Source organism: Meles meles, chromosome 8 (genome assembly GCF_922984935.1).
Source record: "Meles meles chromosome 8, mMelMel3.1 paternal haplotype, whole genome shotgun sequence".
NCBI lineage: Eukaryota > Metazoa > Chordata > Mammalia > Carnivora > Mustelidae > Meles > Meles meles.
In genome coordinates, this window is record NC_060073.1 from 9,664,065 (window position 1) to 9,732,981 (window position 68,917).

General features: G+C 57.3%; 2 protein-coding genes across 2 annotated transcripts; one reads left to right on the plus strand and one right to left on the minus strand.

The window, feature by feature from the left end:
• Nucleotides 1–3,447: 3,447 nt before the first annotated feature.
• On the plus strand, nt 3,448–17,091 carry FADS3 (fatty acid desaturase 3). The gene is made up of 12 exons (XM_046014173.1): nt 3,448–3,826; nt 11,529–11,639; nt 12,164–12,361; nt 12,711–12,812; nt 12,947–13,069; nt 13,343–13,403; nt 13,901–13,977; nt 14,359–14,456; nt 14,859–14,955; nt 15,064–15,143; nt 15,349–15,474; nt 16,753–17,091. The coding sequence occupies exons 1-12, from the start codon at nt 3,620–3,622 to the stop codon at nt 16,802–16,804; spliced, it is 1,332 nt and encodes a 443-aa protein (XP_045870129.1). The 5' UTR covers nt 3,448–3,619; the 3' UTR covers nt 16,805–17,091.
• Nucleotides 17,092–21,571: 4,480 nt separating this feature from the next.
• Nucleotides 21,572–53,820, minus strand: FADS2 (fatty acid desaturase 2). Its single transcript, XM_046014487.1, has 12 exons — nt 53,435–53,820; nt 45,344–45,454; nt 43,407–43,604; nt 43,192–43,293; nt 38,311–38,436; nt 30,499–30,559; nt 30,021–30,097; nt 24,867–24,964; nt 24,562–24,658; nt 24,216–24,295; nt 23,662–23,787; nt 21,572–23,307 (listed from the first exon to the last, which is right to left on the minus strand). Exons 1-12 carry the CDS (start codon nt 53,639–53,641, stop codon nt 23,256–23,258), a joined length of 1,335 nt encoding a protein of 444 aa, XP_045870443.1. The 5' UTR covers nt 53,642–53,820; the 3' UTR covers nt 21,572–23,255.
• Between the last annotated feature and the right edge of the window lie 15,097 nt (nt 53,821–68,917).

Here is a 68,917-nt window from a genome sequence, read left to right on the forward strand (position 1 = left end):
CTCACCGCCATTCTTCAGGCTTCTGGGGGTAGCGGGTTGGGGGGGGCTCTCTGGAGGGAGGGGCTCAGGGCTTTGGCTGTCGGAGTTGGGAGAGCAGGGTTCACTGACATCAGCTGGACAGGGGTTGGTCCTCTTAAGTGAATTTTCTAGAGGACTACGTGCTGCCAGCATGTGTGGTTAGCTCTTAAAGGCTGGCAACAACCACGGCCACGAGCCCAAGCCCTCGAGGGGGCTTTCCACGGTGCCCTGCCGTGTCATGTTTTCCCATCTGCAAAGTGCGTCCTGAGGGGATGTTGCTGGGACTGGGTACCTGGGCAACAGCTAGGCTCCTGCCGGGGCCTCGGTTTGCCCCTCTGTGAGTTGGGAAGATTAGACCACATGCCCTTTGCTGCCCCTCCCCCACCCCTTTTCCATTTATCTTATTGGGGTAAAAAGCACAATTTAGCATCTGAACTTCCTGCCCTGGTCTGTATGAGCCACGCTTTCTTTACCCACCCATGCCCTGCTGGACACGCACACTGCTCCCACCTGTGGCCTAGCGTGGACGATGCCGCGACGGACACGGGAGTGCGGTGATTTCTTCGAGGCCCTGCTCTCAGTCCCTTCGGATATTCACCGAGAGGTGGGTTTGTCGGGTGACAGGCCACCGTTCTGTCTTCAGTTTTCTGAGGAAAACTCCAGACCGTCTTCCGTGAAGGGGGTGCCATCTTACGGTCCTGCCAGCAGCGAACTCTGGTTCCGGCTTCACCACATCCTCGCCCACACGTGTCACGTGGCTGTTTCTGGATCGCCGCCATCCTAATGGCCATGGGGTGATCGCTCACCGTGGTTTCGAGGTGCCTTTCTGCGATGCCTAATGCCCTAGAGCATCCTTTCATTTGCTGCTTGGCCACTTCCGCGCGGCTGCCTTGTACCAAGGGGCACTTTGGGGAGCCCCACCACGCGCCGCAGTGATGCCTCTGGGGAGGGACTGTCGTGGCTGGTCAGGCCACCGCTCCTCTGTCATTCTGTGGCCCCGGGCCCCCTCACACGGTGAAGAGCTGTGTCCAGGGCCTAATAACCAAGCCCATCGTGTGGTGAGCTTTAACTCAAAGCCAAGTCGTCAAGCTCGCAGAACCCAGGCCTGGGCTTTAGGGCTGCTCTTTCTGGTAGGCCCAGAACTTTCCCCTCAACCTCCCCCAAACTGGGCTATTTCTTGCTGCACCACTGCCTCTTGCCCGAGCCTCGCTGGCCTGCACAAGCATCACTCGGCTCCACGACCTTGGCTACTGGTTCCACGGGGGGGTGGAGACTTGAGCGGGTCCCACGAGAGGCCTGCGTGTCAGCTCACAGTCCCAGGAGAAGCTCTGGGCCAGGGGCCAGATGCAGGTTGGAGGGGCTCAACCCCAAACAGGCACCCTCCCCGCAAATGCTCCAGCTGCCCAGACCACCCTCCCCTACCTTTTGGCTAGCTCTCCCCTCCCCCTGCCTAAGGCTGAAGCCTGGCGGGGACCCAGTGGCAGCTCAGGAATGTCAAGTGGAGCCTCTCCTTTTCCAAGTGGTCCCAGTGCCCTGACATGGAGGGGGCAGGGAGGGGGATAATAGAGTCTCAGTCTCTCTCAGGGCCCCTGATTTTAGGAGAGTTGCAAGGTCCACTGGGTTGAAGCCTGGAGGGGTAAAGCCACCTATGGAAGGCCCCGAGGCCTGCAGAGAAATCGTGTGGGCAGCTGTTGGTTTCACTCCAAGAAAGAGACACACAGTTCAGGCCTTACAGGAACATAACGACAGACGGCAGGAGAATTCAGCCATCGCTCTCTCCTTGCCAGGGTTGAGTGCCTGGAGGCATGGCTCTGTGGCCCCAAGCCCTGGCCTTGCTTTACCTCCTGGGGGACCCTGTGCAAGCCTTCATCAGCTGGGGCAGGTGGAGGTTCCGACCCACTCCACTCCCCCAGCTGCCTTGCACGTGGTTGAGAACCAGGCCGGGGCCCAGGGAAGGTGGCAGGGATGAGCATCTGAACACTGAGGTCTGCTGAAACTGGGGTAGGGGCCACGCCCATTGTGCAGGGGCTGGAGATTGGGGCAGGAGGTTCAGTTCCAGTAAGAGCCTGCCCTCTCTATCTTTGTGCTCACCTGGGGACATGGTGGCAGCTGGGGTAGCTGCAGTCACCGCCCACCTCAGCCGCCAGCCACACACACCTGTACCGGCCCCCCATCATGCTCAGGGAGGGGGTTCAAGGGCACCTCAGTGATCAGGCAGCCCAGGGCCATGGTGACAGCAAGGCCTTACCGGTTGTCCTGGCAACCGAATAGAAGTCTCTTGGTACCAAGGAGAACCCAGAGGCCCCTTCAACCTTTCTTGGCACCCCAGCCCTCCTGCCTCACAAACACTGGCTTTAATGATTTCCTACAAATTGTTAATCCAAGATAAAAGGTTAGCACATCAGAGAAACATACTTAGTGTTCTCCAAGTGCATTCCCAGAGCCAGCCCAGCGGCAATCTCCCCTGCGAACCTGTTCCAAGCACAGTTCTCCGCCCCCAAACCAGCCCAGCTGAATCCCACCCTGGGGGTGAGCCCAGCGCTCCTGCCTTAACAGGCTCCCCGGTGATGCTGCTGGGCTCACCTGCTGCCCCACAGCAGAACCTTGGCCTGACCACACTCCACATCACGTGTGAACGCTTCGCCTCTAGGAACAGGTGTCTTTATCTCAAAAACACACAAAAAGTAGTTTGGGGAGCACCTTACATTCTCAAAAGGACTTGAATTTATTTAGGTAAAAGTGGGGGAGGGTGCTGTACCAGTCAAGCCACCCACGAGGGCAGCCAGAGGACGGCAGCTGCCCGCTATGGATTCCGGTGCCGGTGCCCCGGCTCCCCTTGCACATCGCCACCTTGCAGCCCCAGCCGCGGGAAGACCACGGCCCCCGCAGACGACCCCGCGCCGGGCGGGTTGGCTCCGCCGGTCGCTCAGCCCCGACGGCGGCCTCGCTGCGCAGAGCTGGGGGGGCCCGATCGTTTGAAAGCTGTTTACAGTCACCCCGAGGCGTTGTTCCCACCTCCTAGTGCTCGGGACTGAACGTTCCAGGACGCGTGGCTGGAAGCCCCGTGTGCGCAGACTGTGGTTCCAAGCCCCGCCGGCGCAGACCTGGGCCCCGAGGGCACGGCCGCACCGGTCAAGGGTGTATAAAGTCCCCGTCCCTCCCCGGTGCACCCCGCCCCACCCCCCGGGAGCCGGGAGCCCGCCGCGGACGGCGCCCCCGGGCAGCGCCGGGCGTGGTGGCCACGGTCCCCGCGGCCGGGGTGGGCCCGCCGGGACACCGCCCTCGCCGGCCGGGAGCGCTGCGCAGCCAATGGAAGCCGAGGCGCCGCGCGGGGATTGGAGCGGGCTCGGGGCGGGCCGGCGGGGCCGGGCGAGGGGAGGAGGCGAGGCGGGCGCTGTCAGCGCGGTTATAAGGGAGGGAAAAGTTCCCTGCGCCGGGAGTCGGGCAGGCGCACGCTCGTACGGCGGCCGCAGCGGCAGGGCGGGGCCGCGGAGGAGCCGGTGGCGGCGGAGGACGCCCCCGGGGCCGCGACGAGCTCCCCTCGGGGTCTCTGGCAGACGTCGCCAGGGTACCGGGGGCCCGAGGGCATTCGCACACAGCCATGGGCGGCGTCGGGGAGCCCGGCGAGGGGCCCGCGCCTCCGGGGGCGCCGCTGCCCACCTTCCGCTGGGAGCAGATCCGCCAGCACAACCTGCCGGGCGACAAGTGGCTGGTCATCGAGCGTCGCGTCTACGACATCAGCCGCTGGGCACAGCGGCACCCCGGGGGCAGCCGCCTCATTGGCCACCACGGTGCTGAGGATGCCACGGTAAGGAAGCCCACCGCTAGCCGGGTGGAGCCTGCCGCTCGCTGGGGCCTGGTCGTGGGCACTGGGACCCTCTCCATTTGCAGGGTCTGGCATCCTTTCTGCTCTTCGCCGACCTTTGATCTCCCGTTCTGGGACCCAGAATTGGGATGGACAAGCCAGGGCCGGATGTGGAGTAAGGAGGCCACATCCCCGCATGGAGGACCTGCACACTGGGCCGTGGAGCAGGGCTGGGCTGGGTGGAGCGGGTGTGTGCAGGAGTGAGGGGCTCTCGGAGGTGGGTGTGTCATGGCCAAGGAGCCCTCCCTGGGCCCTGAGCTTCTCCTCTCGGATCTGGGTCCCCCAGGCCAGGTTCCTTTTGCTGAGTGCCAGGGGTAGGGTGTCCTCCCCCCCCCCCCCCACCCCGGGACTGCAAGGATGTGCCATCAGAGGCTGGGGGCTGGGCAGCAAAGCCTGGGCAGGGCCCAGAGGTCTGTGGCTTTCCTGGAGCCGCTGTAAACTGCTCTGAGGGGCAGTGACTCACCTCTCCTGGGCTGGCAGCTGCACGTGGGAGAACTTTGCCAGCCAGTCTGGGTGGGCCTCCTCGGGAAGCACCGTCATCCCAGGAATAGGCTGGTCCCGGGGGACCCTGACTTCCCCTTCCCAGCCCATGTCTAGACATGTCTTGCCAAGGAGGGATGTGGCCCGGTCCACTAGGACTCTCTGGCCAGAGTCCAGTGGTAGAACAGCCTGTTGTGGGGGGCCCCCTTTCTCACCAGCCCCTTCCTGGAGTCCAGCAGGCCCCATCCCGAGACGAGGAGTCGAGGCCACCATGCTCTGCCTTAACCATCTAAAATTCTAGGGTGGCCACTCAGGGTACCAGGAATCTTCCAGATATCAGGAGATGAATCCCTAACTGGCAGAACTCTTAAGCGGCAGAAGAAACTGTGTTCTGTCCCAGGTCAGTGTCCCTGTTTACCAGGGCTGCCGGGTTGGACAATCCCCATGGACTCTGTAAGGGAGAAGGTCTCTCTTCCCTACGTCCAACCCAAGAACCTGAGGGTTTAGAGTCAGAAGCCTCCTAGAAGTTGAGAACCTGACAGAAAGTCTCGTCCGTGGGCCAGGTGGTGGCCATAGCGTTGAAGGTGACTGGGGGCCGACGAGTGTGTGACCGCGCACGGCCTGTATGCGTGTGAGCACTGTACGCATTTGTGTGCGTGGTCGTACGCGTGTGTGTTTCTGCCGGGGGAGGGGGTGGGGATGAAGTGCCAGGGCACTGGCCCCCGCTCAAGGCCACCCCAACCTTGGAGCTGAGGGTCGGGATGGAGGCAGCTGAGAGGAAGGGTGACGCAGAACATTTCTCAATTACTTGTTCCTGCTTGGTGCCCAGGCCGGTGCTGGGGGCCTCCCTCATGGGAACCCCATCAGACGGTTAGCGCTTTACCCCAAGACCTCCATCTGATGGTTTTTGCATTGGTTCAATCGCCAGTTAAGTTCCCTTTCCCATTTCCAAAAAGCGAACTCCCATCGGAGATTCACATTGACCTTGAACCAGGTGTTACTCCTCTGAGCCTCAGTTTCTTCACCTGTAAAGTGGGGAGAGCTGGGCCAGCCAGTGAACTGGCTGCAGGCAGGACTGTGCCTTCTCAACTTTGTGGCCCTGGGGCTGCCACGTAGTCGCTCCTGGTCGGTACGTGTGGCCGGTAAGCGCGAGCGCGCCCTGCAGACCACACAGGGCAGGGGACTAGCCGTGGCATAGCCGCCCCTGGGCCACTCGGCCTTGCCCGGCTCTGTCCATGTCTGCAACAGGAAGGAGTTGCATTGAGGCCATCTTAGCTTTCTCAGGGCTCCAAACACCAGGCCGGAGTTGCCAGAAATAACCTGGGCTGTTCGCGCCAAAGAGGTTCTGAGGTGCCTGGGGGGGAGGGTGGGGGACCCCAACCTCAGTCTCTGCGGGGCCTACAGCACAGATGACAGATGTGAGGAGCGCAGTGCTGTGTGTGGTCAAGTCCAGGCCCTGGGCACCCCATTCCAGGCCCTGGAGCACAGGTAGGGGTGGGATCGCTGTCCTGCTGGGGCTGTGTTCCCCCTGGCCGCCCCATCAGCTGTTCTCATGTCCAGGCAGCAGAAGCCTTCCTGCCAGGAAATTCCCAGAGTTCCTGTGCCATGAAGTCAGCCTGTGGCCATCCTGGGATACAAAGCTGGGTACCCTGGGGAGAGTGATCTGGGCCCCGGGCCAGGTTTGCCTAAGAGTCAGAGGCGGCCTGAGACTCGTGGAGCCGGCCACGGAGGGGCGAGGCCCGGCTGCTGCTGGTCAGAAGTACACCAGGGCTGGGCACCGAGTACCTACTGTGTGCTGGGCTCCAAATTCAGCATTTGCTTTATAGATACTCTGTTATCCCTCAGGATTCCCATGTGAGGCAGGTGCTCTTAGTGATTTTTCCCACTTTACAGATGGGAAAACTGAGGCGCCAAAAAGGAAACTGACGTGACATTCGGTGGCGGGGTCTGAGATGGGAATCCGTAGCCCATCCTCTTAACTATATGCTGCCCTGTGACTTACCCGGTTTTTATCCATTCATTCATTCTTCACTTCCTGACTCATGAAACCCACCCGCAGAATCTCAGTGAGCATATCACAGCCACCAAACTGTGCTCCAACTTCTAAAAATACAGCCACAAACAAAATGTCGCAAGGATGAAGTTCCTTGGCAGAGGGTCAAGCTAGAGCAAAGGCTCAGAGGTGGGCAGGGGCTCAAGGAAATCAGCAAGGAAGTCAGCGGGGCTGGAGTGGGGCAGAGGAGAGAGAGGCAGGCAGTGAGATCCAGAGGTGGTGGGAGCTGGCTCCCACTGGGTTTCTGTGTCCCTGAAAGCAGAACTTTGGTTTTATTCTAAGGGGATCTTGGAGACCAGAGTGGGGAAGCCAGGGCAATCTGAGATACATTTAAAAGGATCCCTAATGGGGAGGGGAAGGCAGAGACCTCCAGGAGAAGGGCAGCAGGCTAAGGGAAGAGAGTGGGAACCTACCTTCTCCCAGGTGAGGTCACTCAGAAGAGGTGGCCAGTCACCTGGGCTCAGAAGGGCAGGCCTGGCCAGGGCAGAAGGCAGGAGATGCTGGGGGCCCAGGGGCACCAGAGTGGGGTGGGTGGGTGATATAGGAGTTAGCTTTGGGGTAGTTGGACAACAACCCATCCAAGGCACGTATGTGTGTTGGCCCATTTCACAGATGAGGAGAGAGGCTGGATGTGGGTGACGTGCAGGGACCTTTTTGCGGCCCTCAAAGGGCAGGGCCTGGGTCCTTGGGCTTGGAGAGTGGAGCTTGTGTCTGGGTTGGAGCTGGGGGGAGGTGGGGCAGAGGGGAGGCTCTGGGGGGTGGGTTCAGAGGGAGCTGGCCAGGAACGCAGAGGACCTGGCTCCAGAGCCCACACGGCTCCCACCCAGAAGGCCGGCCGCCTGCGGGGACTCTGCATGAAAGGTGACCTCCCTGGGCACTCACTGCCTTGGTTTCTGCAGGGTCCCCACCCACTCAGGCTCCTTCCCAGGGTAGTTGCAGTGCCTGGCTCCTGCCCTGGGGGTGTGCTGGGCAGGAACACAGTGCCGATCGACGGAGGGACGCTCGTGGCCCCACCGGCCTGGCGGCCCTCCGCGTTTCTTCCCGAGGGCACCCAAGCATTGTGCTTTCCCATGAAGTGGCTAGGGAGAGCCAGAGCTCCCAGAGTGAGCGGGGGGCGGTGGCTGAGAAAGGACCACGTATCAGAGGGCCTGGCCCCTTTGGGGGGGCACTTGTGAAGCCAAGGATGCTGGGCGGAGCCCTAACGTGGGTGCCGGCCAGTCCCCGGGGGCACCAGCTCTCTGGGAGGGTTGGTCCTTGCGCTGGACTGGCCTGCATGGGTGGGGTTTGCATGGGCCATGTTCAGAGCTGTGTGCCCTTTGGCCTGTGTGTTTTTGTGTCCTTGTCTATAAAACAGGGGGACCCTGGTACTACTTCCCCACTGGCCCCAATGAGGCATGTGGGGGCAGGGGAGCTGGAAAGGAGCACGCAGGCTGGGCATGAGGGCCTCCTTTATCGTTCCACCAGGGAGAGGAGGGATGGAGGGATTCCTGGGGTATCCCTTCAGACTTACCCCCCTACCCGCCATCGTCACAATTCAACAGAGGCTTAAGGACGCTGCATGGACAGACTCAGACCATTTGAGCCCCCAGCAGCCCTGCTCCATTCCCTTCCCGATCTGGAACATTCCCAAACCTTTGGGGAGTGACCAGAAATGCTTTCCTGTCCCCACTATATGTCCATGTTCTCCAGCTTCAGGCTGGCCAGGATTTGAATGTTGGGGTGCACACCACTCCCCTACCTCACTCCCACAGGCCTGCCCTGGGAGGCCACTAAATCCCAGTGGGCTCAGGAGAAGGGCACATCGGGCCAGTGGGGGGCTCGGCCAGAGCTGGAGGCCCTTCTCAGTGCACTTCTACCTGCCCAGATCCGTCCTCCTGGCAGCCCCATGAGATGGGTACTGGTGGTTTCTGCTGTACTGATGGGGAAATACAAAATGGGGGGGGGGGGGGGCGTGCGATCTTGTTTGTGGCTTCACAGCTCAGCTTATGACGGCTGGTCCCCAGCAGCCTGGCACAGAGCCCCCCACTCCTGCCCGTTGGCTGACTGCTACCCGGGGCTCACGAGGAGCTGTGGGGGCAGGGCAGGAGCTGGGAGAGCATGGATATCACAGATCTACTTGGGTTGGAATCCCCACCGGGCCATGATGGACTTTGGCCTGGGCGGGCGTCCCTACCACTCCGAGCCTCTGTTCCAGTAAAATGGTTCTTATCCCTGCCTTGTGGACTCTTGCCCACTTACTCCCACCTGCTCTCCAGCGCCCGCTCTGCCAGTGGGGGAGGATCGTAGGATGTTTCCCCAGGGCACAGGGGTGGAGGAGGGTGGGGTGCCCCACAGTGCCTTGAAACTCAGGCAATACAGCCCAAGAAGCGCCAGGACCCCCCTCCTGTGCCCCACAGTCCAGTCTCCAAGCAGCCAGGTCCTTGGCTCTGTGGGATGGTGGCCAGCTTTGTGGGGAGAGCCACTCTCCACCGCACTGCCCCTCCTAGGAGACCCACTACCTCCCTCCACCCCCACCCAGGAGTGGCCACCCTGGGGCTACTGTTGAGTGGCCCCAAGCACAGTTTTGCATTCTTATCCAATCAGAATCCAGTCTTCATCAGATGGAGCTGTGTGACCTTCGTAAGTGACTTGACCTCTCTGAGTCTTCTGCCCAGCCCCTGCGTCCTTAAGCAGTGGCCCAGAGAGGGTCTGGTCACATGGCCCCTGCATGTGTTCCAGCAAAAGCTATCTGCCGGTGCATCAGGCCCAAGGTCAGCGACCCACCTTGTTGGGACTGAGCACAAGAACAGCTCGGGGCACCTGGGCGGCTCAGTCTGTTGGGTGTCCGACCGACTCTTGGTTTCAGCTCAGGTTGTGATCTTTTATTTGTGGGATCGAGCCCTGCCTTGGGCTCTGCACTGTGTGGAGTCGGCTTCAGATTCTTTCTCCTCACCCCATCTCAAATAAATAAATAAAATCTTTAAAAAAAAAAAAAAAAAAAAAAAAAGAAGGAACGGGCTCAGTGGTGCCCACCTGCTTCCCACGGACCGGCCACCACCCTGCCCATTCTGTCCCCCTTCAGCCGGAGCCTTGTCTGTGAGCTGTGGGATTTTCTCACCAGCCCTTCGGGACCTAACCAGCCCCTGTCATGCCAGGGGATAGACTGGGCTGGAAGTCCCTCTGGTGGCCCTCACCCCCAGTGCATCCCCAAGCCTGGCCTGGGTGAATCGGGACCCAGGGAAAGTCTCAGGAGGGAACTCCTGTGGCTCCTCGGGAGGTCTTGGGGGTCTGGTGGGCACCAGGGTGACCCCAGAACACAGGATGGGGGAGAAGAAGGGGCTGAAAGAGGAGTGAAGAAATCCTGGGGCCGTAGCCAGGGGCAGCCAGGGGAGTTTCAGAGGAAGCAAGAGGGAATCAGAGTCCGTGCTTATCAGCCTTGGGAAGGAAGGAAATTCCACCACCTGCACCAACAGGGACGAAGCTTGAGGACATGATGCTGAGTGACAGGTCAGCCACAAGAGGACAAATAAATGTTTGATCCCTCTTATCAGAGGTCCCTCGAGTAGTCAAATTCATAGACCGCAGAGTGGTGGCTGCCGGGGTCTGCCGGGGGGTGGGGGGGCGGGGGAGGGAGTCCGCGTTTCACGGGGGCGGAGATGAGAAGGTGGTGGAGGTGGACGCTGGCGATGGTGGCCCAGCGGGGTGAGTGTGCCTGACGCCACTGAAATGCACACTTAAAAACGGCTAAAAGAGTAAATTAAGAAAAGAAACAAGTTAATGCTCCGAGTCCAGAGCCTGAAAGGCGCTGGAGTCTTACCCTCTTTTGCCTGGTCCCCACAGGAGGATAGACTTGCTCAAGGTCACAGTGAGTGGGGTCAGCTGAGCCCCAGAGCTGTCTACCCTCCCAGCTCCCCAGGAGGCCCCGGGACCAGGCAGCTTCCTGCAGGGCCAGTCTCCCCTCTGCCTCCTCCCTCCGAAGTCAAGATCATCCCGGAGAGCGGGGAGGTCTGCACTACACAGCTCTCTCCCTGCTTAGGAGCTCAGGGAATAGTCCCCAAGTCACCTTCCTCAGGACCTAGGTTATTCCAGAAGCTGGACCCTCCTGGGCCCCACCCCCACCCCCAGGGGTCTCTAGGTTGCCCCGGGCCAGCCCCTGGGGTGGATCCCGCAGGTGTGGCTTCTAAGAGGGGGGCTGGAGGCGCCTGAAGTGTTTCCTCCCTGCAGGATGGCGCCGGACGTCCAGTGGCAAGTGGAGGGGCCCAGCCTTCCGTTTGAACGTCCCCCAGAAGCTGGAAGGCTTGTTAGCAAGAGAACAATGGGAGGCCCCGTTCTCAGCCTTCTTCAGAGCTCTTTCCTTTGGCAGCCAGCAGGCCCCTGTCCCAGGCCCCGCAGGGGACAGCCCCTCACCCCCGTCCCTGCTTGGTTCCTGCCGGTCAGGGCCACCAGGTGGCGAGGGCTAGTTCCTTCAGAGATAGCCTCTGCAAGTTCAAGGGTGAAAATCCAGTGAAGAGCTGGGAGCAAGGACAAGCCCATTGCACTGGGACTCCATCGGCAAGACCAAGGGAGCCCAGTTGTACAGTCTGGTTTGCTCACGTATCAGAAGCCCTTGGGCCGGCCTCCCCACTGGTCCCAGTCCCTAGCGCTTTGTTGTTCTGGCCTCTCACCCCTGTTGTATTGCGCCCCGCCCCATCCCCAGTGGTTTTAGAGAGCCATGGGAATATGTGATATTTGTTTAATTTGCTTAAAAAAAAATGAAATTTTTTCCTTCTGCTTTTAAAATCAAATGAGCTTAACCGTTTGAGTCTCTTCCTTGCAAACCTAAGAACTCAGTCTGTGTGGCCCTTGCCTGATTTTTGGCGAGCCCCTCCCCACCGCCCCCCCCCCCACCGTGCTGGGGAAAGCAGCTGTGGCCTGGCTTCCAGCAGGACACCCAGGTCCCTGGGAGGACTCGGCCAGGCCAGTGGGCAAGGCCAACCCCTTTGGCCCTATTTATGTGACGGCAGAACCACCAGCTGCCTCTCCATCCGCAGAGCCCTCCTTGCATCCCAGGTCCTCCCGCCCTGTGTCTGCCTGCTGCCTCTGGGCGCTGCTGCAGCGGGCTGGCTGTCCCCCTGACTGTCGGCTCTCCTGCAGGATGCCTTCCGCGCCTTCCACCAGGACCTCAATTTTGTGCGCAAGTTCCTGCAGCCCCTGTTGATTGGAGAGCTGGCCCCAGAGGAGCCCAGCCAGGATGGACCCCAGGACGTGAGCGGGGCCCTGGTGGAGGCCCAGCTGCCAACGGGGGGGCTGGGGAGGTGGGGGCATCGCCAGTAGCAGTTCCATCCACATTCCTCCCAGGGGCCCCCAGGGGCCAGGGCTGGGTCGGCCTCCCCTTCCCGGGCAGGTAGTTGAAGCTGGAGGTGGAGGGCCGCCCGCAGGAGCCCGGGGCTGTGGGGCTGGCCGGGCTGCTGCAGCTGCTGTGATTCCTGCTCTGGGCCCAGTATCCCCATCTACACCGAGGGTTTGGGCGCGCTGGGCTTCAAGGGTCTTCCCCGCTCTGGCTTTCTTTGCTTCTCATGTGCCCCACAGCTTTTGTGGGGCCAGCCTTTGCCACCAGCTGCCTACCCCAGCTCAGACCCCGGGCTGGTGCCCTCTCCCCTCCGTCCCTTCGGCTGCACCCCATGGGCCTGGCCCCGGGACCGGCTGCGGCGTGGGTCGCTGTGGGGGGGGATTCCCGGAGATCACGGGGGCCTCGCTTCTGTAGCCCACCAGCCCTCCCACTGTGGCAGGCCCAGCTGGTGGAGGACTTCCGCGCCCTACGCCAGGCGGCCGAGGACATGGAGCTGTTTGAGGCCAAGCCTGCCTTCTTCGCTCTCCTGCTGGGCCACATCCTGGCCATGGAGGTGCTCGCTTGGCTTCTCGTCTACCTCTTCGGCCCGGGCTGGGTGCCCAGCACCCTTGCCGCCCTTGTCCTGGCCACCTCCCAGGTGACTCCAGCGCTGTCTTGCCGCCGCCCAAGCTATCTAGTAGATCCAGGGTCTGGCACCCGAGGGCACTCTGGATGTATTTGCTGAGTGAATACGTGAATGAATGAGCCGCAGAGTCCCCAAGAGGCGTGGATCTGTAGGTCAAGCTGCGTGTTAAACGGGCTCGGTCAGAGACTTCCCAGTCCGCAGGCCTCCTGACACTCAGCTGTCCTCATCTGTCAAAAAGAGGAAGATGGCCCACAGGGTCTTAACCTGCAGCGATAACTGTGGGGGTGCCCTGGGAGCTGGGAGGGAACCCTGGGGTGTCCGGTCCTGGGTCACCGGCTCCTGACCCCGCCTCGGTCCCCAGGCTCAGTGCTGGTGTCTGCAGCATGACCTGGGCCACACCTCGGTCTTCAGGAAGTCCCAGTGGAACCACGTGGCCCAGCAGTTTGTGATGGGGCAGCTGAAGGTGACGGTGGGGGCAGGCGGTGGGGAGCCAGGGGCAGAGCTGGGGGTGTCTCCCTGGGTCTGCCCGAGCGTGCGGGCCGGGGGTGGTGCGCTCAGCCTCGCGCCGGCCCTGAGCACGCCCCTCATCCCCTACAGGGCTTCTCGGCCCACTGGTGGAACTTCCGCCACTTCCAGCACCACGCCAAGCCCAACATCTTCCACAAAGACCCAGATGTGACCGTGGCGCCCGTCTTCCTCCTGGGGGAGTCATCCGTTGAGGTGCGTGGGGAGAATGCAGACTCACTCCGCTGGCCCTGCGGCTTGGTGGTGGGGGCTGGGGTGGGGGACTATGGCCACTGAGTCCCTCGTTGTGGTCCAGGCCTGGCCCCTGACCAAGCAAGCCCCCCCCACCCCAAATCCAGGCTGAGCTGCTGCTCAAGGGCCCCCCCTTCCCCACTTGCCAGCCCGCCGGGGAGCGGGGGAGGGGCCCAATGGCTGGAACCTAGGGCCGCCTTGGCACCGGCCAGCGCCCAGCCCGTGCTGTCTCCGCAGTACGGCAAGAAGAAGCGCCGGTACCTGCCCTACCACCGCCAGCATCTGTACTTCTTCCTGAGTGAGTGGCCACGCGTCGGCCCTGAGGTGGGGCTCGGCCGGGCCAGGCCTGCCGACCCTCTCGACGGCTTCCGCCGCCTCCCAGGGTGGGGGCCCACCTGTTAAAGCCTCCCTCCCACGGCCCCAGTCCTCCGTCTCCCCTCAACCCCCCCATCCCCTCACCCACCCCCTCCCCACCACCTGCAGCGGGGTTGATTCTCCCCTCGCCGGCAGCAGCCTCGGCCTGGGCATTCAGAGTTCCTCCTGCACTCACAGCACAGGGCTCCGGGGCCCTAGAGCATGGGGCAGTCGGTGGGAGGCCCTCTTGAGGCTGCGAACCTGGCCCCGGCCGACAGAAGGCTCGTGGGCGATGTGGGGTGGGGTACCCAGCCGGAGGGGACTGGCACCCAGTAGCACAGGCCTTCCCGGGATAACAGAGCCTCGATCCCCCACTCCCTCGGCTTCTCCTGCTTGGCAGCCCAGCCTTGTTCCTCCTGACCACCCCGTTTCCCCTTGCAGTCGGCCCACCGCTGCTCACCCTGGTGAACTTCGAGGTGGAAAATCTGGCCTACATGCTGGTGTGCATGCAGTGGACGGTGAGCAGAGACGAGGGAACGGAGGGGGGCTCGGCGCGGGTCTCCCAGGGAAGCCGGCGGTGGTGGCAGGAGGCGGTACGACGTGTGCACGTGCAAACACTTGCATAGAACGTGCTGGGGGTCTGTCCGGGTCAGGGTGTCCGACCTGGAAGCGGGGATCCCCTGGGCCGACTCTGCCAGGTCTGTCTCCCCCAGGGAGGGGTCCCCCCATGACACCTTCCCCTCCAGAGTTAGCCCCACAAGGCTGGCAGGGCCACGAGCCTGGCCCTCTACCTTGCTGGGAAAACCTTGCTGAGGCACAGCCGGCAGGAGGGGTGGGTGACCCCAGCTCCCACTCCCGGCTGCCTCAGGGCCTCTGTGCTCATCTCCCCTCCTCTGCAGGACTTGCTGTGGGCGGCCAGCTTCTACTCCCGCTTCTTCCTGTGCTACGCCCCCTTCTACGGCCTCCCTGGGGCCCTGCTCCTCTTCGTTGCAGTCAGGTACGGCCAGACTCGGAAGGGCCTGGAGTTGGAGAGGCCACACGCAGGCGGCAGGGGACACCAGCCACAGCCCTCCGTGCTCAGAGCCTCCACGTCCCCATCTGCAGTATGGGGACAGCAGGGCTGCCTGCCTGGGGTGGCTGAGGACCATGAGTGGAAGGGTCCCAGGGGCGGCGGGTCTGGGGGCCGTGGCCCGGCGTACAAGCGGCCCCATGGCCGGCCATTCTTGTGAGCTGGGCTGCTCCGGGCTCCACCCAGCCATGGCCCCTGCTTCGCTCAGCTTCTTCAGACACCGGTGGGGAGGGGTTACAGCAGTCCCGGGACACAGATGAGGATGCTGAGTTCCAGGCCTGATCTAAGCGGTGAGCTGGACATGGGCAGTGCCTGAGCCTCCCCTCTCAGGGTCCTGGAGAGCCACTGGTTCGTGTGGATCACGCAGATGAACCACATCCCCAAGGAGATTGGCCACGAGAAGCACCGGGACTGGGCCAGCTCTCAGGTGGGCTGCAGGGGTGTGGCCTGGCCGGGGCCCCGGGAGCCCCTGGTGGGGCTCCCAGGGCAGGGCCCCGTGCCCACCTCTCACCGGTGCCCCACCTGTTCCTGGCAGCTGGCGGCTACCTGCAACGTGGAGCCCTCGCTCTTCATTGACTGGTTCAGCGGCCACCTCAACTTCCAGATCGAGCACCAGTGAGTGGGGCCCTGGAGGCCCCACGGGGGTGGGAGTGAGTCCTGAGCCGGGGGGCTGGCCAGGGGCCCCTTTGTCCAGTCTTTCCCCGGGAAGACCAAGACATAAGCCCTGGACTCCCTGGGGGCCTGGGAGGGGATGGGTGGGGTAGGGGGGCTCCCTATGGCACCCACCACTTCAGGAGCCAACCCACGCTCTCCCCACCAGCCTCTTCCCCACGATGCCGAGGCACAACTACCGCAGGGTGGCCCCGCTGGTCAAGGCACTGTGTGCCAAGCACGGCCTCAACTACGAGGTGAAGCCCTTCCTGACCGCCCTTGTGGACATCATTGGGTAAGGGGCCCCCGTGCACGGCAGCTCCCCTGGGGCGCCTTCCTGGGCACCTGGCTCTCAGAGCCCACACGGGTCCCTCTGCAAGAGCTGGCACTCGAGGCCTTTCCGATCAGCCTCTCTGTCCTCAACCTGCGCCCTCCCTCCCTTCCCGGGGCTCTCTCTCACCGCCGGGTTTAGGGGACACCTGTCGTGGGCTCAGGCCCTGTCCTGCATCCCTGTCTCTGAGCAGAACAGGCCGAGATCGCTGCCTTCCTGGAGCTGATGTCCTAGCAGAGGCCACAGGAAGCAGTTAAAATAAGTAAAGTAGAGAGGATGTGGGAAGAGAAGATACGCTTTGGCAAAAAAAAAAACCCATAAAATCTAAGAATGGGGATGGGTGAGGGGACGGGAGTGCCAGGTAGGACTTGTGGGTTTCTGATAGGGTGACAGGGAGGGTGGTACTGAGAAGCGGCCGCGTGAGCAGGACGGGGAGGAGGGGGGAGGGCTGGCAGTGGGGACAAGTGTGACGGGGGAGACTCTCTGGGGCAAGGGAAGAGCCGTGCCAAGGCCATGAGGCAAGAGTGTGCCGACGTGAGTGGAGGAGGGACACGCGGGACTGGGGTTCTGGAGAGATGCCCTGGCCGGGCGGGGCTCGATTCGAAGCAGAGCAGAGGTTCCTGTAGCTGTTCAGGCGAGGGATGGGGTAGTTGGCCCCGCAGGTCACCTTGGCCGTGGGGAGCAGCGGTCAGATTCCGCAGCCAGAGCTTTGCCACCTCTGTGCTCCACCGCACGCTGTTCCCTGGCCTCTGAGGCCCTTCCATACTGGGGTTGGACCTCCTGCGGCTTCTCCTGCACGACCCTTCCCGGGCCCGGGGCTCTGAGCGCCTGCCCTGGGCACAGAGTTTCCCTGCGAGTTGTTGCTGCTTCTGGCTGCTCTGTCTGCCATCAGGCTCTGGGAAGGGAGGGCGAACGGCAGGCTCCTCACCTTCTAAATGGGTCCCAGCATCGCAGGGCCCAGCAGAAGGTGACAAAAGAGAGAGTGGGGGGAATGAGGGATGGACCCGTGCTGACTGCGGTCTGGACTTGGCCTTGGTGCCCCATCTGCTCCCAGGCAACGTCTAGATTCTACTCCAGTGAATGAGAGTGGAGCTTCCTCTCCCAGTTACCTGGCTGCCCCACCCCCACGCCAGCAGCCTGTCCCAGAGGAATGGGGACAAGTCCATTCACTCAACCTCACTGTCCTGGGGGCTGGGGATAGTATCTTGCAGTCAACAGCACCTCCCCATCTCTGTCTCCTAGGTCCCTGAAGAAGTCTGGCGACGTCTGGCTGGAAGCCTACCTCCACCAGTGAGGGCAGCACCCCGGGCCCCCGCTGCCACCAAGCTGGCCCAGGCAGGCTTGACATGTCCGCCCCCCTCCCCACCTGGCCTAGGGGGCCCTGCCCACCCTTCTGGATCTGCTGTCCTCACCTCAGCCCCCTCACCTGTGTGCTTGGCAGCCCTAAGGCCATGGCTCTTGGCCAAACAGGACCAGGGCTAGGGGGATGGTACATAAAGCCACACAGCATGGCATGTTTTCCTAGAGCAAAAATTTAGGGAAAACTGTTATTTTTATATAAAAACAAACCCAGATACATGATGGAGTATTGACTCTATAAGGCTCCTGGGGCTGGAGTTTGCCCCAGACTTCATAAGAGGCATCGGGCCCTTGGGCCATTGGGGTGCTGGGAGATGGCAGTCTGCGGGTACCAGTGAATGGTGGCTTTCAGAGGTCCTCTCTGCCAGGGGTTGGGGAGCTGGCAGCTGCCCCAGGCTCAGCTCTCTCTGTGGGCCTGGGCCCTCCCTTCCTGTTCTTTGCCCACTCACCAGCAACCTCGGACAGTCACATTGGGTTCCCCTCACCTGACTCCTCTGCACAGTGGGTCTGCACAGTGGGACCGGGGCCTGTCCAGCAGACCAGGGCTCGCTCAGAGCGGAAGGCCATGTCCAAGGCGCCCCCCTGAGCACAGGAAGGGGGAGCCAGCATGGCCCAGACGTGCACTGGCCTCCTCCCGCAGCCTCCTTGTTGAGGGGTCTCCTAGGACCACCCACTGGTCCCGCGCTTGGCATCCGACTGGTCGGGGTGCAGCCTGCCTGCACTCAGTGGCCCCCAAGGGGGAACCCAGGCTTTCTCGCACACCTGCGTGGGACCAGGTGCCTGCACAGCATCAGCAGCTTAAAGAGAATGAAACGTGAAGCTAGGATTTCTCTGAGGGTCTTTCTGGAGGGGGAGCTGGAGCCCCCCCCGCCCCCATCCCCATCCCCATCTGCTGCAGGATCACCCCTCCCTTTGTCAGAGCTGCCGTGGTCCTGGGCTGGGTTCTCTTCAGGAGGTCAAGGGGCACACGTCTTGGAGGTCTTATCCAGTCCTTTCCCAGGGACACCTGCCCCCCACCATGTGACTCCCACCCCCACTTCTCTGGTCAGGAAAACCCTGGTGGTGTGGAAGGATCCTGCTTTTGCCAGGAGTCATGGCTATATGACTTGGCGGGAAGTTACTCAACCTCTCTGAGTGGTAGTATGACCTAGGGTGATGGAAAGTAAAAGGGGATGCTGTGTGAAGGTTCTTTGCATAGGGCTTGGCAACAGGGCTCAGAAATTTTTAAAATGCAGGCGTGCAGTCCAGCACCCTGGGGCCCCACCTGCTCTCACCTGGGACAAGCCGGCGGCTGTCTCTGACCCAGTTTGTTTCTTGAGATGTACTTCCCGCCTTGAGAGCAAACTCTGTATGTCCAGAGCAGACCTCACATTCAGGGTCCCTGCCCGGGCTGTTCCCTCTACTGGGAGACCCCCTTCCTGTGGCCACCTATGGAAACGCTGCTAACTCCGGGTGCCGTGTGAGCCCTGGGTTGGCATTCCTTCTACCTCCTGAGCAGCCAGGGCGGTTCCTGCAATTGCCCTGATTGCTCGTGCACTTAGGGGAAATGTCAACACCCCGTACTTGGGGGACAGCACCTCCCTGCCTTAGGGAATGCTGAGCCTGGGACGCCACCTAGGGGCGTCCGGAGTATCTGCACCGTCGTGGGGCAGGCCCCGCTCCGGGCTGCCCCTGGTGGTGGCCTCGGGGAGCTCGCGCTCCCTCTCCAAATCAGGGGTAGCGTAGTGACTTGCTCAGAGGACCGTTGGGGAAGCCGCCTGACCTCAAGTAGCCACCCGATCTGGATCTCCCCTTCCTGCCTAAAATCCACTGGTGGGACATCTTGGCCCTTGTCCCACTCTGTCCCGCATGCGCACAGGTCATCACCCCTCTCCTGAGCTGAGCTCCCCTTCTCCATCAGGAGTTCTCTTCCAGAGTCCCGAAGCAAAAAAATCTAGGCAGTATGGGCCAGGTTTGTAAAAGGAGGGAAGGAAGGGCCTTGGGGGAGCCTCCAAGAAACCCGGGATCCCTTCCTGATGGTCTACACGCAGTCTTGAGCACAGAGGAAAAGCAGAAAGACTGTGGGGCAGCCGGGACTTGCTGATTTGTTCCTTCCGTCAACCGGCATGGACGGAGTCTCCCGTGGGCATCCCGGGCAGATGGTGGGAAAGCAGATTCACAAGAGCCAGCCCTGCCTGTAATGTTGAGTGGCTGGTCTGGGTTATGAAGGAACTCGTATGTGGTAGGCTAGGTCACAGACCTTTCACGGGGCTTTCACACACATACACACACCTCTGCCCCGGCAGGTCTAGTCTGACCAGAAACATCTGGGAGTGCCTGGCTGCCTCTTCCGCTTGGCCCTTTCCAAGCTCTCAGGACTTGTCCCTAATTCTCCTGAACACTTGCTCTTGAACCGGGTGATTTGGCTTGGGCTAGTCTGACCAGAAACGTCGAATGCGGCCAAGAGAAACCCGGAGTTCCAGACCTGGGCCATGCCTTCCTCTTGGGCCTCAGTTTCTTCCTTAGAGGTTGTAGGCACTCCCTGGGACCCACAGCTTATCGTTACCAGGACAGGCGTCAGACCAGGGTCTCTTCAAGAAGCTGCATCTCATCCAAAGGGGCACATCTCTCCAGGGACGGAGCAGCTGGGACAGCGAAGTAGTGTCCCGATTGGCACAAGGCCCTGTCTCCGGAGCAGTGGTTGGTGACTCCCAAGGGCAGCGGGAGTCCAGGGCTGCCAGCCACCTCCACCCCGCCCCTCATCACCATAGGCCTCCTCGCTCCTCCCAAAGGACCAGGAGGGTTCCTGAGTGTCCCACCGGATGCCTCAGCAACTTGCCAGTTCCCCTGGGGGGCTCCAGGTCCACACACAGCCCAGGCCACTCTGTCAACCCCTCCTCTGGGCCCCAGGGCCCTGCACATGCTCAGGCCACCCACCAAGCTGAGCGGACTCTCAGCTCCCCAAGGCCTCTCTCCACCGTCTCCGCCCCTCTGGCCAGCTGCTGGGCCTCTTGGGAGTGGTCTGACATTTGACATGATGGTGTCAGGGGACATCTTGTTCTGGGAAACAGCCCTTCCCTTGAGGGAGTGAAGGAGATGGGCTGGCGGAGTGTTGGGTGAGGAGCAGGGATCTGGCCGCCACCACCGCATGGCCTCCAGCCACTCCTTTCCCTTCTGGTCCCAGCCTCCCCTGAGAATGGAAGCTTCGGGGCTTGTGATCACTCGGGACCTCACGGGTCAGGGACTCATGACTTTGGGGGAGGTGCGGGGGTGGGGAAACCCATGATTCCGTGTTGGGCAAAACCCTCCACGGAGTATGTGGACAGAAGGGATTCAGCAGAGAGCAGGTACAGGTGTTTCCAGCTGCTTGCCGCCGGCGTAATAATACTCGAGCGCGAAGACGGCGTGGTGGGAAAAAGCCACAGCAAAGATTCCAGTGCCCACGGACCTGAACCCACATTTAGCTGGTGCCTTCAGAGCCACAGTGTCCACCTAGACCATCGGTCCTCCCCGCCACCCTCCCCATCCCTGGGAGCCTATACTGTCCCATCCTGGGGGACAGGGTACCACGCCCAGCCCAGACAGGAGGTGGAACACAGTCACAGATAAGAAGGATGGAAGGTGGGTACCTCATGGTCTCGCAGCCTCAAAGGCCTCTCTACTGGAAGGGCCAGGCGGAGGGCTCACAGGCAGGAAGAGTGACAGCCTCACTGTAGCCCGGTGCCTTTGGTGAATCAATGGCGAGACCCGCCCAGAGAGCCAGGCCAGAGGACTCACCCAAGGCCACTCAGTGGGTCCCTGCCTCCTGGCTCAGGGCTCCTTCTGCAACCCTGGATCCCACTGCCGAGTCCCCGGACCCACTGGGGAATCACCTCCACCCTACCCGGCACAGCTGGCTGTTCCTGCGCATGATACTGGGGACACAGGGAGAACAGGAAGGCCACAAGGGTCTACTCTGGGACCCTCCGCAGCCCTGCTGGGAGGAGACGCAAGGCCGGGTGCTGGCTATGTTGAACCCGTCCCGGACACATCTAGCTTGACCTGGCGGCTGAGCCAACCCGGAGGCAGAGGAGCAGAGCAGCATTTGGGCTGCTGGTACCGCGGAAGGCTCCAGGCACAGCCCTCTGGACGTCCCAGGCTTGATGGTAGGACAGACCAGGACTCTGTCTGCCGCTGCCCCGTGAGCTGGGGGGCTGGGCTGACATGGCATGGGCGTCTCCCCAGGGTGTGGGGACCACAAGATGGAAGCGTAGGTCTCCAGGGCTTTCCAAAGTCCCTTCTGAGATTCTCTTTGCTCCCCAGCGCTCTGTCCACTGGCCAGAAAATGGGGGAACGGGAGTCTGGCAATAGGCCAGTCAGCTGGTGAGGCTGTGAGCAGACAGCTGGTCCCACGAGGAACTGGGGACAGAGTTGTGGAAAGGGGAGGTCAGGAAGGTGGCCCGGGCCAGCTCCTCCTTGCTGCCCTCCAGAGACCTTCCAGGAAGCCTCCTTTGGCTCCAGCGGCCACATCTGGAGTTGGATTTGTGTGTACGCACTTCAGTGGACAGGGAGAGAAGTTCTCTGCTGAGGGGAGGCAGCAGGGGATGGGGGTAGGCCGACCGCAGTTGGCGAAGGGACAGCGAAAAGCCAGTCTCTACCAGCATGAGTCTTCTCCCTGGTCCCCTGGCTACAAAGCCCCTTCCTCCATCCTGACATAGCCCGCCTAGCATTAACGTGCAGGAAGTGAGAATAAAATTACTTTTATTTCCAAAAAATGTAGGGGTGGGGGAGCGACATGGTAAAAATTAACATCAGTTCCCTATGGATCCATTCCGTGTCCTGGGAAGGACAGCTCCTGGGGCCTGTGCTCTCCGCCGGAGGGCCTCCGGCCCATGTCGCCATGGCAACCCGCAGGTCGGTCACACAAGATGCATCTCCCTGGCGGGTGAGCTGGGGGACTACAGCTCTCTCCGGTAGGCGCCCCCCCTCTGAGCTTGTTCTGCTCCCCTCCCCTGAAGCTAAATACTAGTTAGTGGGTTAGATTTCCGAACGCAGCAGCCCTGAGTCCCTCCCTCCCGCTCACTCCCCATCCCCTCGGCTGCCTGGCTTCCGGCCCCAAACTCCTTGTTGCAGTTTCCACCTGACTTCATCAGGTCTCCCTGATGACTCCCAAACCCCCAGATCCTTAGGGTCACGTCCTCTGGGACTGCCTTCCCCCCGGGCCCCTACTGCCTTCTGGACAGCAGCGGCCCCAGCAGCGCCCACCGTTGGGGTCCCTGTTGGCCTCCGTGAGTGAGCTGGGCAGCTGGTAGAAGGTTGTGACAAGGCCCAGCCCCGTTGTCGCAGCTCCCCCCAACCCCGTCAGAATGTCTCTATAACAAAAGGTTAAAAAACCAGAGGACAGGCGAGAGCAGAAGACAGTGTGAGCACGTCCCCACCAGCAGCCCCCGCATGGGGCTGGGCTGTGCGAGGAGCCCTCCGGCAGCTTGAAGGGCTCAAGGCCACTTGGCCAAGCAGCTAGAGACTGGTGGGCACTGCCTGGCAGGTAACAGAGCACCTTGGAGAAAGGTCCGATCGCCCAGCCCGGACAAACAGCTGAAGGGGATGTTAGGGGGCGAGGGGGCAGGGCTGAGCCAACAGGCCGGCCGATCCTCTGACCTGGCCAAGCCCACCTTCGGGATGGCCCCCTTGGCCCCCGGGTCCCAGGCTGTGGAGCTGGGGAGACGTGGCAGGTGGTGGGATGGAACAGCACAAGCCCCGGGTCAGAGGGCTCCTGCGGGACGAGGACAATTGCCTGGGCCCCGAGGTCTGAGCTGGCTGTGCTGTGGGCAAAGGGAGCCGGGATCACGGTCAGGACCCCGGGCGTCTGAAGAGAAGGGGTGGCAGCAGGGAGGCCCGGGTCCCACTGCAGGCCACGAGGGAGCCGGGGGCACCAGGTGCACACACTCCCTAACACCAGTGACGGGGACGCTGACAGTGGGGACAGGCCTACGGGCCAGGGAGCCGTGGTGCCCAACTAAGACCCCCACCCACCACGGACCTCAGAAGTATCTGAGCGAGACAAGGAGGTGTGAGGCCTAGAGGCCAGGCAGCAAGACAGGGGTGTTACAGGCCCTATCTGTGGACCTCTGTCCTGGCAGAAGTTTGGGGACAGAAGTTGGGGGCCGGGACAGAGCATCTCTCTTGGCTCCTGGAGGTGGGAGGGAGCAAGTGAAGGGCCACCTGATGGAGGACAGCCCCATGAGGGAGGCTGTTAGAGACAGAAGCGCAGAGAAAGCGGAGGAAAACAGGAGATAGACCAAAAATGGGATCCCCGAACCAGCATGTACCCCAGCCTTGTGGAACCCCTCAGAACCAAAGCCCCCCTCCCTGTGGCCAGCACTCCCACCTGCTCCCCCTTCCCCGTGGGCAGCCCCAGGGCTGCTGCTTCATTTGTGGAGGTAGGCGTCCAGCCACAGCTCCCCAGACTTCTTCAAGGACCTGGGAAGAAGAGGGGACCGTCAGGGCCCAGGAGGGGGGGACGCTGGGGAGGCCACGCTGGGGGGTGGGCGGTGCTTCTTGGCTCTCAGCGGGACTACAGGGTTGTCTGCTAAGGGCTCCCTGGGGGACAGCCTGAGGGAGGACCAAGGGAGGGTCCCTATCCAGCCCAGAGCTGAAGCTGTGTCCTTCTTAGTAAGGGAGGGGCCCTCGTGGGGACACTTGGGCCCCGGGGGCTCGTGCCCTCTGGTGGCCATCAGTCTCACCGTGGCCAGTTCCAGCTGCGTACCTCTCGGTCTCTTCCCTGAGCCCTAGGGACCTCGAGGGGCTCCAGCAGCCGCTGACACCCCCCCTTACCTGATGATGTCCTGCAGGGCCCTCAGCAGCGGCTTCTCCTGATACTTGATGCCGTGCTTGGTGCACAGAGACTTCACCAGCGGCGCAACCTTGTGCAAGTTGTGCCGGGGCATGGTGGGGAAGAGGCTGGGGACAGCAGGGACAGGGTGAGGGAGACCCCGTCCGCGGCTCTCCTTGTGTGTCTCCCCCCCGCCCCCGCCACTGAGGCTGGCACACAGGGGGTGGGGAAGAGCTGTGCCTCAGTTTCCCTGTCAATGAAGGGATCGGTTCCCCTGCCCTGCTAGGCTCGCAGGATCAAGGGACCAGTAGTGTGAGCTCTCTATGGTTACAAAGCTGGGGCCCACGGGAGGGGTGGCTGTCTCATGGGCCGGTGAGCCCCTCCCCCCGACCTCAGTGGGTGGGCTGCAGAACCAGGCTCCAGGCCTGGCACTCTGGAGGCCTGGCCAGAGTGGGGAGGGAGGTAGCCCCCACGTGCTGCCCATGCCCAGATGGGGCTGGTGACCTCCTCCTTCCTCCCACCCACCTTCCCAGCCTGCCCGCCCGCCCGCGCTCACTGGTGCTCGATCTGGAAGTTGAGGTGCCCGCTGAACCAGTCATTGAAAAAGGACTGCTCCACGTTGCAGGTGGCCGCCAGCTGCGGAGGGGAGGGGTAAGAGCCCAGCAGCAGACAGGAGAATGAGGGCTCCATCTCCTTCCCGGGAGGCCCGACCCCTCCCTCTCATCCCGCCTGGCCTGGAGACCTTGGTCCACCCAGACTCCCTGCTGGTCCCTCCCCGTGGAAGGTTACAGGCAGGGAAGCCCAGCGTGGCCCTGGGCCCACTGAGCAGCCAAGCGCTGGAGGCGGGGAGACGGACCCACAGGCTCCACGGGGCCCCAGTGTCCAGCTCCGGCTGCCCTCACCTGGTTGCTGAACCAGTCACGGTAGGGCTCGCGGTCAATCTCCATGACGATGTGGTTCATCTGTGTGACCCACACAAACCAGTGGCTTTCCAGGAACCTGGAAGACAGCACAGCTCAGCGTGGGAGCCACGGGAGTGGCCACGGAGTCTGGCCACGGTGGGAACAGACCTTCTCCCCCAGCCTCAGCCGTCCGGCAGGTGCACCAAGAGGCCAGGTCGGGAGGCCCAGGGCAGGAAGCGGGGAGCTCGGAGCCCTCCCACAGGGGCCCCCCTGTCAAAGCCCTGTCAAGGCCGAGCGGCAGGTACCTGATGAAGTTGAGGAGAATGACGGCCCCCAGGATGCCATAGAAAGGGACGTAAGTGATGAAGAACCGAGCATAGTAGCTCACGGCCCAGGCCAAGTCCTGCAGAGAGAACGGGATTTGACCCAGGGCTGCTACCCGCCCTGGCTCCGTGTCCTGACCACCGATGTGCACACAGCCCCTCACATGCCCCTCGAGGCAAACGTGTCCAAGAACCCCCAGCGGGCCTCGAGGAAGCTGGGCACCAGGTCCACGGAGCATGTGACGCTTGCTTGCACAGGGTTGGTGACCGTCTTTGCTCCTGGGGAAATGCTGAGTGTCTGAGCAGCAGGAGGGCACTGGGGCTCTGCTTCAGGGAAACAGAGCAGGGACCAGATGTCAGCCAGGAGCAGCCCTTTCGTGGTTCCAGGGATTCTGAAGGTACACAGACCGCCCTGCCCCCACCAAAACTGCCCTTCACTGTCTTCTAACCCATCAACACCTGGGAATCTCCTTCTTAGCAGGACAAAGGCCAGCGTCACAGCCCAGCCTCTCCATAAGGGCCCCCCAGCCATCTCTGACATGCTGGTCCCCCTCCCATGCCCAGTTCTCTTCCTGTCCCCTCTCCCTTCCTGCCCCTCTCTGGGATGGCCATGGGATCCCGAGCCTGCAGGTCTTCCCTCACCTGGGTGAGCGCTTCCCTCGGCAGCCCTGCCGCCTGCCCCTCCACAGCACCCCCACAGGCAGGCACTCTGAGGAGGTCTCTATCTCCTCTCTGCATCCCAAGTCTGAGTGCCTCCACTGGGCCATAGCCAGAGTCTCCCATGGGTCTCCCGCTCGCCCTCGGGTACCATGGCAACCAGAGCCTCCTTCTTAGCCCCAAATAGAACCCGCCTTTCCCACAGAGCTCGGTGGGATCAGGAACGGCTCTCTCTTGAGCCACCCTGACCCAGCTTCTTTCCGCCTCAGGGCCTTTGCATGGTTTCCTCTCCCCCATCACTTTTCCTCCCCCAAGTCCCAGCAGGGTAGTGATCCGAGCACAGGCCCTGGGTCGGGCTGCCCGTGTGAGTCCCAGCTCCCCTGCTGGCTCTGTGTGGCTGTAGGTGATGTACTCAGCTGGGCCTCTGTGTCCCCATCTGTGGGATGGGGAGGGAACCTCCCACTGAAGTTGGACATGGGTTGGCTGTGTGTTGCAACGGCGAGTGTAGTCCATAAGGAAAAGCTCTGAATGACTCTAATCCAGTCCCTTCAAGCTTGGTCGCCATGGAGATCTTCTTAATGTGGACCTTGACGCTGCCATCCTCAAAGCCCCCACCCACCTCCTTCCCCACCAGAGGATACTGGATGAAATCCCGCCCCCACGTGCCGGTCCACGCACCCCCATGCAGCCAGGCTCTGGACCCACGTGCACCCGGCCTCACTTCCACCGGGGCCTCCTGTCCCCGCCCCTCTCTTCTGCTTGACAAACTCATCCTCAAGTCTATGTGCAGTCAAGCTCCACGAATCCCGTGCATGCCTCCTCTCTACCCGCGGGCGGAGCTGGGTGCTAGGAGCCAAAGCCGCTCCTTCGGGAGCCTGGTCTTATACAGAGATCCCTTCGATATCATACGGAAGGGGACAGCAGCAAGGGGAGCACGCGCGTGGTCCTGACGTGATGTTCGGATTTAGGAAAGGCCCTCGTTGGGAGGTGATGCCTGAGCTGGGCTGGGCTGGGCTACGTCAGAGGTCAAGAACAGCATGACACATTTGCAGAATGACGGTATGGAAAAAAGCCCAGATAGGCAAGACCGCAGTGCGATGAGCGGAGGCGAACAGGCAGGGGGCTGGGTATATGAGCAGACCCTGTGTCCCATGTGCTCGCCAGAGGGTGGGGGATTCGGCCAGGCTGTGTCTGCCTCAGGACGCTGACCTCTACCTCTCAGCCAACGGAAAACTGCCGCGAGCCTTACACGCCGGAGGAACGCAGTCACATTCAAATCTTAAAATAGAGCCCTGCCAACTGGAGATGGAAGGATTAGGTTATTTCGGTAGCCCAGACACGAACTGATGGAGACCGAGAGCAGGGCCCATAGCCCCGAAGAGGTGATACAGATTCCAGAACGATCTAGGAGGCCGGGAGTTTGCATTTGGAACAGCTTAGTCGTGAGGAATCCAGGCTGGTCCCCGCATGTGTGCTATCAGCTGAGAAGGGGGTCCAGGGGAAGGGAGAGTCTGGAGGGTCGGCAGTAGGCCCCGGGCGTGACCTGGGATCCAGCGAGGGCTCTCTAAGGGGGCGGGAGAAGCAAGTGTGGCGGTCCTACTGTCCATCACGTTCCCCTTCGTTTCATTTGTGTGTGCACCTAGTGCGGCAGAGAGAACTGCATATGCACGGAGGAAGATGCTTATCTCTTCTCAAGCAGAGCGACCTATGACCACGGGACCACGGGCTGCAGGGGTAAGGTGTAAAGCAGATGTGGGGGAACAGAGAGGTGGAGGAGAACCAGCAGAGGTGGGATCTGGAAGCTGACAGGGAAGGTTTCAGGAGAGAGAGGTCCGTGGTGTCGGACGCAGAGACCCTCCAGGGAGGGAGGCTGGGAAGCATCTCCAGGATGTGGCCACAACCCAGCACTGCCAGGACTGTAAACACCTCCGTCCTTGAGGCTCTCAGCCCCTCTCCTCCCCATACCTGGCATCTGGGCCTGGAAAAGCCCTCACCGTTGGGGGCTTTGCCGTGCCTCACACAATACTCGGCAGGATCCCCGGCTAGGTGCCCCCCAGATGCCCGATGCCAGGAGCGCTTGATTTCCCCTGTGTTGTGACCATCAAACAGGTCTCCAGGTGTTGCCGGCTGGCCCAAGAGAGTTGCTCCCGTTGAGGACCACGGCCCAAAGCCAGGGCTGCACTTGGCACCTAAGCTCACTGTTACTGTAAATCAGAAAAGCCCGGGGGCACCTGGGTGGCTCAGTCATTAAGCATCTGCCTTCGGCTCAGGTCAGGATCCCAGGGTCTTGGGATCGAGCCCCGCATCGGGCTCCCTGCTCAGCGGGAGGCCTGCTTCTCCCTTTCCCACTCTCTCCGCTTATGTTCCCTCTGTCACTGTCTCTCTCTCTCTGTCAAATAAATAAATAAAATCTTAAAAACAAACAAACAAAAAACAAAAGAAAAGCCCAGCGCCGGACCCACCTCTGCCCCACACAGTCATGGACGCCTGGGGTGGGGGCACCGGACCTCATCTGCCCTGAATCCCCAGCCCCGAGCACTGATTGCAGGCAGCTGTTTCAGAGAAGGAGCCCAAGGCTGGAGACTTGTCCCTCCCACCCAGCTGGAGACCTGCTCCCCAGCAGGGGCAAAGGCAGGGCTGCCCTGTCTCCCCACCACCGAGTTGGGGCCCTATCAAATTTCCCTGGGTCTGGCATCCGATCCCAGGCAGGCACACAGTCTTCTCTCCTTCCTGTGCTGTCCTTATTGAGTGCTTTGTCCCTTGGGGAATAAGCACAGTTTAAAAAAAAAAAAAAAGTATATGTTCAGGCAGGAGTCACCTGCCACAGAAGCTGATGGAATCCCGCCCAGCAGCACCATGAAACCCCACCCGGCCTGGCTTGAGCTCCTCTCCAGCTGTGTGGCTCCTTCCAGGGCCCGGGGAGCCCCGTGGGAACAGCAAGTTACCATAGGTGAGAGATCTGGGTTCAAATTCCCATGGCGCAGCTGACACAGAAACTCTGTCCCTGCGGCCCGTGTCATTGTGCTCTTAAGCCAGGGTCAAATGTCATAACGTGGGGGGCCATGCTGGGACGCAGGAAGTACAGAAAAAACGCTCACTTCTGGAAAATCCTAGAAGTGGGTGGTACAGGTTCTACCAATACAGGGCTGGCAGAGACTTCCAGAACACCAATCCACAGGTGTCGCCCCTTTGCCCACAGTTTCAACGAGAGAGTTCGAAGCAAAGGACTTGGAAGCGACTTCCAGAACACCAATCCACAGGTGTGGCCCCTTTGCCCACAGTTTCAACGAGAGAGTTCGAAGCAAAGGACTTGGAAGCCCTGCGGACGCTCCAGAAATACGAGGGAGGTTGGTGTTATTCGAGAGAGGCTGGCGGCTGAAGTGCGGGCAGAGTACGGGACACCGCCTAGGTTCTAGCGTCCGACCCTGCTGTCACCCTAGGGAAGTCCCAAGCTCTCAGAGTCTCAATATTTTCACTGATGAAACTGGGTTTAAAAAAAAAAAAACAAAAAAACCCTGCAATACCTAAGGGTCCCTTCACTGGGTGTCCAGGACAGGGAGGCCCTGTCCCTGTCCCCACAAAACCCGCTCTCCCACAAGCAAGCTCCGCCCATGGCTGACTGCTCCATCCAGGTCATTCCGTCCACCTTTTAAGCCGAATCCTGCCCATGCACACATAATGCCAAGGACAGGGACGTGCCCCTCGCCCTCGTTCTCTGGACACAGAATCTGGTGACTCCAAGCCTGGTGTTACAGGCTGGATTGTGTCCCCTAAAATGCACATGTTGAAGCCCTAATCCCAAGGCCTCGAGTGACCTTATTTGGAGACAGGGTCATGGCCGATGTAATTCACTAAGCTGCAGCCCTAGTCCACTGCGACCGGCGTTCTTAAGAAAGGGGACCCCGGACGCAGACACAGGTGCTCACGGGGACGGTGACGCCGACACACAGAAGACCTAGCTGCCTGGCCGCCGAGGACCCTAGCCTGGACCTGGTCCTCCCCAACCACCCTCAGAAGGACCCGCGCCGACAGCACCTCGTCTGGGACTTCTGGCCTCCAGAGTTGTGAGCACTGTCGTGGGACAGGGCGGCTTTGGTGGGCAGCTTGAGCAAACAAACCCATCTGTCAGCCCAGCCTCTGCCCAGCTGCCCTCCCTTGAGCACGTGGAGCGCAGTGGTCCCCGGCCCGTGGGCTCTCGGGGCCGCACAGGACGTGGGTACGTGGGAGGCGATGGCCGGAGTGGCAGGCAGGCGGGCCCAGCCTTCTGGGGGAGCTCGGCAAAAGCCACGGCCCCTCACTGGCCCCACAGTGTGTGGGTAGCCAGGGAACGTGGACGGCTGTGGCCTCCCTGGCTCCTGGCCACCCCAGAGCATGTTCCCTTACTGAGTGACGCAGGGCCCGGGGGGCATCGAGCCGATCCCCAGGGCCCCCTGCCCCTGCCCCCCCCACAGCCCAGGCCAGCCGTACCCCCTGACTCACCACCCAGTCGTGCCGTACGATCATGGTCATGATGATCTGGTACTGGAAATACACGGGGATGAGCAGCGGTGGCCCGACTGTGGGGAGAGCAGAGGCGCTTACAGACGCCCCCATCTGTCCTGCCCCACCACGCCGGACCAGTCATTCGGGGGGAGCCTGGTGAGCACTGAATGGGGGCCCAGCTCTGCATCTCGCAGGCAGAGTCAGCGAACTGGGCCTGAGGGGGTGCTGGGAGCACACCTCCCCCTCCCCCAACCGGCTGCCCCTCCCCCCGCCCCTCTCCGCACAAGGGGCCCTTGAGTGTGGCACCCTGGGCCTCCGGGTCCCGGAAGCCGTTCGCGGGGGCGGGGGGGGGGGCTGGCTTTGCACTCGAACAGGCTTAGGGGCGATTCCTGGGTCTGAAGGGGCGGCAGGTGGTTGGCGGGGACACAGATGGCCGTTCTGGGGGGTGGTCAGGGAGGGGGCCCCCAGCACTCACTCAGGAAGAAGTACTCGTGCTGGTGATTGTAAGGCAGGTATTTGAGTTTCTTCTTGCCGTACTGAGGAGAGAGAAGAGAGGGTGAGCACCCGGCCCCCCTCAGGCCCCAGCCGCTGGCCCCCCTGCCCGCCCCAACCTGCTCTGCAGTCCCCGCTCCTGTCCTGTCAGTCCGCACCCTGGGCCCCCAGGCTGGGCCGCTCCGGCCGTCTGGCTCCCAGCTGCCCCGGCCAGCACTGGCCGCCATTTCCTCGGCCCCAGGTCCCACCCTCCTCCGCCAGCCCACAAGGCTGGGGCTCAGGGTCAAACCACCGCTCAAAGCCACACGAGAAATGGGCCCCGCTGGGATCTGAGCCCAAGAAAACTGACTCGGAGCCCCCATGACAGGTGCTAAATAAATGTTTGTGCGGCGAAGGCGCAAATGAACAGCTCATACAGGGCCTCACCGGGCCCCACAGAGGGAGCTCCTTGGCTCCAGTCTCCAGCCCTTTGAGAGTCAGAGAAGCCCCCGGGGCACACTGGGGAGCCCCCCAGGGCCGGCAGCAGCCGGGAGAATGCCGATAAGGGCCCGGGGAACTGCTATCAGTCTTTCCCCCCAGGGCCTCCGGCAATTTCCCAAAGCTAATCGCCTCTCCCAGGCAGGAAACTCTCAGTCGAGGATGCCGGCAGGCTGGGGACCCACCCTGGGTACCCTGATGCCCAGAGCGAGGAGGGCCGCACTGGGGCCTGGGGGTCCTCACTGCCCAAAGCCGCTCAGGCCATGCTGAGCACGGGCTTGTAGGGGAGCCCCTGCCTCATGGGGTCCCTGGAGCCCTGGAATGCTAGGGTCCAGCCCTCTGCAAACCAGCCCACCTCGCTCCTTGGGGACTGAGACCGTAAGATGTTGCTCAAAGAGTGGCCCCTGTTCTTGCTTTCGGTGCCAAGATGTGCCAAGATCACCTGCAAGAGCCCCGAACCCCCACCCCATTTGGCACCCAAAATCACTGGTGGTTTAGAGGAGCCGATGAGAACACAGGCATAAGGGCCGGGCTGGCCCCTGGGACATGGCGCCTCCCTCGCCGTTCCCCAGATCCAGCCCTTTGCAGGGGCTCATTCCTACATATTGTACTCAGGAGATGGAAGCGCGGATGGAGAGACCCCGGATGTTGGCTAAGATGACGCCCCTGTCTGCAGGGGTGAGCAAAGAGGGAAACGACCGTTAAAATCACAGGGGGAGCCCATGGCTCCTGAAAGGAGGAGCCCTGGCTGGGAGGGACCTCTTGGCACCAGCAGCCATGGTGACGGCCCGTCGGGCTGAAGCACCACTAGAACCGACCCCTTTGTCCCGTGTGGCCTCCTTGCCCTGGCAGGGGTCTCACTCATCCCCAGAAAGTGTGGCCATTGGCACAGGGATGGTCACTAAGGCCGGGCCCGAGGCTGGCCTTGGAAGATTTCTCAGAGGAGGGAGTAGAGGGGCACCCCTCCCACCCCCAGCGGCCCGTCGGGTGGGGAACACTGTGGTCTGGGATTCCAGGGAGCATGTGACCTACAGACCAGGCCCCTGGATCCTGCCCTAACCTCCTCCCAGAAGCCAGGAAACAGACCCGCAGGCCCAGCCTCTGTCTGCAGGCTTCTCAGCCCCAAACAGGAGCCCTCCCTGCCCCACCTCTGCCCACGGGTCACCCCAGGAGGTGGCCCCAGGCCCCAAGGACCCTCTCGGGTTGGTTAAACTCCTGGGAAGAGAACACTAAGGGCAGCCCAGGCAAGTGGGCAGGCCTGAGTCCCCATAGAAGGACTCCAAGGTGCCTAGGCTGCTGGGGTTGGGCCGGGGGTACCAGAGAATTCATCCGAAGTCGTGTTTCCGTAGTAGGCACGCCATTCCCACTGATTTATAGTGACCCCTGAAGAGCGACAGATCACATATGCTGATGCTCGCCCGACTGCCCCTGGCCTGTGGACACTCCTGGCTCTCATGTGGGCCCCCTCCGTGTTGCAGACGGTCCTGCAGGAGCTGCCGGGTCCCCGGGCCTCTCTGTTGGACCCTGGTGGTTCCCAGGCTCCGGGAGGCAGGGCCTCGGGCCTCAGACACAGTTCAGTACTTGGGCAAAAGGCTTCACACACACGGCCCCCTCCTCTGCCCCGCCATGAGCTGTGGGTCCCAAGGGGTCTGATGGGTACTTCCCAGGGCCGCTGGGGGACCGGCCGATGAGGTGGGCATCACAGTCCTTCAGGGACAGAACGGTGAGCTGCGGTCACAGAGACACACACGGCCGTGTGTGGTGACACACTGGACTGTCACTGCTCGTCTGTTCCCATCTCAGTGACTTCGGGTGGGGCAGCACATTGCAGACCACCTGCCGGGGTCTGGCTGGCCCACAGCACCGGTTTCTGGCTACCTTGCCGGCTCGGCTCTCTGCCAGCATCTAGCCATGTAAGTCGTGGGCGCAGGGAGACATGGAAGAGGGGTCTAGAACGTACTGAGCTGGGGGGAGGGCTCCCGGCATCTCAAGTCACTAGAAAGCTGGAGTGACCCAATAAGCCCGTTCCCTAGGGTCCAGCAGGTGGTGGCCCCGGGCAGGCTCCTGCAGGACCCAGAAGCCCCGGCTTGGAGCAAGACAGTCTGGGTTTGGGTGGTGGTGCTGCCTTTTCCCACTGGAACCTCCAGCAAGTTAGCTCACATCTCTCGGCCTTAGTCCTTCCATATCTGAAATGGGCATGTCGGTAGCCCCTGGCTCATGGTTAAGCAAAGGTGACATGACGTCCCGCGGGCCAGGCCTGGCCCAGTGCTGGGTGTGCGGACTCAGTCAGAGTCTGCCCTCCTCCCCGCACCTCCTCTGTCTCCCGAGAAAGCTCGGGTGGCAGTGCTGTCCTTGGTGAGACTCAGGGAAGACAGAGCGTGCTTTCACTCGGACAAGGTGGCTTGTCGTGGTCGAGACCGACGGCTCCCTTTGACTCATTCTCAAGCAGAGGCTCACAGGGGATGCAAACCGGGGCCAAGGGAGGGAGCGCCCTGCCAGCTCTGGTGGCCTGGTTTCCCAGAGGTCCCCCCCCCCTGCCCAGGCTGGGCTGGCCCTTCTGTGCCCTGCCTCTCCACAGACCCCGGGCCGGGCTGGGATTGCAGCTGGAGTGCATGCCAAGGGCATGCGCAGGGGACTTTCCAGCTTTGGAACAAAATGTCTGAGGAGTGACAAGGGCCTTCCTTGTCCCTTCAGGGTTGGGGGAGGGGAGCTGTCGCCAAGCCCAGTCCCTGCCCCTGGGAACCTGCAAACTCACAGAGAGAAATGAGCTATGTGGCCAGGCTGGGCATGCACAGAATGACAAGGCCCCCGGTCCATAGGCCCTGAGAGGAGGACCCTGGTTGTTCCAAGGGAGGACTGGTCCCTTGGCCAGCTCACAAAGGTCTGCCTGAAGCAAGCAGCTGGGACGGTCGGCTGCAGACAGGCAGTGGGGCAGAGAGAGCATCCCACGTGGGTGGAAAGGCAGCATCTGGGGAGGGGAGGCACAGACACTCAGGTTCCGAAAGCCGGCCTCAGTGCCACGAGGATAATGGCATCCCCGTTCCCCTCTGGGCTGTGAGGTAGATAAAAGGAGGGGCGAAGCCTGCTGCTGAATTCACCTCTGTTTGATACTGTTCTGGAAGCTCCAGAAATAAGAGGATGGAGCTATGAGAAAGAGTACCTTTTCGTTATTTTCAAGGATGTAACTGTCTACCCAGGAAACTCCAAAGAATCAGCTGAAAGACAACTAGAGTCCCAGAGAGGCCTGAGTGGACACCAGCTGGGCAGAAGCGAACCATCCAGAATCAACAGCTTCCCGAAACCCTGGAGAAACACCGATCTCCATAACCAAAGCAGGATGGACCCAGGACTGAACAGGAAAAGAAACACCCATGAGATGCATAAAGAAAAGTATAAAACTCTTCTAAGAGAAGGAAAAAGAGGTTTGAGGAACAGGCCTTACTGACGGAGCGTGAGGACGGCGACTCTTGCTAGGAGGGCTGCCCAAGGCTCGCAGACGGTGCCCCTGTGTGAGGCCGACCGCCCAGCCTAGGCGCAGGGCTACAGGGGGTGCCCCCAGCACAGGTGGGGCCGTGCCCCCCGACAGGGGTGCTGGGGAACTTGGCTGACTCCAGAAACGTGAAAGGTGGACACCAACCTACCCACTGCCCTTCTGGCCAAAGTTAGTTCAAAAGCGAAGCTGCAAAACACTGAAAATAATACATATGAACAACTTTCCTGGGGCCCCTGTCTGGCTCCGTCGGTAGAGCGTGAACTCTTGATCTCGAGGTTGTGAGTTCGAGCCCCACACTGGGTGGAGAGACTACTTAAAAATAAAAATAAAGTCTAAAAAAAGAAAAAAAGAACTTTCTAAGCATGAAAGAAATTAAAGGAATCTGCAGGCAGCAAAAAAAAAAGTGAATACCTCTTGTTACATAAAACAAACAAAATCCTCCCAGAAGTCATAAATGAGACCAAAAGGCAGAGAACTCACAAGGAAAGGGGCTTCAGTGCTGAGATCCCTCTACTTAATTTCTCCCTAGCCCTTTGGAGCTGGTTTGTTTACCTGGGCTTGGAGATAAGAGGCCTGACCTCCTTGCTCTGGAGGCCAGAGGGTTGCTCAACAGACCCAAAGTCTGGTGATGTCGGGCCGGTGGGTGGCCCTGCTGTGGTGTGTGGGAAGTGGGCCTGGCAAGAGACAAGGCCATCGGACCCACTGCTGCCAGGGTGGGAGCATGCCCTTGGGGACACCGCTCGACCGCGATCCCAGCAAATAATCTGGCCTTTTCCCCCCTCACGTGTGTAAGAGGAGAGGATGTCCATGGGTACTGTAGCCCCGGCTGTGGTCTTTCAAATGCTACTAGCAACGGGATAACCAGATTTCCCAAATCTCGCACCCAGCACCGACCTCAAGGCCGCCATTCAAGAGGTGTCTGGTGGGGGAGGTGTTGGAAGAAGGCTTCGCCGCCCGCAGCGCAGAGCGGAGAGCCTTCCTGCCAGCAGAGCTCGTGAGACTAGGTTTCTGTTGCTAGGGACGCAGACAACATCTGGCAGAGGACAGCCAGCAGCTCTCAACTTGGAGCCTCACACAAAAAGGGAAGCCTTGTGTTCGCTCATCAGAAGGCCCCCAGTTAATTAGCTGCATTATCTGGACACGACTAACCCAGGCTAGCGAGCTGCTTGCTAGAAGAAGGAGGCAAGCAGCACGTACTTTGGAAGAGAATATAATCCCTGCCTGGTCAGCGAGGCTGCCGGCTTCCCAAGCACACTGCGTTGTCTAATTTCCCCCGCGATCGACGACGTCTCGCAGAAAACCCGCGTTTTGGCTCGGATATTCTCTTGGGTGGAACTGAGATGGGAAAGGCAAGGTGCAAGCCAGAACTGGAGGAACAGGCCCTCCCCTCACCTCGTTTCAAGCCTCGGATGCTCACAGTGTCGGGAATACAGCACAGGTGGGAATCCGAGGCGCTGCTCCTGCCTCAATGGGCCTCGCTTGACAGGGGCTTACTGAGCCCCTCCTGAGCCCCTCCTCTGTGCCTGGCACTGGGATGACTAACAGCTGCACAGACGCAGCATATGATCTTCTAAACTTGGTCTTACTTCGTCACCAGATCTCCAGAAAGCAAAGCACAGGTAGATTTTTTGGTAAATTAAACCCTAACACAGAGGCTGTCCCCAAGGGGCTCTACTTTCAAAAAAAAAAAAAAAGAAAGAAAGAAAGAAATGTGTTTCAATGATAGCATTCTTTAAATGCATTGGAGGGGTGCTTTGATTAAAAAGAAACAGAATTAGCAACAGGTTTCCTATCTTACAAAATAACATGGTTAGATCATGGTTTAGAAATACACGGGAGCACCGAACAGACCCAGGCAAAGACCAACGCACTTGGACTCCCGAAAGAGGTCCGTGTCTGGTAAGGTGGCAAGTTACAGAACAGAATGTCTAAGTTTTAATTTTTTTTAAAGATTTTATTTATTTGACAGAGAGCGAGAGATCACACGTAGGCATGGAGGCAGGCAGAGAAGCAGGCTCCTTACTGAGCAGAGAGCCTGACACGGGACTCAATCCCAGGACCCTGAGATTATGACCTGAGCCAAAGGCAGAGGCTTTAACCCACTGAGCCACCCAGGTGCCCTTAATTTTGGTTTTTAAAGTGCATATGTGCTGGGCACCTGGGTGGCTCATGTGGTTAAGTGTCTGTCTTCGGCTCAGGTCATGATCCCAGGGTCCTAGGATCGCGGGTTTTCTGCGACATTGTCGATCGCGGGGGAAATTAGACAACGCACTGTGCTTGGGAAGCCGGCAGCCTTGCTGACCAGGCAGGGATTATATTCTCTTCCAAAGTACGTGCTGCTTGCCTCCTTTTTTTTTTTCAAGTACAAACTTTATTTCTATAACAAGTATGTTAATAGTAGTAGTAGTAGTAGTAGTAGTGAAATAAAAAGAGGGGATGGGGACTCTGATACCTGGTTTTCAGAGCAAGCCACGAACTTAGGCCTCAGTCCTGATCCAAGCAGAGCCCAGCATGGCTCTGGTGGCAACAGGGAGCCCCCAGCCTTCTCCATCAGAAGACAGTAAAGACAAAGGAGCCATGCTCCCCACCAGAAACAGAAGGCAGTTACACCAAATGCCAAAGAAGCAGATTAAAACAAAGCCTCTAGTGCATTCCCCTCTAGCTCAAATCCTCTCCGAAGCCTTGTTCCTAACATATATTGCAACTGGCCTGAACACTTTACCCGAGTGCCTCCATACACACCAGAGGCCCAAATTCTAGAATGGGGAGGGACAGCACACAGGAGAGGGTACCTAATAGTTCCCAAATCGAGGCCCCAACAGAGAAGAGAATCACTTCACTGGTGAGTACCAGGTTTCCAGAACCCCCTCTCCTCTTCCCACCAGGACTACACAACACCAAGAAGCAGGCAATAGTACGTCAAAAGATGGAGCCCTGGTGGGCTGAGAGGCCGTAACTTGTATTCCTGCACAGCCAAAAGGCAGTAGCTAAAGGTGAAACATTTCTCAACAGCCTCCCTGCTAGTCCTCCCCCAACCCTCAAACACCCACAGCACAATCCCTGCTTGGCGGGGAGTCTGCTTCTCCCTCTCTCTCTGACCCTCCCCTTAATTGCACATGCACACGCACTCTCCCTCTCAAATAAATAAAATCTTTAAAAAATAAATAGAAACAAAATGAATGTACACATAAAAGCCATCTGGAAGGATTTATGTCCTGTGGGCTATCCTCAGGGGAATGATATTTGGGGCAAAGGGGGAGGAGGGAGATAATAGCAGATTCACTTGTAATTTTGTATACTTCTCTGATATTTAAATGTGTAATGTTAAATAGGTAACTTCTCTATTTATAATAAAAATTGAGCTAACATAAAAATAAGACCATGTCCTACAGGGGAAGTGAACGACCTCACTGTCAGATCGGGGCCTTGCCCTAGGCTGGCCACTGAACTATAGGATCCTGAAACATGTCTGGGGAAGCAGGTTGGACCAGCCCACGCTGAGGTCCCTCTTGCCATCGAGGACTGTGATTCTCCCAGCAGGGTTTCCTTGAGCTGGTTTTGGGGACCACATTCAAGGCTTGGACCTGTGCTTGCCTGTGAACCGGGACCAGAGCTCCCTGGCCCCCAGGAAGAAACCAGCCAGGAAGCGTTCTTCCCCAGCCCACGGGAGGGAGAAAGGCATCTAAGGCTCATTATGTATGCAGAAGGCCATTCCATCCAAATTCGTGTTCGGATGACTCTGCAGCCCACAGGATTCCTTCCCGGGTTCCCGCCCAGGGGGCACACTTTCCACATCTCCACATCAGCACTGACCCTTTGGCCTACCTCTATGGGCTGCGACTCGCCCAGGACGAACACGTGCAGCATGTTCACATCAGGGTCCTTGTGGAAGATGTTGGGCTTGGCGTGGTGCTGGAAGTGGCGATGGTTCCACCAGTTGGCGGAGGCACCCTGGGGTGGGGTGGGGGGGACACAGGGTGAGTGGCACAGTTCTCTGGGGGACCCGACCCCAGCATCGCCAAGACCCAGAACCGACTCCACTGTCATACACAGGGCCTTGGCCCCCCATCCCCGCTCCTCCCCACCCCACCAGCCTCCGAATGCCGCCCTGCCCGCCCCGAGGCTCGGGCGTGTGAAGGGAGCCAAGCCAGGCTGTCCCTCCAGGCCCGTTTCCCCCCCTATACAGCAACGGGGGGCGAGGCCAGCCTCGGCCGGGGTGAGCCCCCCCCACCCCTCTGCCTCCACACAACCCCCGAGGGCCATGTTCTACAAGCAGAAACACTTCTGTTTCAGGAACGGTAAGAAGGGGGTCTCCGCTACGCGGCCCAGGATTGTGCTCCTAGGCGTGTACCCAAGAGAAATGAAAACGTGGCTACACAAAATTGTACACGCACGTTCCCATTGTTCAAAGTGACCAACAGGTGGAAACGGTTGGGCTGTGCCGCAGCGAGGTAGAAGGTAGGAGAAAGGTATGAGGCACCCGCCACACTGCAAACGAACCTTGAAAACTTCATGCCAAGGGGACGGGAGCCAGACACAAAGAACCACGGACGTGGCTCCATTGAGAGGAAATGTCCAGAGTAGAGAATCTAGAGATAGCGAGGTCAGTGGTTGCCTAGGGCTGGGGTTGGGGACGCGTGGGAGGGATGAGGGGTTGGGAGGCAGCAGCTAAGAGGGGAGAAGTTTCTTTTGGGGGTGACAAAGGTGTTCCCACATCGATTAGGACAACAGTTGCATAAATCATGAATATTCTACAAGCAGTTGGCAGGAGACGCCCCAACATCCAGATGGATCTTGCTGCCCTGAGTGGTGAGGACCCAGGGAGGTCCCCCCTGAAAGGCCACAGGAAGGCTTAATACGCCATCGCCAACAGGAACAGGGAAGAGCTCCCAGGTTCTAACATGAAAATATAAAACCATGATCCTAGGAGACAAGAAGCACTGCCTGGGTATTTATCTCAAGGTCATAAATTTCTGTCTCACCAACACAAGCTCTTGGCTCGCGTGGGAGGTATGCCTGTCCCCCAAGTTGCCCTGTGGCCGTAGAAGGAAATGGGACCCTTCTGACTTCACTCTACTGGTGAACTACATCTTGATCAGTCAACGCTTAGGCCAAGGGTCTGGCCATCCACAGAGAGGACTAATTGCTAAAACAAACATTTTACTTAGAAGATACTTTTGGCCCAAACACGGTCTTTGGACTCGGAGACGCGTGGCCGGGCACAGCTGTGGCCTCCGCCTGTAAGCACGTGGGTCTCAAAACCCATCAGAGCAGAAAAACAGCAACACAACAAAAATGTCAGTGAGCGAGGGCTCAGAGGACTGAGGAACAGACGACACATTCACCTTTCCAGCCAGAAGGAGCCCGATTCCTGGGACAGGTCACATGGAAAGTCTCCAGCACAAAGAAATTGAGGGGCACGGTGAGTTAGGAGTACGACGATGTTTAAAATACACCAACCCAGGGATGTTCGTGGAATGAATGAAAGAAGGAAAGAGAGGTGAGCTGTGAATGCCCCGGCAGGTGAGTCAGCTAGGGGAGGCCGTCTGGCTCTCTCCGGACAGAGCTAGTCGTCTGCTGGGATCCTCTCCCTTCCTTCACCAGGCAGAGCCCTACTTAGTCTTCCCACCCAGAAGTCCTGCTGGGCCTGGGATAAGGAGCAGCCCTAAGGATGAAGCAGGGGTCCCGAGGCCAGCCCTTGCCTGGCAAGACAGAGTGCGGGCCCCAGGCACACTGAGATGGGGCCAGGAAAGATGAGAGAACATGGAGGATGGAGCCAGGCAGAGTGAGAGTGAGGGGGGGCTTTCCTGACAGAGGGAAGAGGCTGGGCGAGGGCTTGGGGGCCGGGGCAGGTGTTGTGTGGACTGCTCCAGAAGCCAAAGTCCCCTTGGTGGAGCCGGAGACCCAGGATCAAGCCCAAAAGTCCTGGGCTGCTCCCAGTCAGAGCTCAAATGGTCACAAAGGCATCAGCAATACTTTCCGACTCGACTTTACGGTCTGTCTCGTTTTCAAATGAGAGAATTGCCAAGTTGGATGACTTCTCTCCACCCACTGTCAATCTTAATTTAAAAACTTAAAAAAAAAAAATTTAGTGGGGGAAGGGCAGAGGGAGAGGGAGGAGAATCTTAAGCAGGCTCCATGCCCAGCGCAGAGCCGGACGTGGGGCTCAATCTCCCGACCCTGAGATCATGATCTGAGCTGAAACCAAGAGTCGGACGCCTGACTCAGCCACCCGGGCGCCCCTTAAATAATTTTTAACTAACTTAAACCAAAGTAAAATAAGAATAAACTTTGTTTCGGTACAAATAATATACTTTCTTTTAATGTTGGGAACTTTCATCCATCCGGCTTTCTAACTCTTAAATGCTTCTCAACTACTTTCATGTTCTGAGGAAAAAGACTAACTCCGCATTAAAAAAAATACACACAAACGTAAATATAGGACCACAGATTCTTTCTTTTGCCTCAGGTTCCAATATGGCCCAGCCCAGCCCTGATCTTTCTTCAAAATGTTGCTATTTTGTTCTCTGTAGATTTTCTTTGGCATTAACTTTAAAAAAAAAAACCCAAAAACAACACCACACATTAGAGGGGCGCCTGGGTGGCTCAGTGGGTTAAGCCTCTGCCTTCTGCTCGGGTCATGGTCCCAGAGTCCTGGGATCAAGCCCTGCATCAGGCTCTCTGGTGGGGAGCCTGCTTCCCCCCCACCATGCCTGCCTCTCTGCCTATTTGTGATCTCTCTCTGTCAAATAAAATCTTTAAAATAAATAAATTAATTTAAAAAACACATTAGAATGGTCTTCATCCTGATTACCGAGTCTTTTTGGCCTCCCCCTACATTTTGTGCCCTCGGCGAGTGCCTCACTTGCCCCACCCTAGTTCCTGCCCTTGGTGGCCCGAGATGATGCATGGAAAGTCTGGCGGTCTCCTGGTTACTGAATCCAGAGTGGAGTCTGGACGGTGCTGGCCTTGTGTTGTGCATTTTATCTGGCATGCAATCCAGACAATGAAAGAGGTATGATGGCTCAGAACTCTTTGTACAAGGTCATCCTCTGGAAGAAACATCCGCCAGAAGACACCAGAAGTCGGGATGGGGAGAGCCCATGCTGCAATCCTGCAGCGGCTCAGGCTGCGTGTAGGAAGCAGGTCCCGGCCCCTCAAAGCGCCCGGCACCCCGTTCTCTGCTCCCCACCAGCTTGTGCTAAACCACTCAAGGGAGCAGGGCCTCTGGGGACCTCCCCAAAGCCGGCCCCCTTTCTTCCCAACAAAGGGAACCAGGAGAGCAGACGGATCTACAAGGCTTGTCCGCAGCCATGTGACTGTGGGGTACCGGAGCGGTTTCTGCCGGCTGTGAGGCTCCTAGTCCTGGGGCACCCCGGGCTGAGCTGCATGGCTGGGCCCCTGGCTTACACACGGCAAGGAGGACACAGCCAAGCAGAGGACCGGCCAGCCGTGAGTGCAGAACCTCCGAGCCCAAGTACCCTGTCCTCCCCCAACTCCAGAGCTCTGACATCATAAACCCACATTCTCCAGGGAGGCCAGTCCTCTGTCCCAGCCTCATCCTCCATCCAACACGAGAGCTGGGCCCTGCAAAAACTGAGAGACGTCAGGCAGGAAAGGCCCTCTCAGCTCCCATCCAGAATCTGGAAACAGGACACAGCCCATCTTTGTTAAGCGGGTGGGGATAACGTGGGTCGGGAGTGAAATGTTACTTTCCAATACTGAGGAGGGTTTCATCCAGCAGACAAGAGGATGAAATAAAACAAAGCGTTCCACTGTGCACGCCCTCTGCCTTCACCCCTGTATTTCTGGAAAGAAACCAGGTTCTCAGGCTGCCACAGGCTCAGGGCCAGGCAAGCTGCAGGCGACTGGTTATTAACTCAGCTGGAGTTTGCCCCCCTCCAGATCCACAGCCGGCCGGCCATGGGCTCCCCGCGATCTGGGTCACGGGGCGGGTGGAGGGGGACCCGCTTAACCCAGACAGGTAGCTCTTCTCAAGCCGGGGTGAGGCGGGATGGGATTCTTTAGGACACAGCCTTTCTTAGGACAAGCAGCTGGGTGCTGCTGGGAAAGGGCCAAGCTGGGGAACGAGATGTTTCAGAATGAGCTGGCAAGGACTTATTTCCAAAATCAAGGAGATTGGCCAATCGGGTAAGCACAAGGTCGCTGGCAAGGCCAACCTGTCTTCTTACGGGCTTGCCTCGCTATAACGCGCTGTAGAGTGACCTCCTCATCGGCGGGGTGCAGGGAGGGGTTGTGAGAGGAACTACTTCCCCATGAGCTTGAATAACTCCAGTCCTATGGCTCAGCGGATCGTTGTCTCTTATCTAGAGACTTCCCTGACAGCATCTCCCTTTCAGGCTAATAGGGATTTATTAGATAAGTTTTTAGACAAAGAGCAAACACTATAAATAACATCATCAATGGAGTCAACGCACAAGAACGGCACAGACCTGTCCTCATAACCAGTATCCTGCTTCTCCACCTGATAGGATCGGAGCCGGGGTTGGGAGGTCGGAGGAGGGGAGGACTCGCCTAGTCCCAGAGCCCAGCGCAGCCCAGCAGGAAGGCCTGGCTCCCGGGGGTGCCGCAGTACTCTGCAGCCACAGATGCTGACCCGAGAGGACACTTTGCCCCGGGCAGAGTGAGCTGAGGCCGTGCCAGCCGCTAACTGCTGGGCAGACGCCCAGGGCTGCTGGTATTTACCTTTAAGTGGCCGATGATGAACTTGTGGACGACGTGGTTCCAGGTGGACTTCTTGTAGACAGACAAGTGGCCGTAATCGTGTTGCAGCCATCCAGCTTGGGCCTGCGGAGAGAGGTGCTCTCAGGACACCAGCTTTCCTACGTCCCCGGCCTCTGCGAGCGGGCGGGGGACAGTCGGGGGGCCTCACCGGTCCCTCACCGGACGCCACACCTCACCTGAGAGGTAGCAAGGACAAAGGCCGTGATGACGGTTGGAATCCAGCCATTGCCAAAGTAAAAGATGATGAACCAGGCAATGCTCTCCATGACGATGATGTGGGCCAGCAGGACGAGGAAAAACAGGTGGTTGCTCTTGAACAGGTTCATGTCCTCAGCCGCCTTCCTCAGGGCCCGGAAGTCCTCTGTGATCTGGGCCTGGGGAGGAAGAGCACAGGGAATGTGTCAGCCACCCGGCTGCGCCGGAGGGGACCAATGTCTTCTTGCCGGGGGAAATGGTGGCCAAGAGGGGTTCCCCCCCACAGGCCTGTGACCCGAGGAAGCCTGGCCATGGTGTACCATGCCCGAGCCGTCCGCCTGGGCCTCCCCAGCCCCGCACGTCACGTGTTCGGCCCCAGCCGGGTCAGTGGCAGAGAAAGGCTCCGACTCGAAAGCTGGTATTTTGCACACCACGTTCACAGTGGCGTTATTCCCAAGGCACATGGCACGAGCAAACCAAATACACATCAGTGGACGCCTGGCCGGCCAGGACGTGGTCTCTCCGCACGACGGAGTCCGATTCGGCCACCGAGAGGCAGGAGAGCCCAATGGCCGATGCACAGGGATGGACCTCGCAGACCTCGCGCTCCGTGACATTAAGCCAGACATAACAGGACAAATACTGTATGATTCCACACCGCAGAGCCACCGGGAGTAGGCAAGTGCCAGACAGAAAGTGGGGCAACTGTTCCCGGGGCTGTAGGGCACAGGGCAGATGTCCAACAGGGAGTTAATGTTTAATGGGGACAGTTATCATTTGGGGTGATGAGTAAGTCCTAGAAGTGGATGGTGGGAAAAGTTTGCAGAACAATGTGATGTGTCCCAAAGCCACTGAACTGTGCATCTAAAACGGGCTAAAATGGTAAAATTTGTGCTCTGGGTATGTATGTATTAACACACACACATACACACAAGCTCACACTTTTCCACCACCCGACTCTGTCCCTACTTGCTCTGGTACTCTGTGGAGTCTCAGGGATCATGGTGGGGGGCCCCACCATAGGAAAACATCCCTGCCCCTACAGAGCTCAGGGAGGCAGGACAGCTGGTTGGGTCCTGGGGATGGGGCGCCAGAGAGGCCCAGGTGGAGTCAGGGGGCGACTCCAGAGACATGAGCATGGCTGGGAGAAAGGAAGCGGCTGGGAGGCGGGGGTCAGGCAGATGGGGGAAGAGGTGCTTTGAAAGGGGAGACAGTGGTGGTGGGGTGCCGTATGGGTGGAGGGAGCCAGGTTTGGGAGCCTGGGTGGTAAGAGGCAAAGGATCTGAAGAGTGGCTGACACCCATTTAAGTAGGGAAAGTGGGGAAAGCAGTTAGGGCCAGAGAAGCAAGGTTGGGAAGGAGGGAGCCCACAGGACCTAAAAGAGAGGAGAGAAGCTGCCTGCCTGCAGGGGAGCCGGGGAGGGCGGAGGCCAGAGCCACGGATGGAGGGTGCAGGTTGGAACCCCAGGTCAGCTCCAGGGAGAGGTGAAGACAATCTCCCCCCTCAACCCTGGGGAGAAAAGGGAGGGCCAGGGGCAGGGAGAGCTGGGGGGGGGGGGCGGGGAGGAGGCTGGCCTCTGGCCCACAGAATGGGCTCTATTTCCCAGGGAAGGAGAGAGAAAGGTTCTCTTTCTCTCCCTCCCTCCCAGCAGGAGGACTGGACCAGAATTGAAGACCCTGGGCCCAGCCTAACTACTGAGACCCGGGAAGTGAGGAGGCTGAGAACGAATCACCCCAAGAGAGGGCCCAGCCCAGGCTGGCGTCAAGGGAAGGGGCTCGCTGCAGAGTCTCGAAGTCCTGCCTGACCCCAGGTATTGGGCGGGGGCTCCCGTGGCCCACACCTGGCACTCTCTGTCTTTAGGCAGGCACCCCCTCTCCCCGCAAGCCCTCCTCTCCTTGCTTGGTCCGGGCACACTCACGTTCTTGCCATGGTCCTGGCTGGGCTCCTCCGGGGCCAGCTCTCCGATCAGCAGAGGCTTCATGAACTTGCGCACAAAGTCGAGGTCACGGTGGAAGGCGAGGAAGGCATCCTGGGGAGGCGGAGAGCAGCAGGTGAGCGGGAGACCTCAGACCCGGGGAGGGCAGGGCTAACCAGCAGCAGCTCTCCGTGTCCCCCACGTGGACCCTGATCAAGGCCTTCCAGGACCTGGCCCCAGATGCTCTCTCCGGCCTCATCTCGGCAGATCGCTCAGTGCCCAGTCTCCACCCTGAGCACACCGAAGGGGTGTGTGCAGACATTCAGGACCCCTCCAGGGGAGTCAGAAAAACGCACCCCTGCAGAGAGATGCACGGGCTGGAACCCAACTCTTGCTTTTAAAATTAAAAAAACAAAACAAAACAAAACAGGAGTGCCTGGGTGGCTCAGTCTGTTAAACATCTGCCTTCAGCTCAGGTCATAATCCTGGGGTCCTGAGATCAAGCCCCGAGTCGGGGCTCCCCGCTCAGCGGGGAGTCTGCGTCTCCCTCTGCCCCTCCCCCTCGCTCATCCTCAATCTCATTCTCTTGCTCTTTCTCTCAAATAAATAAATTCTTTAAAAAATTTTTTAAATGTGGTATAATATTATCATTATAACTCCAATGATAAAGTTATAACGTGCATGATTTGGGCAAGTTTAGAAAATGTACACAAGAACAAAGAGGAAAACGGATAGCACCCAGAGAGCAAGTAACACTGACTAGTATTTTAGCTGGTTTCCTTCTGGGTTTTTTTCTATTCGCGTTACTAAAATCATTATATTATATTCTATATTAAATCTATATTATTACATAAGTCATCTCATTAACAAACATGGCACTTTCACTGGGGATGAGCTGGCATCATGGGTTACCATATGATGTCCTAATGGCAAACACTTACCCTGCAGTGAGCCAAATGTTGACGCACTGCAAGATAGAGAACAAAGTCAAATGATACCATGAGAAACCAGGAGAAACATCAACACCATGGGGGAAAAGTGTGTGTGTGTGTGTGTGTGTTGGGAAGAGGTATTTAGCTTTTAAAAAAAACTGAAAAAGATAAAACTAAATGATTATAAGAAATGCAATGCTTGGGGCACCTGGGTGGCTCAGTGGGTTAAGCCTCTGCCTTTGGCTCGGGTCATAATCTCAGGGTCCTGGGATCGAGCCTCACATCGGGCTCCCTGCTCAGTGGAAAGCCTGCTTCCCCTCTCTCTCTCTCTGCCTGCCCCTCTGCCTACTTGTGATCTCTAGCTGTCAAATAAATAAATAAAATCTTAAAAAAGAAATGCAATGCTTGATTTGAAAGGCTCCTTTTTGGAGGGGGGAAAAATAAAGACCCAGCTGTTCCACAAGACATTTTTGAGGTTGAATCGGAAAATTTGAGTATGGACCAGGGATCTGGTCATAGGAAGAACTTACTGTTCATTTTCTTCATCGCAAAAAAGGTATCGTGATGATGTTAGAGAATGTCCCCATTCTTAGGAGCAGGTGGTGAAGAACTTAGGGACAAGATGGCGTAACTGGGACAACTTATTTTCACATTCAGCAAAAAGATTCGGCAAAAGAAAATCGCGTACAAAAAAAAAAAGAAATATACAAAGAAGGGGAATGCAAACATGGGAAGATGTTGAGATTAGTGCATCTTGGTTGAAGAAATGCAGGTGTTCCCTTACTCTTTCAACAGTTCTGCATGTTTGGAAATCTTCAAATTTTTTTTAAATGAGGGATGAACCAGGAAAGTACCCACAACTCGTAAGCATGTTTAAACTCCCCACTAAAGTATCTCCCGACAGTGATCGCCAGGCCTCTCCCAATTCCTTACTGCATGCCTGCAATCGAGTCTTTTTACCTGGTCTTCATTCTATTTGTTTCTAGAACAGGCCAAAAAAAACAACAATTTGTACAGTTTTAAAAACATGTCCATGCCCCCCTACCTGAACAGAAAGGGAGGGAGACAGAGGATCAGATCAAGTATATTTTCAGAGAAGAGACATGGGGCCCTTGTGGGGGCCCGGGCAGGCAATGGCTGGCGCACACTAGCTCTGGCCTCCGGGCCAGCTGTCCCCACCCCAGCCTCAGCGACCTCTGGGAAGTGAGGCCCTTCCCGGCCCCACTGAGCCCAGAGGCCCCGGGGAAAGGCCCTCCAGCAGTATCCAAGGCAGGGCCTGGTGTCGGCGGTGCAGTGGTGAGCAGGACTGCCTTCCAGAGCCAGAGCCTACAGAAGCTCCTTCATTGGTCCTCCCCCGATCAGACCACGGCTCCCAGAAACGACGGGAAGCCTTTGGTAAGGCAGTTTCCTGAGAGCCAACTGCCGTGTCTGATAACTAAACCACCACTCTCTACTCCTCACTGGGAGGTAAAATTCAAGTCTGCAAGCGACTCATTTCTCAGCCAGCACCCACTGCCCACCCCAGCCCCCGCCACCCCCCCCCCAGGTCCAGGTCATGCCCTCAAGCCCCCGCCTGGACTGGGGAGCTTGGTGGAGCCGACGGACAGCCAGACAGACAGACTCCCGTCCCAACCCAGACCGTTCCTTGGCCATTTCCGGAAGGCTCTCAGGTGGCCTCTCACCTCCCCATGTGACAGGGAGCGAGTCAGGAGCCTTGTTTATGTTCCAGAAGGCCAAGAGCCTGCGGTGTGGATGAAGACCCTGGAGCGCAAGCAGGGAACGTTCTCTGCTCTAAGTGCAGAACCGGGATCAAATCCAAGTTCACCTGACTCCAGGGCTGTGGCACCACATGCCTCCTGCTAGTTGAGGAAGCCGAGAACTGAGAGGGCCTCTGGCTGTCCGTGGTAGGTCTGACAGTGTTCTGAGCAGGCCAGGTGAAAACCACCTGTGAACCCACCAAGTTCATGCTCATGTCAGGGCCTTTGCACGGCACTTCCTCCCACCTGGGAGCCCTGCTCCCATCGTGCCCCGTGGCTGGCTTTTCCCAACCACCCTCCAGCCCCACGCTCTCTCTTGGACATTGCCCCGTTTTGCCTTCTTCATAATAGTTACCAATTCACAAGCTGTATGACTTACTTCCGTACATGTCATTCTCTCCCCCTCTTTGATGAGCTCCACAAGGGAAGGGCCACGGCCGTCTCACTCACTGCAACCCCCAGGCCTACGATGAAGCCTAAGGGGGGGGCTCACAAGTGAATGTGAGGGTCCAGGAGCCCACCGCTCTGCCCTCTCTAGCCCCAGGAAACGCCCACTCTGCAATCACGCTCACACCCTTGCCGCGCTCTTTGTGCAACCTGGCTTACGCTCCTGAGACAACAGAACTCGTCAATCTCTCCAGCCCCCCCACTGCCGTGGTGGCAGAGTTACCACATCCTGAGACACCTAGGGCTTGCCACAGAGCCATGGGCCTTAGGTGCGTAAGCCACCAGTCCTTACCGAACTCCAAGGCGGGTCCTATTCTAGAGACGAGAAAGAGACGGAGGGAGGTGAAGCTGCCAGCCCACCGTCTCACTGCAGGTGTGCCTACTTCTAGAGTTTTCCAGTGCCGATACACACGTCTCAGTCCAAACGAGCTTCCTCCCCACTGAGAGTTGAGCACTTTTGGCATCTCCCCCTTCAAAGTGTCGCGAAGGAACCTCCCACTCCTACAGAAGGTTCCCAGGAACTGCTGGGCTGGAGAAGTGTCTGACTGGATCAGGAGGTCACCATGCAAAGTAAGATGGGGCCAATCCAAATGTCGACTTTGGAGCAAGAATTGGACCCGCATCTGTCCTCACTTGAGAGGAAGAGAGGCCAAAGTCTTTCCGGAAGCCCTGGGCCAAGGGTGAAGAGAAAGGAGCAGCAACGGCTTGAGAGAGAGCAGACCGGAACGGTCCTCAGGCGGGCAGGTGCGTGTGCTGCGGGCAGGTGCGTGTGCTGCGGGTGCGGAGGGCAGGCTGCGGGAGGAACGGCCCAAGATTCCAGAATGGAAGATACCGGGTGCCGCACTTCCTGCTTCCGCCCTCACCCAGCACCAAAGCCAGCCAACTTCTGCCTGAAGGATCCCTTCCCCAGACCCAGCCCCACTGGCATAGAGCTGAGACCAGCTGAGACCGGGACCGAGAACATGGGATGAGCACCCCGAGGGCACTCCGGGTGGCAGGGAACCGCCCTGGGAACTGGGACTCTGCAGAACAAGGGGTTAAAGAGGGAGAAGCTGAAGAAGTTCCCTGAGTTCTCAGCTAGAGACAGAGTCCCTGGTGTCCTCTCCACGGCCGAGCTGCTGGACTGTGCTCCATCCCAGGGAAAGCAGCAATGGAGGCTGCAGGCAGAGCGTCTCAGCTGACGTCTGGCACATGCAAGGCCCCGGGGATGGGAAGGGCCTAACTGCACAGAATGTAAGCACCTGCATGGGTCCCACAGAGACCGAAGGGATCCTCACAAGTGATAAGTAGTGGGAGGAGGGTTAGCGGGTGCTCTCCTGAAGCTGTAGCCCGGGAGAATGGGACTGCCCTGCCTTAATCCCGCTCAGAAGGTACAGCTGTCCTCCAGGCACAAACAGAGGCACAGTCAACGCCTTTTCCTTTGGCGAAAATGGGGTCACTCAACTTGTCTTCACACTCTTATCTCTGATTTCCTGAACTCCAGAGCCTGTGTGCCAGGCACATGCACGTACACACACGGGAGGCTAAGGCCACCCCCCCCCCCCCCGTTAGGATCCCTCACACCCGTGTCCTAAAGTTGGAGACAGCTCCCTGGAGCCTGGTGGTAACGTCCCATTTCACAGACCTGTGAAAGCAAAGTTCACAGGCAATACCTTGCCTATGAATTCATAAAGCTGGGATAGAAACCTAAGTCCTCTGCCTCCAAACACTACAACCTCCCCCCACCCCACCCCATCTAAAGCAGGTCAGAGATTTGTTCTGTTTCCAATCAGTCGCCTTTTCCTAAGAACAACACGGGAGCAGGTCCGCAGACGGACAGAACCCTGACCTCTTCTCGCCTTCCCTGGGCTCCAAGAGGCGACTGACGCAGACGGGGCAGAAAAAGCTGGAGAATAGACCTAGAAGGAGAGGGTCCAGCGTCAAACCCCAGCACGAGAGGAAGGAGGGAAGCAAACCCACCAGATGCGGTCATGGTCTGAATCGTTCATTTTAATGCCCAGGACCCGGCTCAGAGACGCGGAGACACTAAATAAATGTGTCATGAATCGTAGCTGAAGATTAAAAGCCCCAAGTGGGGTAAGTTCTACATCTCCCTTGAAGAACAGACATCCTTGGGACTCAGAGGGTTCCGTCTGTTCCGTCTGCCAATGGGGAGAGCAGAGGAGTGCTGGAGGGCAGGAGAGGTGGAAAAGGAAGGGAGGGAGGGAGACAGGGAGACAGGGAGACAGGGGAAAGGGAAAGTGGGCCTGGAGGGCATGGTAATGGTAGATCCTGAGCTTAAACCTGAGTGCAGCCCCTGGAGCAAGTTTTTCAAACTTGAGCAAGGTTTTTAAACCTAAGAGCAAGGAGAGACACCTACAGGTCTGATCCAAGGGCGGGCTGCACTAACGGGCATGAATGTGTTTTGTGAGTTACAAAAATTAAGCACCTGTATTCTTACAGGCAAGACCAAGTTCTTACTTCTGCAGAAGCACCAAATGACAACTGCCCTTGGCTAGGTCACCCTTTTGGGAAGAGGAAGTCTTGACTTTCGAGGCCTTTTTCTCAGAATCAGGAAAACCCCTGACTGGGATCCTGAATTGTCCCGAGAATGGCTTCCTTGACTTCCGGCCTCTTGGGAGGCTGTTACTGCACTGCGATCGGCTCAAAACAGTGCACTGAGGGCTCCCGGGGATCCGAACTCTTACCTGCTGACCTATCCCTCCCTGACTTGCGTGGCCTGAATACTCTGTCCCCAAGCTTTAAGGAAGAAGTCCGTGCTCAGAGGGGCAAAGTCAGCTGCCCCCCAGCCTGTGACAAGGGTCTCCTGATTCCTCACCTATCCCTGCCTCTTGGAGCCCTCTTCCCATACGACCTTGTGCTGCCCATGGCCTTTCCCCGCCCTGGCCCAGACGGAAAAGAGAGGAGAATCTAGATGCCCACTCCATGTTAGAGCACCGTATCCCCAGTTAGCCCATGCCAGGCCCTAAAAGCCTCATCTTAGAAAGCGGTGAGCTTCGGGGATAAGGGCTGTGCAATGCATTGCCAGAACACATAAAATCGGCATAAATCTCGACTTTTTCCCACCCAATTCCTTGTTGCTCATTTTACATAATCCTCACCTTCTTCCCTCATTTGCCAGATGGACGAAGGACAAGAAGCAATGTTTCTAGTGCTTACTCGCGGCTTAGGAAGCACTCCGCCACACAGTACATATTGTCTCCACATCAGAGAATGTATTTCACAGTGGGAAGACCTCGACCAGGAGGCAGGTCTCTTTTTTTTTTTCTTTTAAAAGATTTTATTTATTTATTTGACACAGAGAGAGATCCCAAGTAGGCAGAGGGGCAGGCAGAGAGAAAGCGGGGAAGCAGGCTCCCTGCTGAGCAGAGAGCCTGATGCGGGGCTCGATCCCAGGACCCTGGGATCATGACCTGAGCTGAAAGCAGAGGCTTAACCCACTGAGCCACCCAGGTGCCCCAGGAGGCAGGTCTCTTATTTGAGAATTGCCCTTACCCAGCTTCCACAAACAGCCGCGGGAAGGGCCACATGACATAACACAGATGGTCTGAAAACCGTATGCCCCCTAAGTTGTGGTGGGTGCTCGAGCCCCCCAAGGCTGAGGCCGTGTTCCCAAGCAAGCAGGTAAAACCAGATGAGCCCAGATGCTGTAGGCACCATCTTGTGATGACCGCTTTCTCAAGCTTGCACACGGCTGGACCCCGCTCACCAAAGCCGTAAGCCATTCCCAGCCAAGACTGTAACTGCCTGGTCTGGCCCGCCTGGGTAGGCCTGTCCCAAGAAGACTTGGAAGAGGTAGGGAGATCCAAAGTTCCACAGTAGGACAGGGGCCCATACAGCTAGGACAGCAAAAGCCCACTACTGGTCAGCAAGCTAGGGGTCCTGTGCCTGTCTCTCTCATGGCCTCTCCCCTATTCACCCCTCCCCAGTGGCCTCCAACTTGCTGCCTCGGAGAGGCCCCTTTCTTCCCTCCTGGACTCCCTTGGGTTCCCCCTCTCCAGTTCCCACCCTCCGGGCTCCAGCAGCATCTTCAAGAGATGCCAGGATTGCAGACTGGGGGATCAGGAGGGGCCGAAGGGGCCTTCTGGTGTGGGTACCATGGGCCGCTCGGCACCCAATACCTTCAGGAGGGAAGATGAAGGAAGGGCATTCCTGGCAGGATTTAGGAACAGAGGACCATTGAGTAGTTGCAAGGTCCGAGAGTAACCCCCGCCAGGCGGGACCTGTTGCCAAGCCAGCCTAGTGCTGCTAAAAACACGCTGCTGCCCCACCCCCCCACCCCCCCCGCCCTCGTCCGGGCATTGCAAACCCTCCTTCCGATTCCCCACCCCGGAGCCCAAGCACCGACCCTTGGGGGTGGGTGCTGGTAGTCCCCAAGAGCATGAGAACAGCAGCTTCCGGGCGGTCTGCGCGCGGCAGCCATTGCGGACCTTCTCAGGACGGGAGCCAGCCCGGTCCGCGACAGGCCTCTATCTCCCCCGCCCCCTTCTCTGCTGGAGAGTGAGGGACGCGCGCGGAGTCCCACACCTGGCCCGTCTCCCGCTCCGGTCCACGGCGCCCAGGAGCGGCCATCTTCCACGCTGGGGCTGCCAGACTCCCAGGGCCCAAGCGCCCCCTTTCGGGAGTACCCCGCTCCGTGTGAAGCCGGCGGAAGGATGGGAGGTGTGTGTTCGTAGCGCGCGCGGCAGACCCTGCTCGCCAACGCTTGGATCTGGCGCGCTCCTGCCTCCCGGGCTCCAAAATCCGACCCCGCTAGCCAGGTGCCCCCCCCCCCCCCCGCTGTCTTAAAGGATGAGGATTTGGGGCGGGGAACGAGCGCAGGAGACACGCTTTCCTTGCCTCCTGGACGCCCCACGCTCCATTCAGCGCTGGAGGTCTGGTTTGGAGCCCCGGGATCCCTGGCTTCTGACTCCCGCCTGCGGCACAGAAAGGTGGTAGCAGAGCCCCCACGCCCTTACCGTAGCATCTTCCCCCGCGTAGTGCCCGATGACCCGCTGGCCCCCTGGGTGCCGGCTGGACCATTTGGTGATGTTGTAGACCTTGCGGTCGATGACGAGCCACTTGTCCGTGCGCAGGTTGTGCTTCTGAATCTCCTCCCAGCTGAAGGTGGGCATGGGCGCCTCGCGCTCTGTGGCCCCCTCGCCCTGGTTCCCCCCTTTCCCCATGCTGCCTGCTGGCCGGGATGCCGCGTGCGCTGTGGCCTCCACGCCCGCAGCTCGAGTGTGCGGCCCGGGCCCTCCTTGCTTTCGGCTTTTGTCTTCTCCTACTCCCCCTCCCGCGGCGCCCCCTCCCCCAGCCTCGCCCGAGCTAGGCAGTCTCCCCTGCCTTCCCTCCGACTCTCCCCGGCTTCCCAGTGCCCCCAAGCGGTCCCTTTCCTCCGCCCCTCCCTCCGCCCCTCCCTCCTCCCACTAGCCCGCCGTGGACTTTTCCCTCCTGGAAAAACTCCGGGGTCGCTCAGGACCTGGACGCCTCCTCTGCCCGCCCCTCCCGCTCCCCCCGCCCACAGCTCCGCATCCTCCCGGGTTCCCCGCCGCCCGGGTTTCCACAGTGATCAGCAGAGCGCCTGCACCAATCCGGGCGCGTCGCCCCGCCTGCCATTGGCCCAGGAGGATCTTTCGAAGGCCAGCGGGCTGGAGCAGCGGTCCCCGGCTCCCCCGCCCGTGCGCCCGCGCAGAGTCTAGCCCAACCGCTAGGCCGCTACGTGTCCGACCTCCTCCCCTCCCCGCCCTACCCGCTTGAGCCCCGGGGCGCCGAAGGAGATCCCAGAGGAGCGGGGGCTGAGGCTGTGCGCCGCGCCTCCGGGGCATGCACCTGACACGGGCACGTTCCCGGGCAGGCCCGGGTGACGTCCTTCCCCGGCCCGCCGGAATCAGGACGCGGGAGTCTCCGCATTGTCCGCTCTCTGTCCATGGGCGCCGTCCTGCAGCCTCCCTGGACAAACGAGCCGGCCTCGGACTCGTCCAGGGCTCTGAACCCTGTAATCAGGCGCTCTCCGAAGAGAGAATTGCAGGACCTCGGCTCTGCTTCTTTGTGCTAGGCGCCATGGTGGTGGGGGGAGAGGGGAGGGGACGCGGCGACGGGCGGGACGCGGTTCTTGCCCTGGACACAGGCTAGTTGGGCGACCGGACGGGGAAGCCATAACGGACCGACCCCACACGACGCAGTGGACAGTAGTACCGGACAGACTCCGGGAAATAAAGAGGGAGGCATCGAATGGCTAGGTTGGAGAGACAGGCCCCCAGACTCCGACTGGACGGCTGGACGCAGCTGGCTGGGGAGTGGGTGCCCCGAGCCCTGATCCTGAAGGTGGACTGAAGCTAAGTGGAATTTAAGGATGAACGGGGGGGGGGGGGGGGGGGGGGGTGAGGACAGCCTTGGGAATCAGGAGTTCATAAGCGGCCTCCTATTTCAGTGGGACAATTTCTAGGTCCCTGAGTGCCAGCACACTCCCCTCATTAGCTTCTCAGGCAACCCTGTGAGGTGAACGTGTAGCAGGAGTAACTCCATCTTGAATTAATTTTGCCCTGAACGCTTCTCCCTCCCTTGTTACTCCACAGTCCACCTGTTTGAGGGCTGTAAGCCTTGTTGAGGGAACGAGCTAACCTTTAGGTTTCAAAGGGGCACTGAATTAAGACAGAACACACTGGGGGCGCCTGGGTGGCTCAGTGGGTTAAAGCCTCTGCCTTCAGCTCAGGTCATTATCCCAGGGACCTGGGATGGAGCCCTGCGTCTGGCTCTCTCCTCAGCAGGGAGCCTGCTTCCTCCTCTCTCTCTCTCTGCCTGCCTCTCTGCCTGCTTGTGATCTCTGTCAAATAAGTGAATAAAATCTTAAAAAAAAAAAAAAGGCAGAACGCATTGCATGAAGTACATTAATCAGCATGTTCTCACATGTTACTCCCTAAGCCCATGATAAATTTAGGGTAATCGATTCTGTTTAGAGTTTCTTAGGGAACTTAAAGAACCTGGCCCAGGTTTATTGAAGACCCCTGATCGATTGTTCAAGCCTTGGTGGCACCTTAGCCACTTTCTTTTTCCTGTTTCCCTTCTCCTCTAAACACCCCTCATGGCACCGAGATGGGAAGATGGTTTCTCGGGACATCAGTCTACCCTCTTCTCGGTGAGCTGGGTTTCTCCGATGCAGTTGCCTTTGCTGCCCTAACATCTTGTCTCTCACTGGCCTCTTGTGGGGCGAGCAGAGCAGGCCTGTGTTCGAAGACAAACAGGACCCACGTTGTTCTATTGAACTACAACCTGGAGAGACCGAGGTTGAAGAAAGACGAACAAGGCAGGTGCTTGTGGCCAGCCACTCGCACAGCCGGGAACCTTCCAGACATCACCCCGCCTCTCTCCTAATGAGGTCAGTGGAAAGGAGCCATTGTAGGAAACTTTGCTGGGCAGCAACCTGAAGCAGGGCTGGTAGGAAGATCACTCTAGCCAGCTGGTGGGGACGGGGGTGGGGGGGGGCAGGGGAGGCCACACGGGGTTCCCTTTGTGCCATTGTCACGGTGGTCAGCTTCCTCTGTGTCAGGCTGGTAGTGGTCCTAAGTGTACTTCGTCCATGTCATGAACTCCAACAGGAAGAGAAGGAGGCCGCTCTGGCTTTAAAGAGAATCAGTAGACATCCAGGCCAGAAAGCTGGGCTCACAGGGTGAGAGGATGAAACAAGGCCCCCCGGGGGAGGGCACTGACTTTTATGTCTGCTAAAGGTGTACTGAAACAGTGAGCAAGACTGTGATTTTTTTTTTTTCCGCAAAAGGGGGATTGTCACAAATATATAGATAACGTCAGTAAAATAACGTAAAAGATCAGGGAACTCGGGAGTGATAATCCAAACGGGAGAACTGGGGACTCTCTCATGGAGGAGACTTGCAGGCTAGGAGCAGGCCAGGAGAAGGTGCCAAGGTCTAAAAGGCAGTAAGTCCAGCTGAGGCTGGGCACGAAGTGGGGACCAGCCAGAGTGTGGGGTGCCCAGCAGACCCTATCATAACGCCTCCCAGAGTAGGGGCAGAAAGGCATTTGCTGAAGACAAGAGTGAGTGTGTGAATGATTGAGTGGATGGATGGATGGAGGGAGGAAGAACAGAGGGGAATGGGGTCAGCCACAATTCTCGAAAGACCTGCCACGAGCTGGGTTCAAATTGGGAAAAGCCTTGCATGCTTTGCCAAGGACAGAGAACGTTATCCTGGGGGAGGCGAGGAGATTCATTAAGCAGAAATGTTGGCTATGCCCAGATCCAGAAGAGACCTCGGGAGGCAAGCTCAGGCTGGGATAGGGTGTGGGAGGCCGGGGTGGGAGGACCCTGTGGCAGTCCAGTAGAGACTGGAGGAGCACCTGAAGCCAGAGGGAGCCCACGGCAAGCGGACGCCGCCTCGCCTCATCTGCCCTTCTCTTGCTTTATTATTTATTGCTGTTACTACTTGGAGGGGCCGATGAGACTGTTCCTCTAGAGAAAACCCCCCAGTACCTGGCTGATCCCGGAGCCACTTAGGAAAAAGGGTGATCTCAGAGAGGGCTGAGGTTCCCATGGTTTTCCCCTGCCCCACAGAATCCCTCCTCCCCAGGACAACAGCTTCCTGGGGATTCTGCCAGGACCTCACTGTGATCGTTGTTCTTTATCAGGAACAAAAGAGAAGAGCCAGGGTGGCTGGGAGCCCAGGTCCTTCCTGCCAGCCAAGTGGGTGAAAGGCTGGGAGCCTTAGGAGACAGGGCCTGAAGGCAAAGCCCGTGCAGCCAGTTGCCACCAGTCCCCACGGAACGACTGGGAGGTGGGGGGCTTTGGGTCTGTGCTCACAGGGGCTCTCTGAGGTCTGCTGGTGGTAAAGCGGGGTCGCGGGAGTGAAGAGACTGGTTAATCCGAGGGAGAGTGAATGTGGAAATTGACTGCAGGGGGGCAGACACGTTGGGGTGGGGGGTGGTGAGGGGAGGGAACAGGGTTCTGACACAGAGCCCCACAGAGGCGGAGGGCCAGTGGCCGAAGCAGGACGCTCCTCCTGACCCGTTCCGGCTCTTCTTTTCCCTGGTTGATAAAGATGGCCAAGACACTGCTCATCTATTTTTTTTTCCTTTTTAAAGATTTTATTTATTTATTTGACAGAGAGAGATCACAAGTAGGCAGAGTGGCAGGCAGAGGGAGAGGGAAAAGCAGACTCCCTGCTGAGCAAGGACCCTCCCCCCCCCCCCCCCATGGTGGGACTCAATCCCAGAACCCTGGGATCACGACCTGAGCCAAAGGCAAACACTTAACCTAACCTACTGGGCCACCCAGGCGCCCAAGCCATGGTTCTTATTTTTCACAGTCTACGCGTTTTCAGGTTTTGTGAATGAATACTCAACCCTCTCTGGGTCTCCGTCCTGTCTCCCATTCGTTTCTGTGATCAAATAATCTTCCATTTTCAGAGTGGTGGTAACGATCTCTCGTGTCGGCCTGTCACATTAGGGTGTCCAAAGGACTCTCATACCGTGGACAACGACACTTGACACAATCCCTAGAACAAAGGAGCCATTCAAAGGCGTTCTGAGCTTTCTTCTTCTGGATCTCATTCCCCACAGCAAGGCCGAAAGTGGGTATTTTTATTCCATCTTTGCAGATGTGGACACGGACACTGGCCCCCTCAGCCAGCAGATAGCAGACTGAGTCTAGATCCTGCTCCCATCAAACCTTCCAGAACCCTCTCTGAAAGGTCTCCAGCAAGTCCAATCACATTTTCTCAGACCTCACAGAGACTTCTCGCAAGCTGACATCCTTTCCTCTGGCCATGCCAGCCACTCTGGGTTCTTGGGCAGCACACACCCAATTCTACCGTTGGACCACACTCTTTTTTGTCTCCATTTTCTCATTTTCCTTCTCCTCCTCCTCTCTAAATGTTCTTGGCCCTTGGCTCACCGAAAATTTTCTCCTTCAGGGGCCCCACTTGGGATGTGACCACATCGGGGATGACTCCCGTCCTCAAATCTACACCCACTGACTTCCTACATAGGCAAATCTGAATGTCCCACTAGCACCGCAGACTCAACGCAAACTCCCCAAGTCAAGAATTAATGTCTCAGCAGATGTGTCCTTTAGACCTAGTCAGGTCTCATCTTCACTGTTTTTGATGCAAAAGTGAATTTGTCATCTTCCCTTCTGAATGTCAGCCCTTCCTTTTCATTTCTATTAATTCCTCTTCTATTAATAGAAATTTATACAAACGGAATTTTATATTAATAGAAATTGTAATTTCTATTAATTCCTATTAATTTCTATCAATTAATTTTAATTTCCATTAATGAATCATTTCTGTTCATGACACCACTTTGCTTCCTGTCACTTGGGCTTAGAATCTCAGAATGCTTTTACTTCTCTTCTCTCACTTCCCACCTTTGCAAAGAAAAGTCATTGTGTTCAACAGATTCTACCTCCGACAGTGCTTCCCATCTGTCCCTTTTATTCTGTTGCCACTGCCGCTGTCCGGGTGGAGACACTGGGCCACCACCCGCACCATGGCAATGTTGTTTTGCTGAGTGAGACTCCCGCCCACGGGTTCTTGTTGCCGCCTGAGTTAAGCAGGGGTGGGGTGAGGAAGGAAGCATGTAAGTATTAATAATCTTCCCCCAAGGCATTGGTCTTGTCAGCAGCTGCAACCCAAATGGCTAAAAAAGTAGAGGCGAGGACGCGAGGGGGATATTGCCTTATTTTTATGCAAAGTCATTGTAGGAATGTCCCATGTAGTTCTGATCACGAAAACAGCTGATGACGAGGAAGATGGATGTTGTTCGTTCAAAAGGACACTCCTCACTGGTCTGCAAATTGAAAGAAGGAATAAGGCAGGATAAATTGCGGGGGAGTCAGACTTGTTCAGTAAGTCCTAGAATATCAAAATAAGAGATACCTCCTTGAGACCACAGAAGAACGAACCCAACGATACATATAAAAAAAGGCTTCCTTTACGGAGCGGGAAAGCAGGGGGAGAATGAACAGGCGATGCCCGCTGTCGAATACATACTTGGGGAACCCGGGCTGGGTGGAGTGTGTCTAATCTCTGATTCTCACAGGAGACATCATCGTGTGCACTCGTACAATGTGTCTCTCATCAGTGGCCTGATGGACCACAAGCCAGACCCCAGAGAATACAGGTATTAGAAGGTCTGGGTTTAGGGCACCCGGCTGGCTCAGTCAGTGGAGCATGCGACTTTTGATCTCGAGATCATGAGTTCAAGCCCCACACTGGGGATAGAGATGACGTCATTAAAAAATAAAATAAAATAAAATAAAAATTTAAAAAAAGAAAAAGGAAGCCTGGATTCTGGTCCGAGCTCTGGCCTCTACTGGCTGTGTGATCTTCCTCAACCAAGTCACTCTTTCTCTGAGCCTCAGTCTCTGTCAAACAGAAGTAATACCCTCCTCACAAGATTATAAAAATAAAAATCAGATAAATACAATAAAAACTAAAAACACTTGACAGTTTATGAAGTAATATACCCAATATTAGGGACTTATTCTTTAAAAAAAAAAGGATTATATTTATTTATTTGACAGAGAGCACACAGAGGGAGAGGGAGAAGCACATTTCCCATGGAGCAGGGAGCCCGATGCAGGGACCCCCCGGGACCCCCGGATCACAACCCGAACCTCAGATTAGTAGCCGACCGAGGACTGAAAATTCAGGTTTTCTGACTCAACCATCAGTGCTTTTTGTGTATGATCTCATTAACAGCAACAACCAAGACAAAAAAACATTGCGGGACCCGATTCACCACCACAGATGGTCCACGTGCATTTGAACGTGATGCTTACGGAGTCCAGGAGCTCTGAAGTCTCAGAGCCGGGACCTTGAAGGTTCCTCCTGCCCTCACCCTTTGCCGCATCTGGGCTCTGTGCCCTCGCCTTGCAGGGACCCAGGGTTGGAGGCATCACAGCGCTTGGTGTGAGGACTTGCCGGGGGCCTTAGCCGACTCCCCGGTCTCCAGCCCCAGCCTCTGGCTCACTGCATACACCTGGTTGGTGCACTAACATGGATGATTTAAAAGAGGAGACAAACACACAGACCAGTGGGTGTGACCATACCACCCCTATTTTATGGTTGAGGAAATCAAAGCCCAGTGAAGTTAAGAAACTGGCATAATTGGGATTTGACTTTCAGGTCTAATTCCAAAGTACAAACTCTCCAAACCAGCATTGCTTCAGGCAACGCAAATTCAAGCCTACACCCTCTCCTCTTCTCAGAGGTCCCACACCTGCCAGCTGAGCGCCACCTCCGAGTGTGTCTGCAGCGTGTTTCCTCTGCCCTCCAGCAGGTACCCTCCGAGGCTAGCCAGCTGGGTCTCTCTGCCAGAGTTCCATGGATGGCACGTCGGGCGCTCTGAGATCCAGCGCCCGCCTCCCTCTCCTGGGCTCCTTGCTCTCCTCCAGTAGCCCTACCCTGCTGCCCCCACCTCTCTCAGTCCTGGCTTTTGGTCCATGCCCTCCGGCTGGCCGGGGCACCCTCCCCCACCTTGCCTGCCTCAGGATCTGGCTTTTGAGTCACCGTCACCGTGGCCAAGCAGGAAGATCCCTGCTCTGTGCTCCCACAACCAGCATCGTCCGTCAGTACACCTGTTGGCTCCGGCGGGGAGGCAGATGCTTGTTCCCAGCGGAACCCTGGGACGCGCTCATGACACATTTGGGCGCGCTGCAGGGGAAGCTTCAGGGAAGGACATCATAGCAGTGCGGTGTCGTGCCTGGTGGCCCCATCACGGAGCTCAACGGCCAGGTCACCTCCTCAAGCAAGCGTAATGCCATGCCTTTGGGCCAGAAGACCACCCCTCCCATCCCAGCTTCGCCTCTCTGGTGCTTGCCGTGTGCCTGTGGGCAAGTCACTTCATTCATTCATTCAGCATTTAGAGGCATGGTGATGGCTTCATCATGTGTCCCCTGAGCCAAGCTGCACTGCATTCCTCAGACCTCCCTTCTCTCCAGGGTCTTGGTCACGTGGACGCTGGCCACAGGAGAAACGGGTGAGAGATTTGGGGGGGTGGGTTTGTTATACTCTGAAGGCGGGGAGGGCAGGCTCGCCACTCAGGAGCTCTCTGATCAAGCCCTGGGGCTTACTCTGTGACAGGCGCCATCCTCCGAGGCTCGAGGCTCGGGAGACAGGAAAATAAACAAATTCTTCTCCTTCTGGCTCTTGGATTCCCCGTCTGCTAGATGGGGGAGGAGGGATGAGTCAATGAAATAAGACTGCCATCTGCTCTATCAAATGTCGGAGTGGACGAGCCCCCAGGGAAAGGCACAGGGAAGCGCCCACTGTAGCCATAGGGGGGCACTCCCCTGGGGGGGCTCGGGGAGACCGGGAGCCCCTGGAAGCTAGGTTTCACTGACCTTGAGGTTTTGTCTGCTCAGGGCCAAAAAAGAGACCTTTGGGCTCCGTCCACCAGTGAGTCCAGACAAACAGCCCCATGTTAGTGTTCTTTCTCTAATCCTGAGGTCAAAGACCTCCCATGCCTTGTGTGGGAGGTGGGAGGCACGCAGCCTCTACCGTGCGCTTCTCAAGCGATTGGTGGTGAAGGATCACCTTGTTTAAAAAATATATATATAGATATTTTATTTATTTATTTGAGAGTGAGAGTGTGAGAGAGAGCATGAGAGGGGAGAAGGTCAGAGGGAGCAGCAGACTCCCTGTGGAGCTGGGAGCCCCATGCAGGACTCAATCCCGGGACTCCAGGAGCATGACCGGAGCTGAAGATAATTGCTTAACCAACTGAGCCACCCAGGGACCCAAGGACCAGCTTTAAAAAAAAAAAAAAAAATCCCATCCACCGCAGATGGACACTTCAGTAAAACACCGTAAAAGTGAATCATTAGGAAAAAAACACTAAAACAAACAAACAAACAACCACTCTCCAAGGCTGGACTTTTTTATTATCAGAGTTAGTAGGCATAAAACTTCTCCACGGAGTTCCTATAAACATTGCCAAAAGCTTGTTCTCACTTCCCATATTGACTTCAGCACCAGCAGGTAATGATTTGCGGACAGGTGCTGACGTGGGGAGGACCCTTAGAGGAGGTCTGTGGCGCCCAAGGAACCAGGGGCACAGGCCCTGTGCCCCAATGCGTCTGCACAGCGGCTGAGGCCCTTTCTGGTGCAGGAAGAAGAAAACAGGCCTCAGAGCCTTGCTCTGTGACCGTCCTTCTAGCCTGACCCTCTCTGGCTCCCGGTTTCTTATCTGGAAAATGGGGTGCTGTCAGGGACATAAGGTGACCTCTGTTGGGTTGGGGGTGTCTTGTAAACTCTCTGCCCATGTGGGGAGACCTGCAGAGCCCAAGCTGGATTCAGCGGTGTCAGCAGCCAGGGAAAGGGCTCTTGAAGGAACACACTTTGGGCGTCCTGGGGCAGACAGGCTGGAGAGAGTGGTGTCTTGCTAATCGCGGTTAAAGGATGGTTTTTAGGAGCTCTGTCTGAAACTAAGGGCACGTGGGCCACGGGGCCCAGAAACCCAGCAAGATACAGAGAGGAGAAGGGCTTGAACTGCCTTCCTGAGACACCTCCGGGGTTTGCAGCGATGGTGAGGTTTATGGAACCCTGTGGTTTAGCCCTCAAGGCTTCTCCTGCTACTCTGAGAGTCTGGGAAGGTTGTGACCTTGGGAAGTACAGGGCTTCCCGCAGCACTGGCTGAGCTGAGCGGACCTCAGCAAAGCTCGTTCTTCCAGGAAGCAAAAGTGGATGTGTGAATGGGGCATCTGGGTGACTCAGTCCGTGAAGCATCTGCCTTCAGCCCAGGCCATAGTCCCATGGTCCTGGGTTCAAGCTCCAAGTTGGACTCCCTGCTCAGCAAAGGAGTCTGTTCTCCCTCTCCCTCTGCCCCTGCTCGTGTGCTCTCCCTCACTGGCTTGCTCTCTCTCTCTCTCAAATAAGTAAATAAAATCTTAAAGAGAAAAAAGTGGACATGTTGGTTAAATCACAGGAGATACCCTCTTGTGGGCCCTGTAAGGACTGGGGAGACTCCGATTTCCAGCATACCTGCTCAGTGGGGCAGGAGTACAGCCAAGGGGGCAAAAATTGCTTCTTGGGGGAGGGACAAAAAGAATCTTACTCTTTTTTTTTTTTTTATGGTGGGGGAGGGACAGAGAGAAAGAGAATATTTTTTTTTAATTTTTAAAAAAGATTTTATTTATTTATTACTTATTTGGCAGAGAGAGAGATCAGAAGTAGGCAGAGAGGCAGGCAAAGAGAGAGGGGGAAGCAGGCTCCCCGCTGAGCAGGGAACCCGATGTGGGACTCGACCCCAGGACTCTGAGATCATGACCTGAGCCCACAGCAGAGGCTTAACTGACTGAGCCACCCAGGCGCCCCAAGAACCTTGCTTTTTCTATATATAAACACACATACAGAGATAGTAGGTAATCAGCTATCTGTGGCATTCAGCTTTAAGTGGGATTAGGACTGGGGGAAGGGTGATGTCTAACGGGCTCCTGAGGGTACAATAACGAAGAAAGGGTTTGGGCCCAACATCCTGCGGTTCTATAGAAAGATGCAATGGGACAGTGAAATCCACTTATCCCCAGGTACAAACCCCAAACTCCTGAGCACCCTGCAGAAAGGGACCTCACAGGCGCCTGGGGTCCTTCTAATGCCCGCCATTCTTCAGCATCAGGCTGCTCTTCTCCAAAGCCCTGATCTGTCCACACGTCACTCCTCAGCCGTCTTGAGAAGCTGCCAGCTTCAGAGGCGTGGTACAGACTGGTTAGCTCTCAGGAGCCGAGTGCCTGCTCCCATACCAGTTTCTGGAATGGCACACAAGCCATCAGCTAAATGGGAGATCTCTTCCCTCCTCACCCCGTGTCCCGCCACACAAGGAGCTCCTCTGCAGAGCACTATTTCCAAACTTCCTCTCCCTCCCGGCTCAGAGCCTCCTGACTGTCCCGACACATTCAGCCAGAGCGATCCTGAAATATTCACCGGGTCCTGGCACTCGCCTGGTTAAAACCTTTTCCATGGTACTTAGAATGGCCCAAATGTCTCGTTCCATGATTGCTTTCTGGTTTTGAAAAGTCAAGTTCTTTCCCGTGTTATGGCCTTGGCTCGAACTTCTGGCTTTGCCTAAAAATGTTCCTTCTGGGGCACCTGGGTGGCTCAGTGGGTTAAGCCTCTGCCTTTGACTCAAGCCATGATCCCAGGGTCCTGGGGTTGAGTCCCACATCGGGCTCTCTGCTCAGCAGGGAGCCTGCTTCCCCCCAGTCCCTGCCTGCCTCTCTGCCTGCTTGTGATCTCTCTGTCAAATAAATAAATTAAATATTTAGAAAAAAAATGTTCCTCCTCTCCCCCTGCCTTCGTCGGACTCAAAGGTCATAGTTCAGAGACGTTTGCTGTGACCACTCCCTCCCGCCCTATTCTCCAGCACTCAGTTTCCTTCCTTCAGAGCCCTTGTCACACTGTGTTGACTGGTTTAGCATCTTCCTTCCCCCTGGACTGGAAACTTCCTGAGGGCAGTGCCCAGGGGCCATTTGCCCGCTGCTGTGCGCTCAACTCCCAGCAGAGACTCGGGCCCAAGGGGGCTTCAGTCATTCCTTGCTGAGTGTGGCTTCAGGCGCATGGAATGAAAACCTCACCGGACCAGATGGCAGCTCCAGCCTCGTTTTCCACACACCGTGTGCCTCTAAGCCTGCCCCCTGTCCCCTTTCTGGGCCTCCATGAAACAAAGAGGAAGAACCCTATGACCAAACTCACTCCAGCTCAGATATCCCATGAGCAGATCACCCATTGTGTCCAAGACTCACCTTAACCTTCCTGGACACACCAGCTCCTTTCCTGAATTCTTTTCTGACCTGTGTTCCCCCACTTCCTGACTCAAGGTCCCCATTTTCCCCTTTACCCACCCCCCCAACCAAGCCCTGCTCCAATATTCTTTTGCTCATCCATTAAGACTTCCCTGAGTCCCGTCCCTGCCACCCCCATTCTGTCGCCAGCTACAGTGGCTTTCCAACTGGTCTCTCCCTCAGCCTCCGTCTGTGTGGTCCAGCCTGCCGATGGCACCAGATCGTTTCTCAGGAGGCCACAGCTCTGGTCTCAGCCCTTCAGTGACTCTCTCAAAGCCATGACCCTGCCCTCCAAGCCCTCCAAGGGTTGGTCCCAACCTAGCCTTTTTGCCTCTTAATCCCGCAGACACATAACTTCTTCTGGCCTCTCTCTTCATCTATAAAACACAAAAGTTGGATAAGGTCCTGCTCAAAGTCGTTTTCAGATCAAAAATGCCCTCATTCCTCTAGAGCCAGCGGCCTTTTGGGGTTTTCCAGCCCCCGGGGCTGCCCACCACTGCCCACATCTGTCCAGATGCCTCGGAATCACTGAAGGTCTGACAAGTAGAGGGAGGCGAGGGGGCAGGGCTGTGGTCAGTCAGAGTTCTGTGACACTCGACACGTCGTTTCACTCCCCAAGCCTGTTCAGCTGCACAAACAGAAAAGTCCTTCTTTTCCTGCCTCCCTGATGGCTTTCCTGACAAGATGAAATAAAGAAACAACTCTTGTCAAAAAAGTATTTTTAAGAATTTAATTCTTAAACATAAAATAAATATATTTTATGATATGTTTATGTTTATGATATGTTTATGATATATTTTATTGAAATAAAAATAAACACCTTCCTCTTTGGTTTAAAAAAAAAAAAAGACTCTGACAACAAACCTCTCCCCCTCCCTCCCTCCTTCCGTCCCTCAGATAACAATCCTACCAGCTGGGCCGTTCCCTAGGCCTCGGGTACCCCGCGGTAAACCAGGTGGATTTGGTCCTTCCCGCAGGGGGATCTTATGTGTACAGCACCAATGTCCCGTGGCACTTTTCGGGATAACGGAACTTTAGTGGCCGCTGATCACATGGAGGCTACTGAGCTCTTGAAACTAGCCCAGTGTGAGCAAAGATCTAAATTCTTAAAAAAAACAAAAACAAAAAGAAAAAAAAAAAACCCTTTTTTTTTTTAACATATTATGTATCATTTGCCCCAGGGGTACAGATCTATGAGTCGTCAGGTTTACACACTTCACAGCACTCACCACAGCACATACCCTCCCCAATGTCCATCACCCAACCACCCTCTCCACACTCCGGGCAACCCTCTGTTATGTGAGATTCAGTTTTGTAAGATTTTGTAAGATTAAGTCTCTTATGGTTTGTCTCCTTCCGAATCCCATTTTGTTTCATTTTTCCCTTCCCTACCACACAACCCCCCACTTTGCCTCTCATATTCTTCATATCAGGGAGATCATATTATAATTGTCTTTCTCTGATTGACCTATTTTGATCAGCATAATACCCTCTAGTTCCATCCACGTTGTCGCAAATGGCAAGATTTTTTTTTGATGGGGTCTTTGGTTTTGGGATCAAGATAATGCTGGCCTCATAAAATGAGTTTGGAAGTTTTCCTTCCATTTCTATTTTTTGGAACAGTTTCAGGAGACTAGGTATTAATTCTTCTTTAAATGCTTCATAGAATTCCCCTGGGAAGCCGTCTGGCACTGGGCCCTTGTTTGTTGCGAGATTCTTTTTTTTTTTTTTTTTTAAAGATTTTTTTTTTTTTTTATTTGACAGAGAGAGATCACAAGTAGGCAGAGAGGCAGGCAGAGAGAGTGAGAGGGAAGCAGGCTCCCTGCCGAGCAGAGAGCCCGATGCGGGACTGGATCCCAGGACCCTGAGATCATGACCTGAGCCGAAGACAGCGGCTTAAACCACTGAGCCACCCAGGCGCCCTGTTGCAAGATTCTTGATGACTGCTTCAATCTCCCTACTGGTTATGGGTCTGTTCATGTTTTCTATTTTTTCCTGGTTCAGTTGTGGTGGTTTATAGATCTCTAAGAATGCATCCATTTCTTCCGGATTGTCAAATTACTGGACTATTTTTGCTCATAATATGTTCTTATGATTGTTTGTATTTCTTTGGTGTTGGTTGTGATCTCTCTTCTTTTATTCATGATTTTATTAATTTGGGTCCTTTCTCTTTTCTTTTTGATAAGTCTAGCCAGGGGTTTATCAGTCTTATTAATTCTTTCAGAGAACCAGCTTCTAGTTTCGTTGATTTGTTCTACTATTTTTTTGGTTTCTATTTCATTGATTTTTGCTCTGATCTTTATTATTTCTCTTCTCCTGATGGGTTTAGGCTTTCTTTGCTGTTCTTTCTCCAACTCCTTTAGGTGTAGAGTTAGGTTGTGTATTTGAGACCTTTCTTGTTTCTTGAGAAAGGCTTGTATCACTATATACTTCCCTCTCAGGACTGCCTTTGCTGTGTCCCACAGATTTTGAACAATTGTGTTTTCATTATCATTAGCTTCCATGAATTTTTTCAATTCTTTTTTAATTTCCTGGTTGACCCATTCATTCTTTAGTAGGATGCTCTTTAGTCTCCATGTATGTGGGTTCTTTCCAACTTTCCTCTTGTGATTGAGTTCTAGCTTCAGAACATTGTGGTCTGAAAATATGCAGGGAATGATCCCAATCTTTTGGTACCAGTTGAGACCTGATTTGTGACCCAGGATGTGATCTATTCTGAAGAATGTTCCATATGCACTAGAGAAGAATGTATATTCTGTTGCTTTGGGTTAGAATGTTCTGAATATATCTGTGATGTCCATCTGGTCCAGTGTGTCATTTAAGGCCTTTATTTCCTTGTTGATCTTTTGCTTGGGTGATCTGTCCATTTCAGTGAGGGAGGTGTTAAAGTCTGCTACTATTATTGTATTATTGTCAGTGTGTTTCTTTGTTTTGTTATTAATTGGTTTATGTAGTTGGCTGCTCCCATGTTGGGGCATAGATATTTAAAATTGCTAGATCTACTTGTTGGACAGACCCTTTGAGTATGATATAGTGTCCTTCTCAACTTTTATTGTAGTCTTTGGCTTAAAATCTAATTTATCTGATATAAGGATTGCCACCCTAGCTTTTTTTTAAATGTCCATTAGCATGGTAAATTGTTTTCCACCCCCTCACTTTAAATCTGGGGGTGTCTTTGGGTCTAAAATGCTTGTAGACAGCATATTGGTAGGTTTTGTTTTTTTATCCATTCTGATACCCTGTGTCTTTTGATTGGGGCATTTAGCCCCTTTACATTCAGGGTAACTATTGAGAGATATGAATTTGGTGCCATTGTATTGCCTGTAAGGTGACTGTTACTGAATATTGTCTCTGTTCCTTTCTGGTCTACTACTTTTAGGCTCTCTCTTTGCTTAGAGGACCTCTTTCAATATTTCCTGTAGGGCTGGTTTGGTGTTTACAAATTTTTTTAGTTTTTGTTTGTCCTGGAAGCTTTTTATTTCTCTTTCTGTTTTCAATGATAGCCTAGCTGGATATAGTATTCTTAGCTGCATGTTTTTCTCATTTAGTGCTCTGAATATATCATGCCAGTTCTTTTTGGCCTGCTAGGTCTCTGTGGATAAGTCTGTTGCCAATCTAGCATTTTTACCATTGTATGTTTCAGACTTCTTGTCCTGAGCAGCTGGGACAT

Excerpts from the sequence above, each read along its gene's own strand:
- FADS3 (XM_046014173.1), top strand. The coding sequence starts at position 3,620 with ATGGGCGGCGTCGGGGAGCCCGGCGAGGGGCCCGCGCCTCCGGGGGCG. Across the intron at positions 15,144-15,348 it reads AACTTCCAGATCGAGCACCA|CCTCTTCCCCACGATGCCGA; the intron begins GTGAGTGGGGCC and ends TCTCCCCACCAG. Across the intron at positions 15,475-16,752 it reads GCCCTTGTGGACATCATTGG|GTCCCTGAAGAAGTCTGGCG; the intron begins GTAAGGGGCCCC and ends TCTGTCTCCTAG.
- FADS2 (XM_046014487.1), bottom strand. The coding sequence starts at position 53,641 with ATGGGGAAAGGGGGGAACCAGGGCGAGGGGGCCACAGAGCGCGAGGCG. Across the intron at positions 43,294-43,406 it reads TTGTCCTTGCTACCTCTCAG|GCCCAAGCTGGATGGCTGCA; the intron begins GTGAGGTGTGGC and ends CTCTCTCCGCAG. Across the intron at positions 30,560-38,310 it reads GCGAGTCGCAGCCCATAGAG|TACGGCAAGAAGAAACTCAA; the intron begins GTAGGCCAAAGG and ends CTCTCTCCTCAG.